At 44.8% G+C, this 66,658-nt stretch overlaps 1 protein-coding gene across 2 annotated transcripts; it reads left to right on the forward strand.

Moving 5' to 3' along the window:
* Positions 1–25,221: 25,221 nt before the first annotated feature.
* On the forward strand, positions 25,222–54,607 carry LOC120929494 (retinol dehydrogenase 7-like). Of its 2 annotated transcripts, XM_040340977.1 has the most exons (6): positions 25,222–25,345; positions 28,863–29,061; positions 36,136–36,475; positions 42,134–42,392; positions 48,159–48,322; positions 54,017–54,607. In XM_040340977.1, exons 3-6 carry the CDS (start codon positions 36,163–36,165, stop codon positions 54,232–54,234), a joined length of 954 nt encoding a protein of 317 aa, XP_040196911.1. In that variant the 5' UTR covers positions 25,222–25,345; positions 28,863–29,061; positions 36,136–36,162; the 3' UTR covers positions 54,235–54,607. The 2 variants fall into 2 exon arrangements, with proteins under 2 accessions (XP_040196911.1, XP_040196912.1); XM_040340978.1 differs by lacking the exon at positions 28,863–29,061.
* Positions 54,608–66,658: the final 12,051 nt, after the last annotated feature.

The raw sequence follows: 66,658 nt of genomic DNA on the forward strand, positions 1-66,658 counted from the left end.
AAGTGTAGTTGCTGACTTTTATTAATCGGACACTCATCTGACCCAGGTTCCAGCTATGTGGGTGTACGAAGCCCCGCTCATCTCCCCCTCCTCTCTGCGGCGCCGGCATTATCACTATGGGCGCCTGGCTTCACAGCCGGGCACGCCCTTGCGTATGCGCAAGCCGGGCACACACTGCACATGCGCGAGCCATGCTACGCATTGTGACTGGCCAGGAAATCATCTGGGACCTGTGACGTGTCCCAGATGATTGCCGAGAGGGGGGGGTGGACTTCCTTCTGGTGCCGCGGTGCCTCGGCGGAGGATTTTTGGTTGGCAAAATGCCTGCAGAAAAGTTCCATATCGATATTGATCCAACATGTCAACACCTGAAATTGTGCCCAAATGGACCTTCGCCACAAAAGACCGATGATAGTCGTATAAAAAATAAACCCGTTGTACTTGTGCGCCAAGTCCACCACCTTATGTAAGTATAGATCTAATTCTTCCCTCCTACCAGGACTGACAGAATATCTGTGAAACATAACGAATGGTAGAACGAATTCCGCCACACAAAGTTTGCGACTAAGCCTTTCGTTTTGAGCACCACCGAGACCTCCCCACAAGCAAAAGATTTGTTCCCTGTCCTGAGATGCTACTATTAGAAGAGAGGCCAGGTTGACATCTTTCCCTTCCGGAATGTCCTTCTTGATAGACATGTACACTGCAGAAAAATTTGTTTGTTTTCTTTTTAGTCTTTTTTTTCCGGGTCACTCGATATGTTTGAAATTCGTTATTTCGAATACATTTGTAACTTAGGAAAACCTCAAATTTGTTATGTTCCATTCGTTTAGATGAGGTATTCATAAATTAGAAAATTTGTACATTCGTAAATTAGAAAATTAGAAAATTTGAAAATCCGAAAATTTGAAAATCCAAAATAATAACTATTACATTATAGGTATTGGAATTTCCTTTCAAATTTGAACGTAAGGAATACAAATTTTTCTAAAGTTACGAATTATCCAAAATAACGAATGCTGCATCTAAATGAATGGAACCTAACGAATTAATAATAATAATAAATAATAATAAAAAAAAATATTATTGATATTATTATTTATTATTAATAATTCATTACGTTCCATTCGTTTAGATGCGGAATTCGTTATTTTGGATAATTTGTAACTTCGAATACATTTGTATTCGTTACATTTACAGCCAAATATGATTATTATTAGCTAGTTAGATATTTTTTTGAATTTTTGGATTTTTAAATTTATCCGAATTTATGAACTTAAGAATTTACAAATTTTCAGAAAAATTCGTTAAACTGGTTTTCGGTAATTTGAATATTTCCCAATTAAGGAATTTGTCGAATTTTGTTGAAAAACGAATTTGGAACAAAACTAATTGCACATGCCTACAGTTAAATAAATGCCAACATTACCTGCTGGGGCGATGGGAGTAGCAGAAGCTGGGGGTGCCGCTGGTGAAAGGAACTTCATCCCCCCCCCCCAAGACAGTTGAGGCCCACGAAGACCTGCTGAATAAAGACACCAAATGCAACCCCCCAGCATGACAGGAAAGTTCAATCAATCTTTCCCGTAGGGACCACACCGAGGGGGAAGTCTGCTACCCCACTCAGCTGAAAACTAGGTAGCCCTTGTTTTTTTTCCTGGAAATTCCCTCACCAAAAAGGACACTCTGTTTTCCCCCAACTGAGCGGTCCTGGAAATTCCCAGGAGGGGGTGTCAGTTCTCTATATACTTAATTAAAGTATTGGCCCTCCACTCAGTCAAACACAGAGAAATGGCACAATCTAAGGGTAAGTTTACCTTTGATCTCCCAAAATGATTAGATCAATAACTCTTCTTATACAATAATAGCGCTTCCTTAACCACTTGCTGACTGCGCTATAGCCAAATGACAGCTACAGCGCAGCCAGCTAGTTCTGGGAGGGTGTTTATTGATGTCCTCCCATGCTCGTGCTTCTCACGTGCCACCTGGGGCATGCAGCCGGGAGTGTCCATGATGGTTGGGTCCTCAGGACCCAGTGCATCACAGATAGGGCAGCACAGTGGTGTAGTGGTTATCACTTTCACCTAGCAGCAAAAGGGTCGCTGGTTCGATTCCCGACCACGACACCATCTGCTTGGAGTTTGCCTGTTCTCCCTGTGTCTGCGTGGGTTTCCTCCAGGCACTCCGGTTTCCTCCCACACTCCAAAGACATGCTGGTAGGCGAATTGGATCCTGGCCAAATTGGCCCAATATATATATGTATATATGTGTGTATGACTGTGTGTCCCAAAGCGTGTCAAGATCCTACGGGGTAAAATGACCGCACCAGCCAGGAAGACACTGGCTGCAAAAAGCGCCTAGAGGCGATTCAGTTCACATGTGTAGCTCTATACAAGTCATTCATTCATTCATAGGGGTAAAGGACCAGTCACAGCAACCCTTTACCATGTGATCGCTCTGTCCAATGACGGAGCGATCACTTGTCAACAAACCAGCGCCATGTCCAGTTCAGCTCTCTCTTCTCCTCACACCTATCAATACAGCATGAGAGGAGGGAGGTAGTGCAGCAGCGTTAGTGGGCTGGATCTGGAGTGCCCACAGTGCTGGCTCATCAATGTTCATCCATGCCTCAACAGTGCTCATCCATGCCCATCCATGCCTCATCAGTGCTCATCCATTCTGCATCTGTACCCATCAATGCCTCATCAGTGCTCATCCATGCCTTATCTATGCCATATCCGTGCTCATCCATGCCTCAGCCATGCCTATTCATGCCTCCATGCCACATCAGTGCTCATTCGTGCCACATCAGTGCTCATCTGTGCCACATCAGTGCTCATCCGTGCCACATCTGTTCCACATAGTGCTCATCTGTGCCACATCTGTGCTTATCTGTGCCACATCTATGCCACATCAGTGATCCTTTGTGGCACATCAGTGCTCATCCATGCCACATCAGTGCTCATCTGTGCCTCATACATGCCACATCAGTGCTCATCCATGCCACATCCATGCCACATCAGTGCTCATGTGTGCCACATCTATGCCTCATCCATGCCACACCAGTGCTCATCCTTGCCACATCAGGCCTCATTCGTGCCACATCAGTGCTCATCCTTGCCTCATCCATGCCTCAACAGTTCTCATCCATGCCCATTCATGACTCATCAGTGCTCATCCATGCCACATCCGTGCTCATCTATGCCACATCCATGCTTATCCATGCCTCATCAATGCCACATCAGTGCTCACCTGTGCCACATCAGTGCTTGTCCATGCCTCATCTGTGCCACATTAGTGCCACATCAGTGCTCATCCATGCCACATCAGTACTCATCCATGCCACATCAGTGCTGTGCCTCCTTCATGCCACATCCGTGCCACATCCATGCCACATCAGTGCTCATCCGTGCCTCCATCGTGTCACATCAGTACTCATCCATGCCACTACACTTTTTGCAGCCAGTTGTCATTCATCCCACACCATCAATGCCATCCCTTATGGGGAGTTTATTTGAGCCAAACGCAACTGCTCAACAAACTCAACCTTTGAACTAGAATGTAAGGTCATTCGTCAGGGCTTACTGGCCCGAGGTTATAACAAACCTGTTATACACCAAGGACTGGAAAGGGTTCTGATAATGGATAGATAGGAATTACTGTCAGCTAAGCCTTAAATCAAGAGAGATCTTAAAAAAATCAACCTTGCAACTCCAGAAATAGAAAAATGGGCAAACCTATTACATTTGTAACCACATTTTCCCAAGAATACAATCAAATAGTCAGAATAATAAAAAATAATCTACCAATATTGTATACAAAGATTTAAATGGGATTTTGCAAGCAGGTTGCCTTTTTTCTAGCCGACGTGCACCCACACTGGGCACTGCAATATCACCTAGTCTTTTCTCATCCAAACAATGCCAACCCACCTGGCTTTCCTATCCTGGAAGTTACCCCTGCAATTCAAAAACCTGTAGGTACTGTAATTTGTGTGATCTGGGTAAAACATTTGTTGCCACAGCGACAGATGAAGAGCCTACTACAGAGTTTGACAAATTTGCTTGCAATCTAGGAGCCAGCTAAAAAAGTTAGGAGCCAGAAAACGTGCCCCGTCCCGCCGAGCTCGCTCGCAGAAGCGAACGCATTCGTGAGTAGCGCCTGCATATGTAAACGGTATTCGAACCACACATGTGAGGTATCGCCACAATCGATAGAACGAGAGCAATAATTCTAGCCCTAGACCTCCTCTGTAACTCAAAACATGTGACCTGTAGAATTTTTTAAACGTCGCCTATGGAGATTTTAAAGGGTAAAAGTTTGTCGCCATTCCACGAGCGGACGCAATTTTGAAGCGTGACATGTTGGGTACCAATTTACTTGGCGTAACATTATCTTTCACAATATAAAAAAAAATTGGGCTGACTTTACAGGTGTCTTATTTTTTTATTAAAAAAAGTGTATTTTTTCCCCAAAAAAGTGCGCAAATACGGTGTGACAGAAAGTATTGCAACGACCGCCATGTTTGGGGGCTCTAATTTAATTAAAACGGCCACCACAAGATGGCGCACCACAAGATCACAGAATGAAGCTTAGGCCTGTAGAAGGCCGCAAAGCCACAGCCTCAATTACCGGCCAGCGCGGTGGGGGCGCACGGAGACACAGGCCTAAGCTTCCCCGGACGCCAGGTGACTATTTCTTGTCGCAATTGCGACCGGGTGCCCGGATTTTTTCGAGCCCTGGCCTACTATACAGCAATACATCAGCTGTGGCACAAATTATGTAGTCTACCTGATCACCTGTACTTCATGCAGCCTCCAATATGTAGGCTGTACCACACGTCCCTTGAGAACCTGTATAGGGGAACATTATTGTGACACAAATAATCCAAACGCTAGAAACATTTCGAATGCAACATGTCACTTTAGGGAATGTCATCAGGGCGATCTCTCCGCTTTCCGTTTTAGAGGAATAGAACGGTTGTCTCACTCGCCCTGAGGAGGTGACAGGGAGAGAAGACTATTGGGGAGAGAAGCATGGTGGATTTTTAGATTAAAAACTAGATAGCCTCAGGGGTTGAACCTGAGGTGGGATCTGGACGTGCACTTACATTAAAGCGGTGGTTCACCCTTATTAACATCTTTTTAGCATAAAATGAGGCATAGTAGCGCGAGCTACAGTATGCCTGTCTTTATTTTTTTAGTCCCGTACTCACAGTGTAATCATAGACACAAGATTCCGACTCCCCGCGGGGAATGGGCGTTCCTATGGAGAGGGAAGGTGATTGACGGCCGGCTCTGGCACGTCACGCTCCCCGAAGACAGCCGGAACAGGTCTCGGCTCTTCACGGCGCTATACAGCGCCTGCACACAGACTATGCGCAGGCGCCGTGAAGCGCCAAGTCCTATTTCGGGTATTTCCGGAGAAGCGTGACGTGCCATAGCCGGCCGTCAATCATGCTCCCTCTCCATAGGAACGCCCATTCCCCGAGGGGGGTCAGAATCTTGTCTGTACGATTACACTGTGAGTACGGGACTAAAAAAATAAAGACAGGCATACTGTAGCTCGCGCTACTATGCCTCATTTTACGCTAGAAGAAAAAAAATTTTTTTTTTATTAATAGGGTGAACCCCCGCTTTAAGAATGCCTCTTCCCATAGCCTTCCCTCTCTTTCTTTATTTTCCTCTTCTGGTGTCTTTTTTTCACATACCTGGATTATAATTTTTATCTTTTGTATTTAATGTTTCTTGTATTTCATGGTGTGTTTTAATCATGTATATGTGTATGGATGCATGCACGCACGACTGTGTGAACACATGTACATATTATCACTTCAAGGTGTGTGAACAATAGTGGCATACACATGGATCACCCAATATGCATTGCAGCTGATTTCCTTCCTTGGATAATTGCTTGCAGTCAATTTAGACAATTAATGGGTGTAGTCAGTGATCTTTTTTTAACTTAGTTTCTTTTTATTATTTTCCAAAAAATAATGATACATACAGTTTCGTATGTTTACATACAAATAGTATACATTATCTGGTGCACTTACATTGATATATATAAACAAACATACATTGTATAAATTCATTAAATTAACGTGTCCCCTCCCTCCCTTCTCCTCCCCCCTCCCTCCCCCCCTGTTATTATTGTAGACAAATAGGAACAGGTATCTTCGTCTGAGTTATCTTTTGGTTAGTTAATAGAGAGGAAGTAAAAGAAACAAAAAAGGAATAAAAGAAAAGAAAAAGTTCCAAGAGGCATAGAAAGGAGTCAAGCCATTCAGGAGCGAAAGAGAGTAGGGGAAATTTCATTACTCCTTATCCCTAGAGAGCTTTAGCACCATCTTAAAGCGGATCTCCACTCTAAAGTGGAGTCCCGCTGATCGGAACCCTCCCCCCCTCCGGTGTCACATTTGACACCTTTCAGGGGGAGGGGGGTGCAGATACCTGTCTACAGACAGGTATCTGCACCCACTTCCGGCCCTACGATACGGGCAAAGGACGGGTTTTTTCCTTCCTTCCCGTCCGTCCCCCCGTTGTATGCTGGGAACACTCGGCTCCCAGCACACAGCGGGAGCCAATCGGCGGGCGCAGCGCGACTCGCGCATGCGCCGTAGGGAACCGGGCAGTGAAGCCGGAGCGCTTCACTTCCTGGTTCCCTCACCGAGGATGGAGGGGGGAGCAGCAGGGTGACGAGCGATCGGCTCGTCATCTGCTGCGATCACTGCTGGACTCCAGGACAGGTAAGTGTCCTTATATTAAAAGTCAGCAGCTGCAGTATTTGTAGCTGCTGGCTTTTAATATATTTTTCCCGTGGCACATCCGCTTTAAGTGAGGGGATCTACGAATCCCATATACAGGCTATCTATCCAAGGGAAATCCCATTTCTCTCAACCAAGGCCCCCACACTCTTCTAAATCTTTTATAGTTTCCTTGTTTAATAAAGGCTACCCTCTCGCACCAAATAAAAGCGTTGATGGTTTCAACCCAGTTCTCAACAGATGGGGGAGCATACGCTTGCCATCTCTGTGCTATTAGCTTCTGAGCTTGGAATAGGCATCTAAGCACACTTTCCAAAGCTCCTACGGGGATTCTGTGATCTTCCATATCTCCTAACAGGCAAGTTCTAGCCTCTGGTTCTAAAGAGGTGTTGAAGATTTTATTAATCCTGTTTATCACTTCTGTCCAATATCTAAAAAGCTTGGGGCATCTCCAGAACATATGGATTAGATCTCCTGTTGCCTTGCACCTGGGACATTCGTCACTTAGATTCCAGCCTAGTACAGACATTTTTTTAGGGGTATGGTAGACCCGGTACAGTATTAATAAATGAGACAATCTCTGTGCTGGGGCAATTGACACCAATGCCCCTCTATGTAAAATTTCATTACACTGTTCCGAGGTTAACAACCCAATATCTCTTTCCCATTTTTCTCGGCTCTTGGAGACCCCCATTTGACTTATGGCTTTAGCTCCCAATTTATCATATAGAATAGAGATTTGGCCTTTTGTGATATTAGTTTGGATCATTTTAAGAAGCGCAGGAGTATAAGTTCTAACCATCGGATGGGTCTTAAACTGGGTCTGGAGGGCGTGCCTAGTCTGTAGATAATTAAAAAATGTTTTATTTGGTATGTTGAATTCATCCCTCAATTCCGAGAACGTTTTGATAGAGTTGCCCTCATACATGTGTAGTACCCGTGTTATCCCCTGGTTCTCCCAGATTTTAGGAACTTCTATATCTTTAAGTTCTGTTAGGTACTTGTTATGCCAGAGGGGGGCAAACTCAGTTACACCAGTATATCCCAGCAGAGCTTTCGTAGTCTGCCACACTTTATTAATTAGCTTTACAGTCGGGCTTTGATGGAAAAATGATTTTGCCTCCAGGGCTTCTATTAGAGTTTTATGTGGGGCCCTTAATAGCAATAGCCTGAAGCAGTTATTACCAAGGTTTTGATTACCACAGCCCACCATATGCTGTAGCTGGGACGCCAAGAAATATGTTCTCGGGTGTGGGACCGCCATCCCCCCCTCTTTCACTGGGAGCTGCATCGTCTGCAATCTGATTCTGGCCTGGCCTCCCTTCCACATTAGCTCCCTGAATAGTGTTCCCATTCGTTTAAACCATATTTGGTTCACCCAAATTGGAGAGTTGTGGAGAACATATAATATCTGGGGAAGCCAGATCATTTTTATCAGGTTGCATCTCCCAGCTACAGAAAGGGGGAGGCGGCTCCAGATATCTTTTTTTGATTTCAGTTTTAACAAGAGTGGAGCAATATTATTGCTGGTATACTCGTTGGCCTCCCTAGTAATCCAGACCCCCAAATATTTCAGTTTTGTTAAGATTTTCAGCTGGGGCATTTTGGCTATTGTCTGGTCACTTAATGGGTCTATTGGGAGTAGGGCCGACTTGTCCCAATTGACAATTAATCCCGAAAACCTTCCAAACTCCCTAACCATTTGGACCACTGTGGTCAACGAGCTATCCACATTTCCTATGAAGAACAGGACATCGTCCGCAAAAAGCGATATCCTGTCTTCCTCTGAACCCCTTCTAAACCCCTGTATGTCTTTATTTAATCTAGTTTTGATAGCGAGAGGCTCCATGGCAAGTGCAAACAGGAGCGGGGAAAGGGGGCAACCCTGTCTCGTTCCTCTCTCGAGCTTAAATGTATCTGAGAAATCGCCATTAATTTTGATTTTTGCTCGTGGTTCACTGTATAGGAGTTTAACCCACTTGATAAATGATGGGCCAAATCCAAAGCTTTCTAATACCTTCCATAGGTATAGCCACTCGATGCTGTCAAAAGCCTTGGCAGCGTCTAAGGCCAACAATGCTCTAGGACCCTCGTTGTCAGTGGGGATCTGTATATTTAAGAAGGCCCTTCTGATGTTTATACTGGTTGACCTGTTTGGGATAAACCCTGATTGATCAGAGTGGATAAGGCTCTCGATGCACCCTTTCAAGCGATTTGCCAGGACTTTGGCAAGAATTTTTGCGTCTGTGCAGAGCAATGATATCGGGCGATAAGAAGAGGGGTCTAGTTTATCTTTTCCCTCTTTATGGATTACAACAATCGTTGCCTCCATCATAGAGGGAGGAAGATGTCCTTCCAAAAAAGCACTTTTTAATATCTGTAGCAGTTCTGGTAGCAAAATTTCACCAAAGCGCTTGTAGATCTCTATTGGGAGCCCGTCCGGGCCAGGTGATTTGTGGCTGGACATCCCCGCTACTGCCAACTGTAGTTCTTCCAGTGTAACAGGGGATTCCATTTTTTTCCTGTCTTTTTCTGACAAAGTTGGAACCGGAATTCCCTGAAAGAAGGTTTCCATTCCTTCATTTCCTCCCCAAGACTTATAGAGAGATTCATAGAAGCCATAAAATAATTGTCTTATCTCGCTACCATCAGTGGAAATGTTGCCTGTTGGGGCCCTAATTGCCGCAATATTTGAAGAGGGGGAGTTGGCCCAAGTCAACAAAGACAAGACTCGTCCCACTTTCTCCCCCTCCCCAAATTGGACTTGTCTCTGAAATATTCGGTAATTCTCTGCCTTTCTCATAATAGCCATTGTATAGACCAGGGGTCTCAAACTCAAATTACCTGAGGGCCACAAGACAAGTTTTCATATGCCATGGGGGGCCGCATGCAAACTTTCAAACTTCAAAAACAAAAGTACTGGTGTCAGCGAACACATTATCAACCCCCAGCACTGGTGTAAGTCAGGGTTTGACAAATTTGCTTGGAATCTAGGAGCCAGCTAAAAAAGTTAGGAGCCAGAAAACGCACCCCGTCCCAACGAGCTTGCGTGCAGAAGCGAACACATACGTGAGCAGCGCCCGCATATGTAAACGGTGTTCAAACCACACATGTGAGGTATCGCCGCGATTGGTAGAGCGAGAGCAATAATTCTAGCCCTAGACCTCCTCTGTAACTTAAAACATGCAACCTGTAGATTTTTTTAATCGTCGCCTATGAAGATTTTAAAGGGTAAAAAAGTTTGTCGGCATTCCACAAGCGGACACAATTTTGAAGCGTGACATGTTGGGTATGAATTTATTCGGCGTAACATTATCTTTCATAATATTAAAAAAAATGGGGATAACTTTACTGTTGTCTTATTTTTTAATTTAAAAAAGTGTAATTGTTTCCCAAAAAAGTGCGCTTGTAAGACCGCTGCGCAAATACGGCGTAACAGAAAGTATTGCAACGATCGCCATTTTATTCTCTAGGGTGTTAGGATAAAATATATATATAATGTTTGGGGGTTCTAATTAGAGGGAAGAAGATGGCAGTGAAAATAGTGTAAAATGACATTATTGCTGTTTAACTTGTAATGCTTAACTTGTAATACCAACGGCCACCACCAGATGGCGCCAGCTCACATCTGGCGGTAATAACTTGTAATACCAACGGCTCACCACCAGATGGCGCCAGCTCACAAAAAAAAATATATATATATTTTTTTTTGCTCCCCCCACTTCCACCCTGCCTGCGGGCCATTTATAACTGGTCCGCGGGCCGCAAATGGCCCGCGGGTCGGTACTTTGAGACCACTGGTATAGACCTTCTGTTTGTCAAGCCACTCTATCTGCCTGCTTAAGGACGGGGTCTCAATATATCGCTGTTCGGCTACCATTACTTCACTTCTAAGATCCTCTTCCCATGCCCTAGACTCCTTTTGTACTCTTGCCACTCTCTGAATCAGCAAACCCCTCAAGTAGGCCTTCAGCGAGTCCCAGACCACCCCAGGCCTTGCCGAGCCTGTATTAATTTGAACATATTCTTTCAAGCTGTTCAGTAGTTCCTGTGGTTCACCCAATAGCTCAAGCCAGTATGGACTAATTTTCCACTCTCTTAGAGGGGTTCTCTTGCTCCTTATAATGACTAGATCCAATGGTGAGTGATCTGAGACCCCCCTTGGCCTATACTCTATCTCCTCAACTATGCCCAGTGCCAACTCGTTGCCTAAGGCCATATCGATTCTGGACAAAGTAGCATGGGAGCTAGAGAGACATGAGTACTGTCGAATGCAAGGATGGCGAGTACGCCAGATATCCTTTAATCCTGTCTCGCCCAAAAAATGGGCCAATCGGCTCCCTTGTTCTAAATTTGGGTCGTATGTTGAGGGGAATCTATCGTAGGCTCTATCTAGCACTTCATTGTAGTCTCCTACTGCTATCAAGGGAATGTCGGTTTTGTCCAACATAAATTCCACTAGCTTCTGTAAGACGTCAAACTTAAATGGGGGAGGGATGTAGATATTGGCAAGTATATACGGCCTGTTCTCAATAGAGCAGGCCAAAAATACATACCGGCCCTGTTCGTCTATCCAACTCTTCTCGCAAGTAAATTGCACACCTTTCCCTACCATTATACTCACTCCCCTCGAATATGAGGAGTGTACAGAATGGTAGCGAAATGGAAATTTTCGTAGACCCAACTGGGCCATTTTATCTTTAGTTAGATGTGTCTCCTGTAGGCAGAGTATCCCTGGCCCCCTTCCTTCCATTGATGCTAGCACCAGTGCTTTCTTAGTGGGGTCCCCTAGCCCCCGTACATTCCATGATCTAATCCTCAAAGCCATGGACTCTGTGTGTGAAAGGAAAAGCAAGAATAGACACTGACGTAGACCAGCCCTTTTCCCCCTCTTCCAGCTGCTTGCTCAACCTAGAACCCCTCCTTTCTCTTGTACTGATGTAAGTAGCTCCCTCCCTTAAAGTTCCCTCCCGCCATCTCCCTCCCCCTCCCAACCCTCCCCCATCCAAGCCCCCCTCCCCCTCCCTCCCCCCTCCGCCCACCTGGGCTCCCCCATGGGGCTTCACCTGTGGCCTTACCACTCTCACCTAACCGCAACCACCCTCCCATTCTTACACTCCTTCTTCCTCTCCCCCTCCTCTAAGGAGCAGGAGTTTCTCATCCCCTCCTCATCCCCCCAATCAGAATTCAAATCCCCATCTCTCTCGAAAAAAAAAAAAAAAGGATAAAAAAATATCTAGCTTACAAATAAACCTAACAGTTCATCAACTCGTCAAATAATCAAATTTCCAGTGAGTGTAGCCACTCGAGTGAATTGTATCCATTAATTATTTTTTAAAGTGCAAGTGCCAAATACAAGTATAAAAGTGAGCAAAAAAAAATATTCGATAACCCCCTTCCCTTAGAATATGTATTGTTTCCTCAACCCCCCCACCCACAAAAAAGAGGGGGGAGAGGGGAAAAAATGAGAAGGGTATAAGAGTATATAGGTGTCTTATAGATCCTTGCTGTTAGCTTCCAGCCATTGCTCCCCTTCTGCCGGTGAATTAAAAAAGAAAGTCCTACCAAATGCTGTGACCCGTAAACGAGCCGGGTACTGTAGAGCGTATACAACCTTATGCTGCCGTAGGGTGCGTTTGATTTACATGAATTCGGCTCTTCATTTTGTAGATCTGGAGAGAAGTCGGGATAAAATGAAATTCTGGCTCCATTGTACATGATGTCCCCCTTCTCCCTAGCTTTTTGAAGCAGAGTGACTTTATCGCCATAATGAAAAAGCTTAAAAAGTAGCGATCTAGGGCGCCCCCCTTCCTGTGGGAGCTTGAAGGGGACCCTATGGGCCCTCTCGATAGAAAAAAAAGGTGAAAAGATGGCTGGACCAAAGATTTCTCTAAGCCAGCCCTCCATGAAGGATATAGTGTTAGGCCCCTCACTACGTTCCGGGAGGCCGATCACTCGAACATTATTCCTTCGAAGTCTATTTTGGATTTCATCCACTCTAACTCTCACTCCACTCTAACGCTCACTCCCTCCTGCATCCGGCCACGCCCCCCATCAACAGACTCCAGGAGTCAGTGATCTTTAGAGCTACTATTTATTTCACGTCTGTAATGTGGTTATGACAAAGGCCTTATAGGCTGAAACGGGTCAACCTTTCCTATTTGCGTTTGTCTACTGTGGCAATAAATAGGTCAATTGTTTAACCACTTAAGGACCCCTTCAAGCCGATATACGTCGCCAGAATGGCACGGCTGGGCACATCAACGTATATGTACGTTGTCCTTTAAGCCCAGCCGTGGGGTCGCGGGTGTGCGCCGCAGGCGCAAAGCTCCGAAGCTCCGTGACCGCTGGACTCGCAGACCCGATCGCCGCTGGAGTCCCGTGATCGGTCCCCGGAGCTGAAAAACGGGGAGAGCCGCGTGTAAACACAGCTTCCCCCGTTCTTCACTGTGGCGGCGTCATCGATCGTGTGATCCCTTTTATAGGGGGACACAATCGATGACGTCACACCTACAGCCACACCCCCCTAAAGTTGTAAACACACACTTGAGGTCACACATAACCCCATCAGCGCCCCCTGTGGTTAACTCTCAAACTGCAAATGGCATTTTCACAGTAAACAATGCATTTTAAATGCATTTTTTGCTGTGAAAATGACAATGGTCCCAAAAATATGTCAAAATTGTCCGAAGTGTCCGCCATAATGTCGCAGTCACGAAAAAAATCGCTGATCGCCGCAATTAGTAGTAAAAAAAAAAAATTAATAAAAATGCAATAAAACTATCCCCTATTTTGTAAATGCTATACATTTTGCGCAAACCAACCGATAAACGCTTATTGCGATTTTTTTTTACCAAAAATCGGTAGAAGAATACGTATCGGCCTAAACTGAGGAAAACATTTTTTTTTATATATTTTTGGGGGATATTTATTATAGCAAAAAGTAAAAAATATTGAATTTTTTTCAAAATTGTCGCTCTATAGCGCAAAAAATAAAAACCGCAGAGGTGATCAAATACCACCAAAAGAAAGCTCTATTTGTGGGGAAAAAAGGACGCCAATTTTGTTTCGGAGCCATGTCGCACGACCGCGCAATTGTCAGTTAAAACGACGCAGTGCCGAATCGCAAAAAGGGGCAAGGTCCTTTAGCTGCATTTTGGAACGGGTCTTAAGTGGTTAAGAGCAACGACCGGAGTGTGAATCATCTTTTCCTCATGCCACATTAGTGCTCAATCCGTGCCACATCCATGTCACATCATTGCTCATCCGTACCACATCAGTGCTTATCTGTGCCACATCAGTGCTCATCTGTGCCTCGTCAGTGCTCATCAATGCCACATCAGTGCTAATCCATGCCACATCAGTTTTCATTCATGCCTCATCCATGCCACAACCAGTGGCGGCCCGTCCATAGGGGGCGCCTGGGCGCTGCCCCCCACCCCCCCAAGGCTGCAAAAAAAAAAGAAAAAAAAAAAAAAAAGTCCCTTTAAATTTTTTTTTTAAGTTCTTTAAGTTTACTCTGCTAGGGCGCTGGCCCCTGTGAACTATGGGAGCGTTCATGTCACTGCAATCCCGTGATTGCAGGTGAGACGCTACATTTGCAGGGTTTTGTGTTGATCCGAGGCGCAGAGCTAATAGCCCCAGCACTCTCATTGGTCAGACTTCTGCCTGTCTTTGTGTCTGACCATTAGCAATCACTGTAGGACTTAGGAGGTGCTTCCCCCCCAGCAGCCGTCTTACTTTCACTTTCTGTTTTAGTGAAGTCAGGAAGGCTGTAGCTGGAGGGACTATTTATTTTTTCCTTTCTGCTCCTATGTGGATGTACACTGGCTGCATTTGAAGTAATAGGCTCACACTGCCTGCCTCCCTCCTCCATCCATCTCCATGTGACAGCCAGCAGTGCACACTGAAAACAGAGAAGGTACAGTACACGAGGATCAGGACTGGGGGATGGGGAGGGGGGGAAGTAAATGTTTCACTGACTCCTGATAACAGCTGACTGCACACTAGGCATAGCCTTATATATTGCAGGAGATAACGTTCTTCCCCTGTGACAGGTTACCCTCAGACTGCTGCTATCTCACTGTTTATTGAACTTGAGGACATAGGTTAACTCTTTACTTCCCTGCATTTGTTTTGTTGGTTTCTCTGATTACCTACTGGAGGTAGGGTATGAGCCCAGGTTCAGACTACTGCGAATCTGCGACCTAAGACATGGCATGTGATTTTCACCCGCACTGCGGTGCGAATCGCATGCAATGTCAGTGAGATGTGAGTTCAGCCATACAGTTGTTTGGCTGAACTCGCATTAGATTCGCAGGGAAAAAAAGTGCAGGGACTTATTTTCCCCCCACACTGAAATTGGATCGCATGGGTGTTCTCACCTATGCGATGCGATTTCTGTGTGAGTTCACAGTTCACACTGTGATCTGTGAACCGATCTGGGGGTGCCATTAACATTGTAATGACACCCGCAGCTGTTCGCAGAGGGCAGTGTGAACTGCCAGCAGGAGAGATGTGGGAACCAACGCTGAAATTGCACTGGCTCCCACATCACAATCAGTGTGAACCCAGGCTAAAGGAGAAGGATCATCTCATAAAATCAGGGCTGGTGCTCCATGCTTCTAGATTAGAAGCATCCACTATTTTAGAATTCAACTGTTTGTTAACCACTTCCCGGCGGCCGTACGACTTTGTACGGCCGCAGGGTGGCTCTACATCTCTGGGAGGCAGTGTTTTTACGGCCTGCGCACGCAGCCAGCGGCACGCGGGCGTCCGGTGGAGGCGCGCGTGCGCTCGCCGCATCGCTGAGATGCCGATGCGAGTGCCTGGCGGCCGCGATGTCCGCCAGGGACTCGCGATCGGCGGCTACAGGGACAAGACGTGGAGCTCTGTGTGTAAACACAGAGCTCCACGTCCTGTCAGGGGAGAGAGGAGACGGATCTGTGTCCCTTGTACATAGGGACACAGCATCGGTCACCTCCCCCAGTCACCCCCCTTCCCCCACAGTTAGTAACACAATTCAGGGTACACATTAACCCCTTCCTCATACCCTAGTGTTAACCCCTTCAATGCCAGTCACATTTATACAGTAATTAGTGCATATTTATTGCACTGATCGCTGTATAAATGTAAATGGCGCCAAAAATGTGTCAAAAGTGTCCAATGTCTCCGCCATAATGTCGCAGTCACGAAAAAAAATGCTGATCGCCGCCATTAGTAGTAAAAAAAAATAATAAAAAATAATAATTCTGTCCCCTATTTTGTAAGCGCAATAACTTTTGCGCAAACCAGACGCTTCTTGCGATTTTTTTTTTTTTTTTTAACAAAAATATGTAGAATAATACGTATCGCCTAGACTGAGAAAAAAATATTTTTTTAAAAGAAATTGGGCAATTTATTATAGTAACAAGTAAAAAATATTGTTTTTTTTTCAAAATTGTCGCTCTATTTTTGTTTATAGCGCAAAAAATAAAAACCGCAGAGGTGATCAAATACCACCAAAATAAAGCTCTATTTGTGGGGAAAAAAGGACGTCAATTTTGTTTGGGAGCCACGTTGCATGACCGCGCAATTGTCAGTTAAAGCGACGCAGTGCCGGAAGCTGAAATTTCACCTGGTCAGGAAGGGGTATATGTGCCCAGTAAGGAAGTGGTTAAACCTGGGTGTATTACAAGGATGAGGATGATGATGACAGGTGTATTATACAATGATGAGGATCGGTGTATTATAGAATGATGAGGATAAAGATGACGGGTGTATTATACAATGATGAGGAGTATGATGATGATGATGATGATGATAATGATGGGTGTATAATATGGGGATGACGATGACGGGTGTATTATACAATGATGAGGAGTATGATGATGATAATGATGGGTGTATAATATGGGGATGACGATGACGGGTGTATTATACAATGATGAGGAGTATGATGATGATAATGATGGGTGTATAATATGGGGATGACGATGATGGGTGTATTATACAATGATGAGGAGTATGATGATGATAATGATGGGTGTATAATATGGGGATGACGATGATGGGTGTATTATACAATGATGAGGAGTATGATGATGATAATGATGGGTGTATAATATGGGGATGACGATGACGGGTGTATTATACAATGATGAGGAGTATGATGATGATGATGATAATGATGGGTGTATAATATGGGGATGACGATGATGGGTGTATTATACAATGATGAGGAGTATGATGATGATGATGATAATGATGGGTGTATAATATGGGGATGACGATGACGGGTGTATTATACAATGATGAGGAGTATGATGATGATAATGATGGGTGTATAATATGGGGATGACGATGATGGGTGTATTATACAATGATGAGGAGTATGATGATGATAATGATGGGTGTATAATATGGGGATGACGATGATGGGTGTATTATACAATGATGAGGAGTATGATGATGATAATGATGGGTGTATAATATGGGGATGACGATGATGGGTGTATTATACAATGATGAGGAGTATGATGATGATGATGATAATGATGGGTGTATAATATGGGGATGACGATGACGGGTGTATTATACAATGATGAGGAGTATGATGATGATAATGATGGGTGTATAATATGGGGATGACGATGATGGGTGTATTATACAATGATGAGGAGTATGATGATGATAATGATGGGTGTATAATATGGGGATGACGATGATGGGTGTATTATACAATGATGAGGAGTATGATGATGATAATGATGGGTGTATAATATGGGGATGACGATGATGGGTGTATTATACAATGACTGGAGCATCAGGGTGTCAGACAGTGTCAGTGAGTGTGCCACATCATGTCTCGTTGGCTGCTTTGCAATACATGATTTTGGGGATTTCTGCCATGCCATGTGCTGACTATGTTACACTACATAATAGTCACAAATTGTGAGTACATCTGTCCTGTAATGTATACAGCTATATACACCCATCTGTATATAGAGACCATCCTCCATCATCACTGACTGCAGATATACATCATTATTATTGTATTTATTTTATTTCAGGTACTTCTATAGCGCCGTCAATTTACGCAGCGCTTTACACAGAGCTTTTTCTCTCAGAAAATAGGTGCAGGAACTCAACCACGACCCCTTTCAGATTTCACAAACAGTAGAAGGGTCTTAAAGGGGCATTAAATACCAGGATTGCATTACATACAGAGTGCAGAGTTCAGGGGGTTACACACAGAGTGCAGAGCTGTCACTTGTAAACACAGAAACCAGACTTCTGTGTTTACAAGTGATTGTGGTGAGCAGACACCAAAGGGTCTGAGCCAGAGGTGGTGGAACTGAGTTCCCCCAAGTTCCCCCTGAAAAAAAGCCCTGGCTTTACATATACATTGTACAGTCACATTAGTCACTACCCTCAAGGAGCTTACAACCTAAGGTCCCTAACACACATTCATACACATACTGGGGCCAATTTAGACAGGATGCAATTAACCTCCCAGCATGTCCTGTTACTGTATACATAGCTGTATACAGGACAGATGATGTATATCTGCAGTCAGTGATGATGGAGGAAGGTCTCTATATACAGGAAGGAAGGTAGGTGTATATAGCTAGCTGTATACAGGACAGATGATGTATACCTTCATACCCTGATCTGTGTTATGCTGAGCTATATACCCTGATCTGTGAGGCTGAGCTGTATATTCTGTCCTGTGATGCTAGGGCTGTATACTCTGTCCTGTGATGCTAGGGCTGTATACTCTGTCCTGTGATGCTAGGGCTGTATACGCTGTCCTGTGATGCTAGAGCTGTATACGCTGTCCTGTGATGCTAGGGCTGTATACTCTGTCCTGTGATGCTAGGGCTGTATACACTGTCCTGTGATGCTAGGGCTGTATACTCCTGACACTATGGGTGGAATACAGGGGATGGTGTGGGTGGAGTATGTAAGGGGTGGGGCTTATGGGAAGTGGGAGGGGTCAAAAATGAAGGGCGGAGTCTTGCGCCCCCCCCATCCTAAAACTTCACCAGCCGCTACTGGCCACAACAGTGCTCACCCGTGCCACATCAGTGCTCATCCGTGCAGGGGCGTACCTAGAGCATTTGACACCCGGGGCGGATCCTACATCTGGCAACCCCCCCCCCCCCCAACGTTTACCTGGAAAAACACCCACAATTTTTTTTCATGTTTTCAAGAACATTTATTGCACGAATTTGTAAACTTTACATCAACTTAAAAAAAAAAAAAAACATTGTAAAATAAAGTTATTAACTTACTTAAACCTATTTCAATTATTTATAACATTTACTGAACAGATAATACTGCTTTTTTTTAAACAAAACCATAGCATAGCAAACGCCTGGATTCTGCACACTGTAAATCGCACATGTCTACATTCTGCACACTGTAAATCGCACATGTCTACATTCTGCACACTGTAAATCGCACATGTCTACATTCTGCACACTGTAAATCGCACATGTCTACATTCTGCACACTGTAAATCGCACATGTCTACATTCTGCACACTGTAAATTGCACATGTCTACATTCTGCACACTGTAAATCGCACATGTCTACATTCTGCAACCCTCCCAATCAGGTCAGCTACAGTGTTACACTATACACATGGCAGGGGGTGGCGGACACAGTAATCACCCCCCCCCCCCAAATCAGGGCCGTCTTAATAGCATCATGGGCCCCTGGGCAAAGCAATGCTCTGGGGCCCCTACAATAGAGACAATGCAGGTAAACAGACATCTAGGAGGTAGGGGATATCTAGGGTGAAGAGGGGTCAGAGTGCTGGAGGGATATCTGGGATGTAGAGGGGCAGCCCGGGGGCCCAAGGAACAGCTGCTTTGGGGAAAGAGCAGGGGCCCCCATGCAACTGGGGCCCCTGGGCAGTGCCCAGTGTGCCCTCTCATTAAGACAGCCCTGGGGCAGCTACATACAGTGCTAGTACACATGGCAGGGGGTGGCGGACACAGTAATCACCCCCCCAAATCAGGTCAGCTACATACAGTGCTAGTACACATGGCAGGGGGTGGCGGACACAGTAATCACCCCCCCCCCCCCCAAATCAGGTCAGCTACATACAGTGCTAGTACGCATGGCAGGGGGTGGCGGACACAGTAATCAACCCCCCCCCCAAATCAGGTCAGCTACATACAGTGCTAGTACACATGGCAGGGGGTGGCGGACACAGCAATCACCCCCCCCCCCCCCCCCAAATCAGGTCAGCTACATACAGTGCTAGTACAAATGGCAGGGGGTGGCAGACACAGTAATCACCCCCCCCCCCAAATCAGGTGAGCTACATACAGTGCTAGTACACATGGCAGGGGGTGGCGGACACAGTAATCACCCCCCCCCCCCAATCAGGTCAGCTACATACAGTGCTAGTACACATGGAAGGGGGTGGCGGACACAGTAATCACCCCCCCCCCAAATCAGGTCAGCTACATACAGTGTTAGTTGTGCACATGGCAGGGGGTGGTGGACACATCAATCAACCCCCCCCCCCCCTAAATCAAGTCAGCTAGATACAGTGCTAGTTGTGCACATGGCAGGGGGTGGTGGACACATCAATCAACCCCCCCCCCCCCTAAATCAAGTCAGCTAGATACAGTGCTAGTTGTGCACATGGCAGGGGGGTCCCCCCCCCAAATCAGGTCAGCACACACAGGGTGGCAGAGCAGGCAGACACACTCCTTCAGGCTCTTCTTCATACAACGGGCCTCACCACTGTTGTCCAGCCTCAGGCTCTCAGACTCAGCCTCTGCTAGGGAGTAGCTTGGGAGGTCCAGATGGATTTGATTCCTGATCCTGCCTCACTGCCTGTGTCTGTATGTGAAAGCAGTAGCTGAGCCGCCCCAGCGGAGAGACATGACAGACACAGGCTGAGGCCGCAGTGGTGGGTGGAGGCGGAGCTAGCAGGAGGGAATTCAGTCAATAAAACGAGTGGACGATCTGGACTAGTCCATTGCGGCCCCGGCGATGGGGGTGTTCTAAAAAACACCTAAAGGGAAATGGAGCAGCCAGACCCAGCAGGGATGCCTTGGGATGATTAGACAGTATTACCCGACTTGGGTATGGAGTGCACCCCACATAGTAAAGTCACTCGGCCACTGACACCCCTTCAATGTGTGGTACCTGGGGCGGACCGCCCCCGCCGCCACCCTATTGGTACGCCCCTGCATCCGTGCCACATCAGTGCTCATCCGTGCCACATCAGTGCTCATCCTTGCCTCATCCATGCCACATCAGTGCTCATCCATGCCACATCAGTGATCATCCATGCCTCATCCTTAATAAATCAGTGCTCTTCCTTGCCTCATCCATGCCCCATCAATGCTCATCCATGCCACATCAGTGCTCATACGTATCTTATCCATGCCACATCATTGCCTCATCCATGCCACATCAGTGTTCATCCATGCCACATCAGTGTTCATCCGTGTCTCATCAATGCCACATCAGTCCTCACCCGTGCCTCATCTGTGCCTCATCCATTCCACATTCATGCCATATCAGTGCTCATCCGTTCTACATCAATGCTCATCCATGCCACATCGGTGCTTATCTGTGCATCTTCCATGCTGCATCAGTGCTCATCTGTGCCTCATCCATGCCACATTAGTGCTCATTTGTGCCTTACCCAAGCCACATCAGTGCTCATCCGTGCCACATCAGTGCTCATCTGTGTCACATCAGTGCCATCTCAGTGCTTATCATTGCCACTACAGTGCCCACAGTGCCTACAGTACCTCACAAAAATGTAATAGGTAGACAGGAAAATAAATGTGTGACTCATTATGCCTCTTAGAAAAAAACTTTGTGGTGTTTGCGTTCCAAAGTGGGGTACTTTTGTGGGTGTTTCCACTGTCCTGGTGCTCCAGGTCCTTCACAAATGTGATAGATAGTCAGGAAATTAGATGTGTAAATTATGTCCCTAAAACACCTGACAGTGCTCCCTGCATGTCTGGCCTCTGTATGTGGCCAGAATGTGAAAAGGTCTCACACGTGTTTTGGGATGTAGTTGCAAGTATGCATATGCCATGTGAGAGAAATAACCTGTTAATATGACAATTTTGAAAAAAAAGTAAAAAAATCCTCATTTTGCAAAGAATTGTGGTAGAAAATTACAAATTCAAGAAACTCACCATGCCTCTTACTAAATACCTTGTAATGTCTACTTTTAAAAAAAGGGGTCAATTGGGGGTATTTGTGATGTCCTGGCTTGTTAAGCTGGCCTTACATTATACAATTTTCTTGTTCAATTTCCTTTAGATTTACCTTCCACTACGTAGTAGAAGGGCCTGCCTGATTGCATACAAGTTGAAAGTGTTTAGATTTGAACTCATATTATGTGGATTTGGTAAATCTAAAGGAAATTTGTACAAGATAATTGTATAATGTATGGCCAGCCTTAAAGCGGGGGTTCACCCTATCGACGGGAAAAAAAAAAAAAAAATTTATTTTACCTTAAAATCAGGCATTGTAGCGCGAGCTACAGTATGCCTGTCCCGAATTTTTTACCCCCGTACTCACCTTGTAGTCGTCCATCGAAGATACCGGGGAATGGGCGTGCCTATGGAGACGGAGGATGATTGACGGCCGGCTCTGGCGCGTCACGCTTCTCCGGAAATAGCCGAAATAGGCTTGGTCTTCACGACGCGTGCGCATAGCCTGTGCGCAGGCGCCGTGAAGAGCCGAGACCTACTCCGGCTGTCTTCGGGGAGAGTGACGTGCCAGGGCCGGCCGTCAATCATCCTCCCTCTCCATAGGCACGCCCATTCCCCGCGGGAGCCGAAATCTACGATGGACGACTACAAGGTGAGTACGGGGTTAAAAAAATCGGGACAGGCATACTGTAGCTCTCGATGGTAAAATGTGTCGGGGGGGGGGGGGTGAACTACCGCTTTAAGCCTCGTACACACGCTTGGTTTAGTCGGCAAGAACCAGCAAGAAAATTGCTGGCAGAGCTTTCTTGCCGAGTATCCCGTGCGTGTGTACGAGGCTTTGAGGTTTCTCGTCAAGAAAACTGCCTAAAATCTCGACGAGAAAAATAGAGAACCTGCTCTCTATTTTCTCGTTGTGATTCTCTGCAGTGTTTTCCTGCCGAGAAACCCGAGAGTGTGTATACTTACCTGTCGCTCGAAATGACATCGAAGCATGCGCGGTAGCTTCCTAGGCATAGGTAGGGTGCAGCAAGATGGCGGCGACGGCATTGAATGTGACAAGCGCATGCTCGTCGTATGCGATGAGGTCACCACATTCTTGCCATTTTAAATTTCATATGGGTACATTGTTGCATGACTGAGTAATTGTCATTCAAAGTGTGAATAGAAAAGGTTATATACCAACATAGGGGATGTTCTGGAAAGTTTGAAAAACTATGGGACCTGTGGTTGGGAAAACCGGGGCTAGCCCCGGACGACCTAATCATGGACAGACTCTTGAGACTAAATGTGGGTTAAATATGCTGCTTATGGGGGCCGACACTGGAGTATGGTGGGCAAGTTGACCTGGCACGGATAGGGACTAGGGGGTAGTGTGGTGGTCGATCATGGCTGTATGACCACTCAGGATGGTGACCATTATTTAAATACGTTTCTTGTATTGTTTATGATCTTGTAGGTGTTTGCAATATTTAATGCGATTATGGTACTTTGGACTGTATGTGTTAAATTCTGATTAATAAACTTTTGTTTCTTGGACAAAAAGGAAATTGCTTTTTGAGACATAATAAGATCAGACTTAAAATGGCTGCAAATCATACAAAATGGTGGACAGTTAGGTGATTAAAATGACCACTTCAAGCCCACCCTTCACAGTGCTTTGGGGTGTAATCCCACATATATCCATGGCATGTGTGAGAAATATATCATTAAACTGACAACTTTGTGAAAAAAAATTAAAATGTAATTCATTTTTTCCAAAAATTGTGCCAAAAAATAAAATCATTCATGGACTCAACATGCTTTATCAGCAAATACCTTAGGGGTGTCTACTTTCCAAAAAGGAGTCATTTAGGGGTGTTTGTACTATACTGGCCATTTTAAGAAAAGTAATAGGCAATCAGACAGTCAGAGCTGCTTAAAAACTGCGTAAATTCCGATATATATACACCATTGTTTGAAGACACTACAACTTTCATACAGGCCAATTTTACACTTATTGGGATTTTTTTTTACAAACGACATGTACTGTAGCAGAATACATTTTGGCCTAAATTTATGTAGAAATTTGATTTTATCGGATATGTTTTATAGCAGAAAGTAGAAAAAAAAAAAATTTAAAATTGTCTTTTTTTTTTTTTCCGTTTATATAATTAAAATAAAAAACACAGTGGCAATCAAATACCACCAAAAGATATTCAATTTTTGAGTGGAAAAAAAATGATATCAATTTAATTTGCATGCAGTGTTGCATGATCGAGCAATTGGCAGTTAAAGTAGCACACTGCTGAATAGCAAAAAATGGCCTGATCATGAAGGGGGTAAAACCTTCCAGTGGTCAAGGGATTCAATTTGTAAATTCAGGCTTGGTAATTTTGGGCCAGATTCACATACATTTCTGCTACGCAGTGGCGGCGTAACGTAATCCATTTACGTTACACCGCCGCAACTTTGCATCGTAAGTGCCTGATTCACAAAGCACTTACCTGTAAACTTGCGGCGGTGTAACGTAAATGCGCTCGGCGCAATCCCGCCCAATTCAAATGGGGCGGGCACCATTTAAATTAGGCGCGTTCCCGCGCCGAACGTACTGCGCATGCTCCGTCGGGAAAATTACCCGACGTGCATTGCGCTAAATGAGGTCGCACGGACGTCATTTGTTTAGACGTTAACGTAAATGGCGTCCAGCGCCATTCACGGAAGACTTACGCAAACAACAAGATTTTTTAAATTTTGACGCGGAAGCGACGGCCATACTTAACATTGCTTAGGACACCTAGGAGGTAGCCCTAATTTTACGCGGCGTATCTCGACGGAAACAACGTAAAGTTAGATCGACGGGCATCGCGGACGTTCGGGAATCGCTGTAACTAGTCATTTGCATATTCTACGCCGACCTCAATGGCCTCGCCACCTAGCGGCCGGCCTAGAATTGCATCCTAAGATCCGACGGTGTAAGTCAATTACACCTGTCGGATCTTAGGGCTATCTATGCGTAACTGATTCTATGAATCAGCCGCATAGTTAGGACGGGCGGCTCACAGAGATACGACGGCATATCAGGAGATCTCTTTTGTGAATCTGGCCCTCTATTTCTTCTTTTATCACAATTTGGCGTGTTGGAAAAATATGCACAAACACTGAAAGCCAGCATGAAGAAGGTCTCGAAATGATGTTGCATAACCGCTCACTGTGTTTACATTGAATGACTTTTCGTCACGAATGAAAGGCCGCTCCCCATGTGACCTTGTACACTAATCTATATATGTTACATTGGAAGAGTTACTATCAGATCGCTTTGCTGACCTTCTAAACTGAAAGAACTGCAGCCTTTGCATAGGGACTGTCGCATCACTTGTCTTCTGTCTAGAAATTATTTGAACTTCCGTTGAATACGAAGGTAAGGAAATTTTACCTTATTACTTTCTCAGCTACAGAGTACTTTACTGACCTGAACCTCATCCACATCTCATTTTTCTCTTCTTTACGTAAATGGTCTTTTTTTTTGTGGTGTTTCCTATTATAATACTTGTTCACACTGGATCTCCTCAGTTCTCCTTTTTATTTCAAATAAAACTGTCACAAAAAAAATACTGCAATTGATTTTCTTTCTGAAAAACTATAACATTATTGAGGATCCCTAAACAACATGCTACAATGGATCTAAAAAAAACAGCTTGGTGTGCATGTAAATGTAGAGATAGAGAATGCATGGAGAGAATTTTAACCCTTTCATGACTAAGCCTATTTCTGACATTTGACGTTTTAAAGTTTAAAGTTAAAATCCATATTTTTTGCTAGAAAATTACATAGAACCCCCAAACATTATAAATGGCGATTATTGCAATATTTTATGTCACGCTGTATTTGTGCAGCAGTGTTTTAAACTCAACTTTTTGTGAAAAATGTACTTTCATGAATTAAACAAAAAAAAATGGAAAAGTAAAGTTAGCCCATTTTTTTTGTATAATGTGAAAGATGATGTTACGCCGAGTAAATAGATACCAAACATGTTATGCTTTATAATTGTACGCACTCGTGGAATGGCGACAAACTACGGTACCTAAAAATCTCCATAGCTTTAAACTTTTTTTTACGGTTACCAAGTTAGAATTACAGAGGAGGTCTAGTGCTAGAATTATTGGTCTCGCTCTGATGATCGTGGCGATACCTCACATGTGTGATTTGAACACCATTTACATATGCGGGCGCGACTTACGTATGCGTTTTCTTTGTTGCGCGAGCTCGCGGGGAGGGGGGCGCTTTAAAAAAAAAATCTTATTTATTTTTATAATATTAAATTGTGCTTTAAAAAAAAAAAATGTGATCACTTTTATTGCTGTCAGAAGGAATGTGAACATCCCTTGTGACAGTAATAGGTGGTGACAGGTACTCTTTATGGAGGGATCGGGGGTCTTAAAGACCCCCAATTCCTCCTTTGCACTTCAAAGTATTCAGATCGCCGAAAACGGCGATTCTGAATACTGTGTATATTTTTAAATTTGGCGCCATTGGCAGCTGAGTAACCCGGAAGTGACGTCATGACGCCGCTTCTGTGTTTACATTGCGAAGACTGAATCAAAGCCATTTACGGCTTTGTTTCAGTCTGGGGCGAGACACTGGAGGCGGCGGATCGCAGCTCGGGTCTCCCGGTGGAACGGGAGGCCCGGTCAGAGCGGCTGAAGGGGGGATGTCCCATCCCACTCCTCGGCATTAACAACCGAGCGGCTTTTAGCCGCATTCGGTTGTTATGCCTGGATAGCCAATCGCCGGCTGTAAACAACGGTACCGGGATGATGCCTGCAGCTGCGGGCATCATCCCGGTATAACCCCCGGGGCCGCATATGTGCGTGCGCTCGGCGGGAAAGGGTTAAATTAAGCATATGAAATAGGAAAAAGACCTATCAGTACATTTATTAATCACATACGGATTTTTTTTTTTATAAATGTTAAGTCTAGTGCCCATTGCAGTGAAACTATTTCATAAGGCCAGTGATATGTTTGCTGCAAATGTATTAAAGTGGTTGTAAACCACGGATGATCAAGGAAAAAAAACACACCTGCAAGGCAATGGCATAATGTGCTACTGCATTGCATACCAGCATATTATGAAATATTCACCTTGGAACAAAGCCATCCAGCACTGTAAAGTCACTGCTGAAAGGGCTGACATGTTCCCCCGTCTGTTTTCCAGGTTTGCGAGCTCCAGCTATGTAATTGGCCGGAGCTGCAATGACGTCACCCCCGTGCATGCGCGCAGGAGCTGCCGTTACTGGCATGGGGTTTTCCAGCACTGTAAGCCAAACCTTCAGAATGCATGCGCCGATGATGTCTTCGGCTGCATGCTTTCTGAATATCTCCTAAACTGTGCAAGTTTTGGAGAAATTCACAGTACCTACAGGAAAGCCTTATTATAGGCTCACCTGTAGGTACAAGTGGTAGACCAGAGTTTACTATCGCTTTAAAGGGGTTGTAAAGATTTGTGTTTTATTGTCTAAACAGGTTTAAGCTAGTGAATTGTTGGTTCACTTACCTTTTCCTTAGATTTCCCTTCTAAATTTGTTTTTCTTTGTCTGAATTTCTCACTTCCTGTTTCTCCTGTTTCTGTTTCTGTTTCTTCCTGTTTCCTGTTTAAGCTTGCCCTCATCATCTGAGCCGTTCTGGCTGGGGGTTAGTCAGCATGCTCGCCCACTGTGTTCACAGTGTCTCCCCGCAGGGATGTAGTCCCAAGGGAGGGGGCGAGCACGCTGACTAACCCCCAGCCAGAATGGCTCGGATGATGGGGGCATGCTTCTCGAGGAGAAACAGGAAGTGAGAAATTCAGACAAAGAAAAAAAAACATTTAGAAGGGAAATGGAAGGAAAAGGTAAGTTAACCAATAATGCACTAGTTTAACCCCCCCCTGGCGGTATTCCCGAGTCTGGCTCGGGGTAAGATTTCTTTACCAAAAGCGGTATCCCCGAGCCAGACTCGGGCTCGCCTCGCAGCAGCCACAGACAAAGTTACTTACCTTGTCCCTGGATCCTGCGATGCATCCCCGCTGTGTGAGCGAGCGGCGTCCTCGCTCGATTCACACAGTGTCCCCGTGTGCCACCGATCTCCGTTCACTGCGACGTTGCGACGCACGGGGGCGGAGATCGGCGCCAAATTCAAAAAAGTAAATAAACACATTACATACAGTATACTGTAATCTTATAGATTACAGTACTGTATGTAAAAAATACACACCCCCCTTGCCCCTAGTGGTCTGCCCAGTGTCCTAAATGCACTTTTATATAATAAAAACCTTTCTTTCTCCCTGCAAACTGTAGATTGTCCATAGCAACCAAAAGTGTCCCTTTATGTCAAAAATGGTTTTAGATCAGCTAGAAAACAGCAATAATAAATTATAATCACTTGCAGAATTGTGCGATAGCGATTTGTGGGGAAATTCGTCATAAAAAAAAAAAAATAATGACAGCGACAATTCTGCAACTGAGCAAATTTCAGTGTTTTTGATTACATTATTGAATAATTTTTATTATAATTACATTATTATTTTTTATAATTATTTATAGTTATTTATTATATTTTATGATTTTGTTTTTCAAACTTTATCATACCCGAGATGTCTACTAGACTCTCGTTTGGACAGATTTAAGTGAGTTATTCCTAAGAATTACAGGCCTACAATGTAAAACGCCAAATTTCCATGCAAAATAATGGTACCGCTTTCAGCACCTAAAATCTGAAATAATCATACCGCCAGGGAGGTTAAAGGAACCTATTTAGAAAATAAAAAACAAACTTTTACAACCCCTTTAAGTCACAAATTTCCAGATCACAAAGACTGCAGAATGTACTCTGACAGCCAGCAGAAAAAAGTTCCTTGAAATAATAGCAAAGTTGCCTATTTACCCATTATGTTTATTTTAAAGGTACATTAAATAACGCGAAGGATGATATGCTGCTCCACATGTGATCGTGTACAATAATCTATATATGTTACCTTGGGAGAGTTACCATCAGATCGCTTTGCTCACCTTCTAAAGTGCAAGAACTGCAGCCTTTGCATAGGGACTACAGCACCACTTGTTATCTGTCCACAAATTATTTGAACTTTGGTTGAATACGAAGGTAAGGAAAATTTACCATATCACTTTCTCAGCTACAATAAATAAGAGTGCTTCACTGACCTGAACCGCATCCACATCTCATTTTTCTCTTCTTTACTTAAAGTGGTTGTAAAGCTTTGTATTTTTTCAAATAAAATGAACAAACATGCCATGCCAATAGTTTTGCACAGAGCAGCCCAGATACTTTTCTTCTGGGTTCCCCCCACTGGCGCTCCAGGCCCCTCCTCTTTATAGGGTGCCCCCAGGTAAAGCCACTTTCCCTGGGGCACCCATGCATGCTCAGTCCCGAGTCTCGCAGCTGCGTCCCATGACACGGCCCTGCTCCTGTGTCACTGCAATTGATTGACAGCAGCGGGAGCAAATTGTTTCCGCTGCACGTCACTGGATTGGATGGGCTCAGGTAAGGAAAGGGGGGGTCTGGGGGGCAGCTGCAGCAGAGAAGGTTTTTCACCTTAATGCATAGAAAAAAACTTAAAGCAGAGTTCCACCCAAAAGTGGAACTTCTTCTTTAAGGACCCCTGACCCACTGACATGCCACATTTGGCATGTATTTTTTTTTGGGGGGGGGTGGGTACTTCGTTTTGGCAGGTACCCAGCTCCCACTTTCACTTGGCCACCTAGGCAGCTCAAGTAGAAGTTCTCCTCAACCCCTCCCTCCCTGCAGTCTTCTGATACACGTCACAGGTCCCAGAAGATTGCCATTAAGGACGCGCATCGCGACTCACACACGGTTGTGAAGCCGCGAACTGTCACAGCCGGGTGCCCACACTAGTGATGTTGGCGCCGGGGGGAGAGGCGGGGGAGAGAACCAAAGCTTCCGGTGGCCGCATTGCTGGATCCTGGGACAGGTGAGTGGCTGTTTATTAAAAGTCAGCAGCTACACTATTTGTAGCTGCTGACTTTTAACCGGTTCCCGACCGGCTCACGCAGATTTACTGCGGCAGAATGGCTCTCCTGGGTGAAATTTCGTACACATACAGCTTTGCCCATAAGAACCACCAGAGGACTTGCGAGCGCCGCCAGAGGCACGCGTGCATGCCCCCGCTGCACAGTAAGGAACCTGATGCACATGGCCAGCGGGCGCGATCGCCGCCAGCCACGCGTGATCGTGTGCACGAGCGACAGCACAGGGGTTTGCATGTTTGAAATGGCTAATCAATGGAAGCAGCCCCATGCGTCCAGCCTAAATCTGCGCCCACCCTACGAGAGACTGCGACTACAGGAGATGATCAGAGACTGTGACTACATGAGATGAACAGAGACTGCGTCTACGGGAGATGATCAGAGACTGCAACTACATGAGAGGATCAGAGACTACGACTACGGGAGATGATCAGAGACTGAGACTAAGGGAGATGTTCAGAGACTGCGACTACATGAAATGTTCAGAGCCTACGACTACGGGAGATGATCAGAGACTCCGACTACAGGAGATGATCAGAGACTGAGACTACAGGAGATGATCAGAAACTGAGACTAAGGGAGATGTTCAGAGACTGCGACTACAGGGAATAACTAGAGACTGCGACTACATGAAATTTTCAGAGACTGCGACTACAGGGAATAACTAGAGACTGCGACTACAGGAGATGTTCAGAGACTGCGACTACATGAGATGATCAATTAGCCATTATTATAATTTTCACCCCTGTGAGAGAACCCCCCTGTGTGTCAGTGACCCCTGTGAGAGAACCCCCCTGTGTGTCAGAGACCCCTGTGAAAGAAACCCCCCCCCCGTGTGTGTGTCAGAGCCCACTGTGTAAGACCCCCCCTGTGTGTCAGAGACCCCTGTCAGAGAAACCCCCTGTGTGTCAAAGCCCCCTGTGAGCACTGAAGGGGCAGAGCAGAGACAGCTTGCTATTGGGGTCACTCTGCAGGGTGGGGGAGCAAAAAAGATTGGGGCTGCTCTGGGAAAAACTATTGCTCAGAGCAGGCAAGTATAACAAATAATTTTAAAACCACTTGCTGACCTGCTCACGCAGATATACTGCAGCAGGTCGGCTCTCCTGCACCAACCAATGTACCTGTACGTCGGGCTGTGCAAGGAAGGGTAGTGGACGGCTGGCGACCCGTGGTGAGGGGAGGCAGAACGGGAAACTGTATTGCAAAAAATGGCCTGGTCTTTAAAGTGAAGTTCCACCCAAAAATGGAACTTCCGCTTTTCGGTTTCCTCCTCCCTTCCGGTTTCACATTTGCCACCTTTCAGGGGGGAGGGGGGAAAAGATACCTGTGTAATCCAGGTATTTGCTCCAACTTCCGGGCATAGGTCACTGAAGTATCTGCGGCGATCTACGCCATGTCCAGCCCCTCTTCCGTCCCCCCGCTGTCTTCTGGGAGACACACAGGTCCCAGAAGACAGTAGGGACCAGTGGGATCGCGCAGCGCGACTCATGCATGCGCAGTAGGGAACCAGGAAGTGAAGCCATGAGGCTTCACTTCCTGATTCATTTACCGAAGATAGCGGCACCTCCACCCGAGAGCCAAGGGACAGATCGGCTTCAGGTGCTGACCCCCCCCTTGCCGCCAAGCGTACGCACACATGCGTCCTCGGCTTTCGGGGGTTATACCGGGAAGATGCCCGCAGCTGCAGGCATCATCCTGTATCATTTTTTATAGCGGGCGATCGGCTTTCCGGTGAAAACCGATGTGGCTAAAAGACACCCGGTTGTTCCGCTGGAGGAGCAAAAGGGGACACTCCCCCACCTCCGCCGCTCTTACCGGGCCTCCCGTCCCACCGGGAGATCCGATACACGATGCGCCACCTCCGGCGCCTAGAGAGACTGGCACGAAGCTGTAAATGGCTTTCCGCCAGTCTCCTGAATGTAAACACGGAAGCGATGTCACAACATCACTTCCAGTTTACTGGGCTGCCAATGGCACCGGATTTAAAAAAAATATATACAGTATTCAGAATAGCAGTTTTCAGCAATCTGAATACTTTGCAGTGTAAAGGAGGGATCTGGAGTCTTTTAGACCCCCGATTCCTCCATAAAGAGTACCTGTCACCACCTATTACTGTCACAAGGGATGTTTAACATTTCTTGTGACAGCAATAAAAGTGATCAATTAAAAAAAAAACACAATATAATAATGTCAAAATAAATAAAATACGATTTTTGTATTTTTTATCTGCCCCTGTCCTTGCGAGCTCACACAGCAAAGAAAACGCATACGGAAGTCGCGCCCGCATATGTAAACGGTGTTCAAATCACACATGTGAGGTATCGCCGCAATTGCCAGAGCGAGAGCAATAATTCTAGCACCAGACCTCCTCTAACTTTTACCTGGTAACCGTAAAAAAATGAAAGCGTCGCCTATGGAGATTTTTAGGTACTGTAGTTTGTCGCCATTCCACGAGTGCGTGCAATTATAAAGCGTGACATGTTTGGAATAAAAAAATTGGGCTAAATTTACTTGTTTCGTTTTTTTTTTTTAATTCATAAAAGTGTCATTTTTTATTTATTTTTTCCCAAAAAGTTACTTTTAAAACACTGCTGCACAAATATCGTGTGACATAAAATATTGCACCAATTGCCATTTTATTCTCTAGATTTTGTGCTAAAAAAATAGCACAGGGGCTAAAGTGGTTAAAAAAAAAATCTTTTAGAATCACTTTATGTGCAGATCAAATAAGTAAACTGAACTGCATGTTCCAGATGAGGTCTTACTAATGATTTGTGCGCAGACAAAATTATCATTTTCTCTGAAATCTGTACCTCTTTTGATACAAGAGTGTTTTGCTAGGTTTAGAAACTGCAGCATGGCACTGTATGCTATTAAGTCTATGATCTACCAGAACACCCAGATCCTTCCCTACCTTTGACTTCCCCAGATGTTCTTTCTAAGACGTATGCATGTTTTTAGCCCCCAAGTGCATAACTTTACATCTAGCAATATTAAACTCATTTGTCACATCAGTTGTTCAATTAAGGCCTTGTGCACATGTCCTGCCATCTCTCAGACACCTTTCTTCCTGGCAGCAGCATTTTGGTAGGAAAAAACCCTTGACCCTTGTAAATGGCATGCAATGCCAAGCTGCGGTTTCCAAAGTGAGCAAAGTCCTTTCTTGTATTAAGAGAGGTATGGACTCCAGAGAGAGAGAGATATCATTTTGCCCCTGTACAAATCATTAGTAAGACCTCATCTGGAATATGCAGTTAAAGCAGTGATGTACTGACCATTGGGTCTACAGGGAGTTTCCCGGTGGGCCGGTGGCTCAGTGGGCCAGCTTCAGTGACAGCGGGCCGCCGCCCCCCCTCCGCTCCTCTGTCTCTCCCTTCCTGCAGCGCTCACCTCCTCTCCCTCCCCATATCGCTCACCCGGGGGGAACAAAGAAGCAGGGGAGGACCAGAGGAGCATGGGGGAGGGGACAGACAGCTGACTCAACAGCTATGGCCTGGGAGTTTCTCACTTCTGCCTAATCTTGTGCCATAAGGGGGGGCGCCGAACTGATTCTTTCCCCGGGTGAAATAATGTCTAGCTTCCCCACTGGTACTGCCTATAAGAGTACCAGTACCAGCCATTCTACTCTAATAAAGTAGAACAGCTAGTGGCTAGTGAAGGGGGAGAGGGGGCTTGAGTGGCCTGGGGGGGGGTGTGGGAGTTGTCCGGCCACCATGGGAGAGACCTTTTAAAGTGGGCAAGTCTGGATGAAGTCCAGGGCCACATTTTTGTCCCAGTCCAGCCCTGAGTTAAAGGGTCACTAAAGGAATTTTTTGTTTAGCTAAATAGCTTCCTTTACCTTACTGCAGTCCTGGTTTCATGTCCTCATTGTTCGTTTTTGCTTTGATGTTGCTGTAATTTCTCTCTGTTCTGGACACTTCCTGGTTGTCTGTTTCCTGATCACCACAGTACTGGGAGATTTCTCACTGTGGTGACTAATTAAGGAGGTGTGATTACTGTGTGTCTAAAACCCCTCAGTACCAATCCAGTTTCGTTTTGCAAAACCTTCACTGCCCTCTATTGGCTCTTTGTCCCTGTACATCAGAGAACCAGGAAACAACAGCAAAAACGAAACTAAACTGCAGGTACATTATATGATTGTTTTTTATCTATTTTTAATCATTTTTAAAAGGAATCAGTTAACTATTATGTCTCTATACCCTGTAAACAGTCATTTCAGCAAAGAATTTTTTTTCCTTTAGTGACCCTTTAAGTTTTGGGCTCCAGTTCTCAAAAAGGATATTGGGGAACTGGAGAAAGTGCAGAGAAGGGCAACCAAACTGATAAGAGGCATGGAGGAGCTCAGCTATGAGGAAAGATTAGAGAAACTGAATTTATTCACTCTTAAGAGGAGAATAAAGCCCCATACACACCATCAGATTATCTGCAGATTTTTGTCTTCAGATTTACCAAAACCATATAATATGAGGTCAAACCTTAAGAGTTTCAATGTGTATGCAATCAGGCAGGCCCTTGTACTACATGGTTTTGGTAAATCTGAAGACAAAAATCTGCAGATAATCTGATGGTGTGTATGGGGCTTAAGGGGGGATATGATCAACATGTACAAATATATAAGGGGTCCATATAGTGAACTTGGTGTTGAGTTATTCACTTTACGGTCAACACTGAGGACAAGGGGGCACTCTTTAGGTCTAGAGGAAAAGAGATTTCATCTCCAAATACGGAAAGGTTTCTTCACAGTAAGAGCTGTGAAAATGTGTAATAGACTCCCTCCAGAGGTGGTTCTGGCCAGCTCAGTAGATTGCTTTAAATAAGGTCTGGATTCTTTCCTAAATTTACATAATATAACTGGGGACTGACATTTATAGGTAAAGTTGATCCAGGGAAAATCTGATTGTCTCTTGGGGGGGGGGGGGGGGTCAGGAAGGAATTTTATTTTTCCTGCTGTAGCAAATTGGATCATGCTCTTCTGGGGTTTTTCGCCTTCCTCCTCTGGGATCTTGGAATTGGGGTATATGGGATCTTATTTTATTTATTTTTATGGTTGAACTACACATTTAACACCAATCGCTTGGCCAGAATTATTTATAACATAATAAAAACACACACTCGCACACTATATATTACCAAAAGTATTGGGACACCTGCCTCTACATACAATTTAATGGCATACAAGTCCTAGTCCGTAGGGTTCAATATTGAGTTGGCCCACTCTTTGCAGCTATAACAGCTTCTGTTGGTTCGTAGGTTGAGGAAGGTAGGAACATGAGCCTACAGAGAGGGAAGAACACTGTCAAACAACACATTTAAACAACCTGGAAGAATGCAGGACAGGGTTCAGTGTTTCAGCTTGTTGTACCCCCACATCTCCATACAGCTAGTGGTGATGATGCGAGATTTGTCAGCTCTACCCCCTCTTCCTCCTCCATGCCTTCCTCTGCTGAATTGTCCTATGAACCACAAGTACTCCCCAAGCGTTCAAAGGGCTATTCAATGAGTCAGGCTAAAAGGTGCCACGCAGTGCTTCAGCTAGTGTGTCTAGGGGACAGGAACCACACGGAGCAGAGATTTTTGCAGCTCTGCAGGGGCAGGCCCAGCGGTGGTTCACGCCACGCCAGCTGGAGCCAGGAATGTGTGATAATTGCACAAATCTCCTGTTTGCCCTCAGTCGCTCTATGTCGATTCTGACTTCATTTTCCAGCAGGACTTGGCACCTCCCCCACACTGCCAAAAGCACCAAAACCTGGTTCAATAACCGTGGGATTACTGTGCTTGATTGGCCAGCAAACTTGCCTGACCTTAACCCCATAGAGAATCTATGGGACATTGCCAAGAGAAAGATGAGAGACATGAGAGCGAACAATGCAGAAGAGCTGAAGGCTGCTATTGAAGCATCCTGGTCTTCCATAACACCTCAGCAGTGCCACAGGCTGATAGCTTCCATGCCACGCCGCATTGAGGCAGTAATTGCTGCAAAAGGGGCCCAAACCAAGTACTGAGTACATATGCATGCTTATACTTTTCAGAGGTCCGATCTTGTTCTATTTTTTTTTTTTGTTTTGTTTTTATTTTTTATATTTGATTATTCAATAAAAACTATTGTAAAAGAACAGACACATTGTATATGTATATCTTATGATTGAACACATTTTCTGAATGTATCTTTCAGTGACGAGGATCCTACTGCTGATTCATCATGTGGCTTCCTTTGCTGGTAGTGTTGGGTTTGATCTTCTTATACAGATGGTACCGACAAAGTCTAATCCTGGACAATCTCGCAGGCAAATATGTGTTCATTACTGGATGTGACACAGGATTTGGAAATATTCTGGCAAGGAACTTGGACAAACGTGGAATCAGGGTTCTGGCTGCATGTCTGAGAGAGACTGGAGCTGAAAATCTGAAAAAAGAGACTTCCAGTAGACTGCAGACTGTCATTTTAAATGTCACTGACAGTGAGAGTGTCCGCAGTGCAGCCAAATGGGTATCTTCTATTGTTGGAGAACAAGGTCAGATTAACATTTCTTAGCTTGAATATTAGCAATATGAAACTTGTATTATTCGATCAGGGCAATTAGGATTTTTTTTTCTAGGTGAAATACAGTGTCTTGAAAGTATTCATACCAAGTATTCATAAATTCTCCACATTGTCATGTTACAATCAAAAACTTAAATGTATTTTAATGGGATTTTATGTGATAGACCAACACAAAGTGGCACATAATTGTGAAGATAAAGAAAAATTATAAATGTTTTTTAAAATGTTTTACAATGAAAAGTGTGGCATGCATTTGTATTCAGCCCCCTCCCCGAGTCAATACTTTGTAGAATGACCTTTCTCTGCAATTACAGCTGAAAGTCTTTTTGGGTATGTCTTTACAAGTTTTGCACATCTAGAGTCTTTCTCAGTGTTTCTTGCGGGTAGTGCAGCCCATTAAAATGGGCTGACCTACCCACGACGTGTGCACCTAATGCACATGTACAGATCTGAACCCATACTTACATCAGCGTCCTCTCCCTCTTGATGAGTGTCCTCCAGGTCCTCCTTTATATCACCACCCTCCACAGTAATGTTCTCACACTTTCTTGACACAACCCCCCCCTGCCAGTACTGTACTTTGCCCCTATTTACATTGTCCCCCCACATTACTATCCTCAGCCCCCTTCAGATTACTGTCCTCATTGCCCCCACATTACATTTCTCCACTCCCCCACATCAGTCTTCAGCCTCCCCCACTGTAATGTCCACATCTCCCCATCTCCCCCATACATCATAGTCCGCTCAGCCCCACCCTGATATCCTCAGCCCACCACATCACAGCCCTCAGCAACTCCACTTTAATGTCCTCAGCGAGTCGGCAGCACACACTTTCCTCCTTTTTCAGACTAGTGTCCTCACTCCCTGTAATTTCGCCCCCTCCCTCACTTACCTTGCACTGACCGGAGGGAGGCATGGCATGTCTCAGATGGAGGGCGGGCGTTGCAAGATGGTGGTTGGTTGCCTAAACCGTCCTTTATCTTCGCAGCCAATCACCTGCCTGTTAACCTCTGGCAGCTCCGCCCTCCATCTAGAACTGTACCGCCTCTTGCTGTCGGCTCTGTGTGAGGATTACAGAGACGGCAGGGGAAAGAAAAAGCTGCTAAATGGCGGTACCACAGGGGGCCGCATAGGAGAGTGAGGCAGCCCGCATTTGGCCCGCGGTCCACCATTTAGTGATGCACGTCTAAACTATTCCATTGTAACTCTGACTGTATGTTTAGGGTCATTGTACTGCTGGAAGGTGAACCTCCACACCAGTCTCAAGTCTTTTTTGAAGACTAACATGTTAGTCAGACAAGGAGAGCATTAATCAGAGGAGCAGTCAGGAGGCCCATGGTAATGCTGGAGGAGCTACAGAGATCCACAGCTCAGGTGGGAGAATCTGTCCACAGGACAACTATTAAGCCTCGGACACACGGCCGAGGAACTCGATGGGCGAAACACATCGTTTTGCTCGTCGAGTTCCTTGTTAGGCTGTCAATTTTCTCCATTCCCGTCGAGGAAAAAGAGAACATGCTCTCTTTTTGGCTCGATGAGTTCCTCGACAGTTTCCTTGTTGAAAAATGTACACACGACTGGTTTCCTCTGCAAAGAAACTTGGTCGTGTGTACGAGGCCTTAATCGTGCACTCCACAAATCTGGCCTTTATTGAAGATTGGCAAGAAGACAGCTATTGTTAGAAAGCCATATGAAGTCCCATTTGCAGTTTTGAGAAGCCATGTAGGGGGATACAGAAAACATGTGGAAGAAGGTGCTTGAAATATGGTGGTGGCATCATGTTGTGCTGATGCTTTTCCTCAGCAAGCACAGGGAAGCTGGTCAGAGTTGATGGGAAGATGGAGCCAAATACAAGGCAATCTTAGCAGAAAACCTGTTGACTGGGGTGGAGGTTCACCTTTCAGCAGAACGACACTAAACATACAGTCAGCTACAATGGAATGTTTTAGATCAAAGCATATTCATGTGTTAGAATGAGTCAAAGTCCAGACCAGGGGTCAAGTCCTGGGGAAAAAAGTGTGGGAACTCCCAACCAAAATCCACTCCCACCAACAAAAAAAAAATGATACGCTCATATGCATAATTACTAAACCGCATGTATGTTTGTTTTTTTCGATCCACTGTACCTTAGTAATCCTTTTATGGATAGCTTTACGGAGGTCTGCCATGAGTTATCGCAGGAACTTTAAGCAACTCGCGGCAGACCTCCGCAATGTCTCCTGGGAACAATGACAAAAGCTCCCAGGAGACATTGTGGAATCCCCGCACACTACCCCATGAATCCATATACAGGAAGTGGCCATTAACATAAAGGATTACTAAGGTTCGCCTGCCCCTGACAGTGACTCGAGCTGGGCATCGCCGCTTAATGAAGGATTGGCTCGGGCGGCTCGGCTGCTCTAGTCCTGCAAAGGGAACTGCGTTCCTGCTATGAAAAAAGTGCAGGAACTCCGTTCCCACGCGTTCCCGCAGGACTTGAGCCCTGGTCCAGACCTAAATCCAATTTAGAATCTGTGGCAAGACCTACATTTTGCTGTTCAGACGCTCTCCATCCAATCTGACATGGCTATTTTGCATAGAATGGGCAACAATTTCACTTTCTCTAGACATGTAAAGCTGGTAGAGACATCCCCAAAAAGATTTGCAGCTGTAATTGCAGTGAAAGGTGGTTCTACAAAGTATTCACTCGGGGGGCTGAATACAAATGCACACCACACTTTTCACATATTTGTAAAACATTTTGAAAACTATTTATCATTTTCATTCCACTTTACAATTATGTGCCACTTTGTGTTGGTCTATCACATAAAATCCCAATAAAATAAATTTTAAGTTTTTGGTTGTAACATGACAAAATGTGGAGAATTTAATGGGGTATGAATACTTTTTCAAGGCACTGTATCTTTTATAGGACTGCAGAGATTTGACTTATACTTCAAGTCGTGTCTCCACAGCTGATAGATTGTTTCTTGTCAAGTGCATCTGAATCCAAACCCGTCAATTCCCATCAATCACATAGATATGTAATTGCATGAGAAACTAGACTGGCAAATTCTAGACCTTATGGCTGATATATTGACCTAACAAAGGCTAAAAAAATTGCATTGCCATTCTTACAAATGTTTCCACATGCTGGAATATCTGCAACAAATATCTGCTTAATGGATGAGCAGACCCCATTATTTGCTTCAACTGGTAACGTTTTTGTTTACCTGATGAAATAGGCTGAAAAAGGACTGATAAGCAGTTTGCTATTTTGAATATACAGGCAGTCCCCTAGTTACAAACATCCTACTTACAAACGGAGGGAGACAACAGGAAGTGAGAGGAAATCTACCCCTAGGAAGGGAAATTCTCTCCTGTAAGAGTTAATATGGGAAAAAGGTGTCTCCACTGATGCTTTATCACCAATCCTTGTTTCCACAACAACCCAACATTTTCAAAATCCAATTGTCATTGGGACAGAAAGTGAGGTGAAATCTTCTGAACAGGGGCACAGACAGCAAAACAAACATTACAGGGGCGATGATCCTTCCCTATGCTATCCAAAAAGCTTAAATAGTTTTTTTGGGCTGGAGCTACACTAAAAAAGCTGACCTGTTCCAACTTACAAACAGATTAAACTTGAGAACAAAACTATAGTCCCTATCTTGTTTATAAACCGGGGACCCCATGTAGAGTGTGCCAGCTGCCATTTCAACAAATGTCAAAGGATTATGGTTTCCCAGTCTAAAGTGTGTCTTCTGTTGGGCTGGATCAAATGGGGATTCAATTTTTAATGGCCTAAGGGGTTATGTGGAAAGACCTCCTGCCACTTCATTAATGGCTTAATAAGAGGTAGTATAAAGGTAATAATCGAATCTTCCATTAACCATCGGTTTAATAAATGGTGTATTTAACCCCCCTGGCGGTATTCCCGAGTCTGACTCGGGGTGAGATTTTTGTGCTAGGATCGCTGGATCCACAGACAGTGTTTACTTACCTTGTCCCTGGATCCAGCGATGCCACCGCGCTGTGTGAGCGCGCGGGACCTCGCTCGATTCACACAGCGTCCTCCTGTGCCGCCGATCTCCGTTCCCTGCGATGTTACGACGCACGGGAGCGGAGAACGGCGCCAAATTCAAAAACGTAAACAAACACATTACATACAGTATACTGTAATCTTATAGATTACAGTACTGTATGTAAAAAAATACACACACACCCCCCCCCTTGTCCCTAGTGGTCTGCCCAGTGCCCTACATGTACTTTTATATAATAAAAACTGTTCTTTCTGCCTGCAAACTGTAGATTGTCCATAGCAACCAAAAGTGTCTTTTTATGTCAAAAATGGTTTTAGAGCAGCTAGAAAACAGCGATAATAAATTATAATCACTTGCAGAGTTGTGCAATAGCGATTTTTGGGGAAATTCGTCATAAAAAAATAAAAGTAATGACAGCGACAATTCTGCAACTGAGCAAATTTCAGTGATTTTGAGTTGATTACATTATTGAATAATTTTTATTATAATTATATTATTATTTGTTATAATTATGTATAATTATTTATTATATTATAATTTATAATTTTGTTTTTAAAAAAAATTCATACCCGGGATGCCTACAAGACTCTTGTTTGGTCAGATTTAAAGCGGGAGTTCACCCATTTGTAAAAAAAAAATTCTTCTCCCCTTAGCTTCCTGCTCGTTCGGTCTAGGGGAATCGGCTATTTGTATTAAAATATGAGCAGTACTTACCCGTTTTCGAGCTGCATCTTCTTCCGTCGCTTCCGGGTATGGGTCTTCGGGAGCGGGCGTTCCTTCTTGATTGACAGTCTTCCGAGAGGCTTCCGACGGTCGCATCCATCGCATCACTCGTAGCCGAAAGAAGCCGAACGTCGGTGCGGCTCTATACTGCGCCTGCGCACCGACGTTCGGCTTCTTTCGGAAAATCGTGACGCGATGGATGCGACCGTCGGAAGCCTCTCGGAAGCCTGTCAATCAAGAAGGAACGCCCATTCCCGAAGCCCATACCCGGAAGCGACGGAGAGGATGCATCTTGTAAACGGGTAAGTACTGCACATATTTTAAAATAAATAGCCGATTCCCCTAGTAAAAATGAGCAGGAATCTAAGGGGGAAAAGTGCCCTCTAAGGGTGAACCCCCGCTTTAAGTGAGTTATTCCTAAAAATTACAGGCCTACAGTATAAATCACCAAATTTCCTTGCAAATAATGGTACCGCTTTCAGCACCTTTTTTCTGAAAGAATCATACCGCCAGGGAGGTTAATGCTTGGCTATAGTAAAGCTCTGTATAAAGCTTCACTTTCCATATGACTAGTCTACAATATTTTAAAACATGCAGTAATTCTATGTCTGTAAAGGTTTTTTCATCCAGGTCATGGTATAGCTAATGGTAGTTGGCCACCCATTCCACTGGACTTGTTTTGTATTGTTGAAGCTTTTTGACACTCAAGTATTTTACAAATTGGTGTCAAGAACTTGTGTTCTCACATAATGCGCATGTAGTGCACTTGTATGTTCTCTAGTCTGTGTAGGCTTTTTGTAAACACCCATTCATGAAAATGATGGTTACTCAAAAGCTGTATCGATACATAACTTCCTGAATATCTATACTCTTAACTTTTGCAGGGCTCTGGGGCCTAGTAAACAATGCCGGAGTCAGCGTCCCATGTAGTCCAGATGAATGGCTGACCAAAGAAGATTACTCAAAAGTCATTGATATTAACCTGTTGGGGATGATTGACGTGACAATCAATCTCTTGCCATTTCTCCGGAAGGCCAGAGGGCGCCTGGTTAACATGTCTAGCTCTGTAGGAAGATTGACTATGACTGTTGGACCATATAGTTTATCCAAGTATGCAGTAGAATCCTTCTCAGACAGCATCAGGTGAGTTGAGTTCATTTTAGAATTGTTGCCTCTGCAGTATTTAGAGATTTATACAATTGCCACACACATGATGCAGTCTTTCAGTAGCATTTTTCTGAGTCCCTCTCTGTAACATAGTTGTATCTTCTGTTGATCCTACCAGTATTTTTCCCACTTCCTGTAAGAGGCCAGGCTGTTCTGCAAAAGTGGCAGTTAGAGGTGGTCCCCTCTGCTATATGGCTAAATCTGTCAATCAACCAGCAGGGGGCATTTACTGCACCAGCTCCTGTTTTGTTTTTTTCCTTGCCTGTTATCCAGGGTTGTCATTGATTCACATACTCGCTGGCCTAGAGAATCCAGCGTTGCTCTGCTGCTCCGGTGCCACAGCATTAGTCCCACTCTGCCACCCTCCCCTCTGGCCAAATTTCAATTCATGCTTGGCGGACCATTTTTGGCAAAGGTCGATCATTAGATTGACTTCTGTCAAATGGGAATGTTGGAAAACTTTTGTCAATCGGCAGAGAAGAATATCACTGTTGGAATACGTCTCAGTGGGGGAGATTCTTCCATCCACCTCCCTTGTGTGGACAGAGAATTTTTTTTATTTTTAGGTGTTTTTTTACAGCCCACTACATGAATCAAAGTAAAATGATCCATCTATGATCAGCTTACCTGTGCTTCAGGACACTGCAACTCACTACTGCACATTCCCAAAGGGTCAGGTATGACTTATGCCATGCCATGATTAGGTGCATTGACAGTCCATTCAAAACGAGAGGACTGTCCTAAAGTACTTTACATTAATGTTAACCTGTCTAAATATCCTGTGGATGCATTGCTGCCCTGCACTAATGTAAAAATGGCCTAACCAGCAGATATAATACAATATAAGTAACTATACTTAAAATATAAGTAGGGGGTAAATCAGTTTTTCCAAACGATTAGGAAAGCAGGATGTGACAAATAACTAAAAACTAAGGGCCAGATCCACAAAAACCTGACGTAACTTAAAAAATCCAATTTAAGTTACACTGCCTTAAAGTTTCTACCTAAGTGCCTGATCCACAAAGCACTTATCTAGAAATTTCAGGCTGTGTAACTAAAATTCCGCCGGCGCAAGGCGTTCCTATTCAAATGGGGCGAGTCCCATTTAAATGAGGCGCGCTCCCGCGCCGGCCGTACTGCGCATGCGCGCCGGCCGTACTGCGCATGCGCGAAGTTACGTTACGCCGAGTTTTGAGGATCGCGACGGCTTAAAGTTGCGTCGGGGATAAAAAAAATGACAGCGGCATGCATTCCTGAGGGAGAACTCCATGCCCATTTTCAAAGAAAAAAACGGCATGGGTTCCCCCCCCAGGAGCATACCAGGCCCTTAGGTCTGGCATGGGTTGTAAGGAGACCCCCCCACGCCGAAAAATTGACGTAGGGGGTCCCCCTACAATCCATACCAGACCCTTTATCCAAAGCACGCTACCCGGCCGGCCAGGAAGGGAGTGGGGACGAGCGAGCGCCCCCCCCCCTCCTGAGCCGTGCCAGGCCGCGTGCCCTCAACATGGGGGGGTTGGGTGCTCTGGGGCAGGGGGGCGCACTGCGGGCCCCCCCACCCCAGAGCACCCTGTCCCCATGTTGATGAGGACAGGACCTCTTCCCGACAACCCTTGCCATTGGTTGTCGGGGTATGCGGGCGGGGGCTTATCGGAATCTGGGAGTCCCCTTTAATAAGGGGGCCCCCAGATACCGGCCCCCCACCCTAAGTGAATGGATATGGGGTACATCGTACCCCTATCCATTCACCTGGAGGCAAAAAGTAAAAGTTAATAAACACACAACACAAGGCTTTTTAAAATATTTTATTATTCTGCTCCGGACGCCCCCCCTGTCTTCGTTATTAGCTCAATTACCAGGGGGGGCTTCTTCTTCCACTCTCCGGGGGTCTTCCGCTCTCCGGGGGTCTTCCGCTCTCCGGGGGGGCTTCTCCGGACTCCGGGGGGGCTTCTCCGGACTCCGGGGGGCTTCTTCCATCTTCTCCCCTCTTCCGCTCTTGACTCGGCGAACCCCGGTTCTTCTGCAGCTCTCCGGTGCCTTCTTCTTCAGCACTGGCTGCCTGCTATGTTTGTGTGTTAGCTCGATTTCAAACAGGCAGCCGGCGCGGTCTTCTGTGACGCCAGGGTCTTCTGGTCTTCCGATGTTGCCTCGTCGCCTGTTGTCGCTGTAATGATGGAAGCGCGCCTTGCATCACATTTATATAGGCATCACCGTCCCATCATGCTCCGGTAGGTACCCACGTGGTGGGTGCCTACCCACGTGCACCCACCACGTGGGTACCTACCGGAGCATGATGGGACGGTGATGCCTATATAAATGTGATGCAAGGCGCGCTTCCATCATTACAGCGACAACAGGCGACGAGGCAACATCGGAAGACCAGAAGACCCTGGCGTCACAGAAGACCGCGCCGGCTGCCTGTTTGAAATCGAGCTAACACACAAACATAGCAGGCAGCCAGCGCTGAAGAAGAAGGCACCGGAGAGCTGCAGAAGAACCGGGGTTCGCCGAGTCAAGAGCGGAAGAGGGGAGAAGATGGAAGAAGCCCCCCGGAGTCCGGAGAAGCCCCCCCGGAGTCCGGAGAAGCCCCCCCGGAGAGCGGAAGACCCCCGGAGAGCGGAAGACCCCCGGAGAGTGGAAGAAGAAGCCCCCCCTGGTAATTGAGCTAATAACGAAGACAGGGGGGGCGTCCGGAGCAGAATAATAAAATATTTTAAAAAGCCTTGTGTTGTGTGTTTATTAACTTTTACTTTTTGCCTCCAGGTGAATGGATAGGGGTACGATGTACCCCATATCCATTCACTTAGGGTGGGGGGCCGGTATCTGGGGGCCCCCTTATTAAAGGGGACTCCCAGATTCCGATAAGCCCCCGCCCGCATACCCCGACAACCAATGGCAAGGGTTGTCGGGAAGAGGTCCTGTCCTCATCAACATGGGGACAGGGTGCTCTGGGGTGGGGGGGCCCGCAGTGCGCCCCCCTGCCCCAGAGCACCCAACCCCCCCATGTTGAGGGCATGCGGCCTGGCACGGCTCAGGAGGGGGGGGGGGGCGCTCGCTCGTCCCCACTCCCTTCCTGGCTGGCCGGGTAGCGTGCTTTGGATACGGGTCTGGTATGGATTGTAGGGGACCCCCTACGTCGATTTTTCGGCGTAGGGGGGGTCCCCTTACAACCCATACCAGACCTAAGGGCCTGGTATGCTCCTGGGGGGGAACCCATGCCTGTTTTGTTTTTTACAAATTGACGTGGAGTTCTCCCTCGGGAAAGCATACCAAATGCCGTCGCTGGAATGGGCCTTTACAAGGTGTGACTAACTTTACACTTTGTAAAACGAGCCCTAATTTTACACTTGCAAAATAACACTTACGGCGCAAAAAGGAAGCTAGAAAGCTTTGTGGATCGCCTTAAGTGCTAATTTGCATACTAGCAACGGCATTTCGACTCGAAATGCCCCCAGCGGCGGATGCGGTACTGCATCCTAAAATTAGGCAGTGTAATTCAATTACACATGCCGGATCTTCTGTGTAACTTTGGAAAAAGCCTTTTGAGGATCGTTTCCAAAGTTACACACAGACTGAACAGCAGTTAAGTCGGAGTATCTCTTTTGAGGATAACCCCCTAAAAAACTATTTTATCCCTCTTGACTGCCTGGATATTTTCTGACAAAAATAATTGATAGGGATAAAAGCATTGATCTAATTTAAACCTACGTAATGGAAGGTAACACAAGGGGGATAAAAATATTTAACCAGAGATGCAGAAATTAATAAAGTCTAAGAATAGGGCCCTTTTTTATTTTGTTTCCCAGTGCAAGCAATGGTGGGATAGAAATTGAGTAAAAAACATTGACAACACTCTCTATATTGTGATTGCAAGTGAAACCTTATAAGTAGTACTGGCAACCTCAGTATCCTCATGGGAAATGTCTATTAATGCTGCTTTATCTATGTATGGCTGAGATTTGAACTGTTGATAGGTAGGCTGTGAATGTAGCAAGTTGATCGAGCAGTTTGGGTACAACCAGTCTGCTGGATTCTCTTGAGATTATCCCTAGCGGCTGCTATAGCTGCTAGCAATAACCACTGTCTTCTCTTAGCAGGAATGGCTTCCCCCACCTAATTTTACCCTAATGCATTCTCTGCATTAAGGTTAAAATCTTATAATGGTAACCCCCAGCCCCCCTAAATGCTCATCTTAGCGTGATCTCTGTCAGCGCTCTTCTCCCCAATCTCACAGGCTTGGCTAAGAGCAGCGGGAACCATTAACTCCTGCTGCTGTCAGTCAAAACCTGAGAGCAAGGCTGTGTCTGTATAGAGGCAAACAGTCTGGCTACTGATCAAGCATGCACAAGTATCCCTATGGGGCATATGTATGTATGTACTGTATGTAAATCTTTTCTTCTAATAAAAAATAAAAAAAATGGAAAATAAAATACCAACTGAATATAAACTGTCTGAATACAACACACAAGATCTGTGCTATCTGAATTCCATAGTTGTGCACTTGGGAAAACATTGGTACTTTAATTGGTTTGAGTGTATCCCTACAACCCTGATGAAGTGCATTTCATATTCAAAACATTTGTTGACAATCAACATTCTCATTAGAATCTCTGTTCAATGTTGAATGGTATTTTTTTACTGATCTGAAATTGGATGCATTGTTGTCTATGGGACATTGCACACAGCTGAGTAAAGATCTGTCATAGAGCGTTGAGTACAGAGCATTAAGACAAAAATAGAAAATGTTACCTCTGAGTGCAGTAATTTACTCACATATTTACTTGTTTAAAGTTTACACCCTATCCACTCTGTGTGATGACGATTACCCCTACTGCTTGGGCTCCCCCCCATGTTGCTCCCCGCCTTAGTGCTGCTGGTTACCCTCCTCTTCCCCTGGCTGCTGTGGATGTTTTAGGATGGTGAGTGGGGGAAGGGGCTAATTAAAATAAACTGTGCTCATTCATAAGTGAAGCATAGTAAACTGTTTAACTATACTTCATTTTGTGAATGAACAGGAAGACGCTTGGTACAGAGCACTTCCCATTAATTCCCTGTCCAGTGCAGCTGAGACTGCAGAGAAAGGCATGTGTGTTTGAACTGTGTGGTGCACATCCTAATGCAATAGACTGCGCACACCTATGTCGCCCTTACTGAACATTACTCAGGTCTTTACACACAGTTTTTGGCCTAAACATCTGTAAATTATGACACTTGTGTGCAACGGGTCTGAAACCTCTGCAAATGCTTTGTCAAATCTTGCTGATCACACTGCTCTTATAAAGGTTGAAGCCCACAGGCCTAAATGTTTTTTGAAACTACAGGCATACCCCACTTTTAAGTACACAACGGGACCAGAGCATGTATGTAAAACGAAAATGTACTTAAAGTGAAACAATACCCTTTTTCACTTCTAGGGTGTAGTGGGGGGGTCAGGGACTGTAGTGGGGGTGTCAAGAGCTGTAGTTGAGGTCTCAGGGGCTGTAGTGGGGGTGTCAGGGGCACACTGGAACAGGGTGGGGTATTCTCTCGGAGCTTCAGCTCCTTCTACTGCGGCTGCAAAATGTCCCTACAGTACTTGTAAGGCACTTTACATACACTCGCAGGTATGTCCTTACTCGCGAGTGTATGTAAAGTGAGTGTACTTAAAGCGGGGTATGCCTGTAATAAAATTGTGTTGGCGTGTAGGAATCTTTCTTTTGCTTACATCACAATTGTTGTATTTACCATGGATGTTTTCTCCAGGCGTCAGATGAGGTTTTTTGGTGTGAAAGTGGCTATCATAGAACCAGGAGCATTTGACACACAGATAACAAACATAGACGCAACCAGAGGAGATTTAATGAGAACTTGGAAAACTGCTCCAGAAGAAGTGAAAAAAAGTTATGGAGAAGATTATTATAAATACGGTGAGTATTCCACAAGAGATGTAAACAACCTGATCCTATACTGAAGTTTTTATTTACTATATCCATAAATTCATAGGAACTTGTGTTGACAGCTGTTTAAAAGGCTACTCAATCCCTGATTGCATCAGGCTGCACTTGGCACAGGACCCCCTTCCTTCTCCTTATAGCATATACTCTAGAGCTGACATAGATGAATCAAAATATGGGCAGTACAGCAAGAACTGATCTACTTTAAATACATGGCAACAACCATAGATCAGTGAATGGGGGAGGGGGGGTGGACACATTTTTAAAGGTGGCATGGTCATATTAAAGTGGGTGTAGATCATTATTATGGGGTAATAGGATTAAAAATGCTTTCCTTACCTACCTTAGTTATGGTCAGGGGGAAGCCCCAGTAACATCCCTCCTCACATTGGTGATCACTTAGCCCCCCCCTGCTATAGTGCCTCAATTATTCTGCTCCTCACCATTGTGCTGCTCATTATAACATTAGTAAGTACCTTTACTGCTACCATTATGCCCCCAATGCCACTTTTATGTCCCTCAAGTGTCTCCATAACTACCATGAAACATTCCTTTCCTTCTTCCTCCCTCCAACATGCAGAGTGGCGCAGGGAAGCAGTGGCAAGACACGGCTTGCTTTGGTTTGCTGGTCCCTGCTGATCCCCCTTTGGTATCTGTTAGCTGCCCATGCAAGCACCAGGGATAGACATGAGAGAAGGATCATAGGCACCAATATAGCAGATCCAGTAGCTCTGTCTCCCTACCACTTCCTTGCCCTGCTCTGCATATGGTGGGAAGAACTCTACTGATGGAGGATCAGCATAACGGGGACGTGATCTACAAATCACATAACCAAGATCACTGGTATGTCGTGACTGACCTGCTGACCCTCGATCTACTGAAAAGCCACAAATCTCTAATGGTTAAAGCACTTTAAATCGGCTAGATTCATCCTAGGTGCATCAAAACAAAATGTGGAAAAGCCCTACTATTTGGTTTCTTTAAAAAGCACCAGCCTAAATAGAAAAACCTGTCTGCTGCTAGCATGCTTCAGAAAAGGACCCTTAGGCCGTTAAGGTCCGCCTGTCAGATTTTTAGGCAGACCTGAAAGGGTGTTCCATAGAGGTCTATGGAGCCACGGATGTCAGTGGTGACATGCCCACTGACATCTGACCCAATCCACCACAAGTGTGACGGATGGAAGCCCTATTTTCCATCTGTCTATCGGATCAGGTGACAACAGACTCTGCGGTCCAACATCTGATCCCCCATAGGGGAGAGCGGCGCTCTGACAGGTCGGTCCCTGCACAGTGTGCGGAGACAGACCTGTCATCTGCCGGCTCAGCGGGGATTGACGGAGCGATTCCCTGCTGAGCAAATCGGAGCCCAAAAACGGTCCGCCCGTGTGATAGAGCCCTTGGTCATCATTCGCAGAGACCTCAGTAAAAACAAGCGGCTGAGCTGCTTTTACTCAGCCCCCCCGCCGCCGCCACCCACATCTGCAAACCTAAAAGAGAACAGGTAGCCACACAAGACTCAGTGGGCAGCGCCACTGCTACATTCAATACATTCAAGTGAATTGCAACCCTGCAAAGCAAACCGTGCACACTTCTCAGGATAAAAACAGCCACCTGTCAACCTCCCTCAACCCAGCAATTGTCAGTGATGCATACTTTTCAAGGTTTAAAGCAACTGCCAACCATGGAACGTATTTGAGAGGGTCAGCAAGGGCTGCTGCAAGTGTGAACAAGCCATTACTTTGTATGTGGAAGCAGTGGTTTCTTTGCAGAAGGCCAACATGGCCCCTGCTGACTTGCTACATTTGCATGGGCATTTTGCCACTAAGCTCGTAGACTTCAGTGACATGTTATCAGTGGCCACAGCTAACCACTTGCAGGTGACAAACACAGAAGCAGGAATCGGCAAACAGTAGCAAATCTGTTTTTATATCGGGACAGCTGGTTATTTTTCCAAATCCATATTCATAATAAGCACTGGTAAACAACGTGTTCAAGTCTTTCTGGGGAAAAAAATCCTTTTTCAAAAATGGCTAAATCTAATTGAGCTGGGGGTAAGTTCCACCTCATTTATCAACAAGGTAAACTGAGCATGGTCTTTTTTTTATCCTATACAGTGCAAAAGGTTTCAACAATTGTGAAAAAATGCTGCAAAGTAAAAAATACTTTCAAAATGTAATGAATGTTTGTTTTTCTTTTATCAATTAACAGCTTACAAACTTCAAAAGCAGAAAAAAACTAAATCAAATCAATATTTGGTGTATACATAATTTTGCCTTTTAAAAGAGCATCAATCAAAGTTGAGATCGGGGCTCTGTGGGGGCTATACCATCTCTTCCAGGACTCCTCGTTCTTCTGTTTGCTGAAAGTGGAAGTTCGCTCTAGAATTATTAAGGCTTCATGTAAACTTGGCCGTGATGTACCGCGGCTGCAAGAAAACGAAAATTGCCGCAAAATTACACCACAATTTTTTGAGGTGGTTTTTGCAGCCAGAGATCAAAATGTTCTTGTCCTGAACGCGATTCTTCTGCGTTCAGGAGAGGGAGGTTGAACCTTCCCTAACCGCAGCAGCCCCTAAATGGAGTTGAGTTTAGGAGCTTTGGCAAAAAAGCCAAAAGCTCCTAAACTCACATTATAGGAGCTGTAATGTACATGAAGTCTTACTCACTTTAGCAGTATTATGAACAGCTGTATAACACTTGTACATTAATAAATGTATAGCATCATGCATTTTGCACTTTGGTTGTCCAGCAACTGGCATGGGAAACTGCCAGCCAATTACCAGCTACAGTATGCAACTCATGGTGTCGTTCAGCTCCCCCATGCTATGCCATCTGTCTTGCGATTGCAAAGACTGACTGGGAAATGCTTCTTCTATGTCCTGATGCTGTAAAAGTTGTAGATGGCACAAGTATAGCTAAGTAACACCATGAGTTGCATAGTGTCGCAGGTAAATGGCTGGTAGTTTCCAATGCTGATTGCCCGACAACTGAAGCACAGACAGAAGTCAAACATTGTGCCATGCATTAATGCTATTGTATAATGAATAAATACTTGCCTGTACCTTTGAACATTGAGGAAACCAGTAATTCTGGCCAAATGCTCAACTCTGTGTGCAGAAATTAAGCCCGAAACCTGTAATGAACCTGCTTCACTGTTGCCTATAGACCAGGGGTCTCAACTGTTGTTCCTCCAGCTGTTGCAGAACTACAGTTCACATGAGGCATTGCAAGGCTGACGGTTACAAGCATGACTCCCATAGACTGATGCATAATGGTACTTGTAGTTCCGCAACAGCTAGAAGGCCGCCAGTTTGAGACTCCTGCTATAGACTTGTACCGATTCGAAGGACTTGAGCAAAAAATACTGCTGTTGCAGTCAAATTTAGAATCCTCAGCCCAGAACACCTGCTTTTTGTTTTTCCGAGCCAGGTATTGTTAACGTGCATAGGTGAGTCACACAGCCGTGTGTGTGTTTTTTTTTTTTTCTTTAGACGTATGGCTTTATAGTCACAAGTCTCTCATGGAGATCACTTCTGACCAGACTTCTCTGGGCTGTAGATGGGTGTGCAAGGGTCCCACTAGTTTCTGCCAAGTCTGAGTTGATGGTGCAACTTGGACATCTCCTGATTATGAAGGGAAGTCACCGATGCCTCAGTCAGTTTCTTGGGTAACCACTGTTTTTTGGTCCCCAAATTGCCTGTTTCTTTGAACTTTTCTAGATGTGGACAGTCCATCTGATATTGCCTATCTCCCCTGTGTTCGGTTGATGTGCTCAGCTGTGCTATTGTATAGGAATATTTACACGGAACGGTCTATAGCATTCTAGGTTCTTAATGGAGCAAGGTTTTTACTCACAGTTTTATTCCTCCTGAACAGCTGATTATGTTTAATTTGATTGCATTTTAACCTACATGTTATCTTGTTGATCATTAGTACCTGTTTGTTATAATTGTTATAGTTTGTCATTAACAGGACCATATGACTAACAAATCCTTGTGTGCTAGCATACCTCAGAAGTGATGGCTTCTCATTTATCTGTAACCCTTAGTTGGAAAGAAGGTCATCCTCCAAACTAATTCAATCCTGTAGGTGCTGCCGCTTTGTTTTGACACTGAGCTTCCTTCTGCCATTAGTGGTGATATTTCCAGCTGCGCTAATGGTCAGTTCCTTAGGTCTTCCTCAGTGATGCTCACAGAATGCAATGCACACTGGGATATGTAGGCGGACGGCGCATGCGCCGTTCCAACAAAACGTCAATCACGTCAGATCAACCAAAATTAACATAAAACACGCCCCCTCAGCCTATTTTGAATTAGGCGCCCGCCGCATTTACGCTACGCCGCCGTAACTTAGAAGGCAAGTACTTTGTGAATCATGTACTTGCCTCGCTAACTTACGGCGGCGTAGTGTAAACACGATACACTATGCCGCCGCAAAGTTAGGGCGGGCTTTCTGAATCCACCTATGAGTTTTTAGATTTGTTCTTTAACTGAAGCTTATGCTGCGTACACACGGTCGTTTTTCGGCATGAAAAAAAACAAAGTTTTTAAAAACATAATTTAAAATGATCGTGTGTGGGCTTCACGTCGTTTTTCGGCTTCTGAAAAACGACAAAAAAAAATTAGAACATGCTGCATTTTTTAACGTCGTTTTTTTTAAATGTCGTTTTTCGGGTTGTAAAAAAAGATCGTGTGTGGGCTAAAATGACGTTTTAAACCCGCGCATGCCCAGAAGCGACTTATGAGATGGGAGCGCTCGTTCTGGTAAAATTACCATTCATAATGGAGTAAGCACATTCATCACGCTGTAACAGACAAAAAAGCGCGAATCGTCTTTTACTAACAAGGAATCAGCTAAAAGCAGCCCAAAGGTGAATAGAACTTCCCCTTCAGAGTGCTGTCGTACGTGTTGCACGTCACCGCGCTTTGTTCATCATTTTTCAAAAACGATGGTGTGTGGGCAACATCGTTTTTAATGATGAAGTTGGAAAAACTTAATTTTTTTGGACATGCTGAAAAACAAAGTTTTTTTTAATGCCGAAAAACGACCGTGTACGCGGCATGACTGGCTGTAATTTTTCTGAATTGTCTTTCCGGTCACAATAGCAGACACAAACCCAAAATCTGTTTCGGGCATCACATTTGGAAGACCTCAAGCTTATTCCTATTGTTAGGTTTGCGTAGAGTCCATAAGTCCAATCCTTACAGAAAATTGTGAGGATCAGTGTTTGGAAGAGGAATATTTGTATCGATGGAGATGTTGGTCTTTTCCCAGATCCAGGTGAGCACTACTGTTGCCTGGCCAATTCTGATTTGGATTTCAATGGTGGATCCCACTTCAGTATCTGCATTGATTTTTGGGTTGTAATTTTGGGTAAATATGAAATTAGTTTTATAGGCAAAGGACAAAAAACACAAAATATTTACTTTTTGCAAATTGCAGGTTAATTGATGAATAAAAAAGGTAACTATTTTTGAAAGCATATTCACTTTACTGTATTTTCTACACATTCCTAATTTTCGCACACTACTTTATGTATACAAGAGAATAAGGACCATTTATATATGCCTAGATGATTTGTTTTTGTCTTTTGGTAAAACTTCATTTGACGCTTTTTACTTACCTACTTGATGCAACCTTTTTGACCTATGTTTATATTTTTATTTTAGCCCTCAAGGCTGCTGAACAAGTAAAACACCTTGTCAACAAAAACGTGAATCTGGTCCCACAAGCCGTAGAGCACGCTCTGACCGCTGTTCATCCATGGACACGATATTCTGTAGGCCTGGATGCTAAACTCATATATTTGCCTTTGTCCTATTTTCCCACATTTTTCACAGACTTTCTCTTCACACTTCCCCAGCCTAAACCAGCCCAAGTAATGTGATCTTGTATTTTTGATTGTCCTATTTGCCAAAACATGCTATAACATGAACCTAGTCATTTTTGATCTATCAGTCTGCCATGACGTATAGGCCAAAGGGCATTCCATATTTCTCGGAAGTTCTTTTTAAAGACCGGAACTCCAAAAAAACGTAAGATTTTCCATAGGGAACATTTATAAATGTTAATTGTGCCAAAGAAGCAACAGAAATATGCACCTTTTTGTAGTCTCAAGAGATTGCCGTGGAATTTGGTGATATCACAATGTGCTGTTCAGTGCTCACTGTTCTCCGTTCTGGGGATCTTTCATGAAGAAGCAAATTCCTGCTTTTACCAAGATGGCAACCTTCACAGTGTAGAGCAAGCCAGTATTGAGGCAGGGAGTCTGACAGCCAATACATCTTTTTATTTTCTACCTTTTTTTTTTTTCCGGCACAATTTTTAGAGCTTAGTTTCTCTTAATACACACTTTTTTTCATTTGTTAACAAAGTACTTCTGTGGGTAATAAACAGCAAAATGTTACTGAAATATGTATTTTAAAATAAAGATGTTTGAAAATGAATATTGAAATGCCTATTAATGCAAAGTCTTCACTTCACTGTAAAGCACATGAACAGCTAAACTGTTACAAAATAAAATGGGTACATTTTTATTTTTTTCTGTACAATGGTCTAAAGTTGGACATCAGAATGACTTGGATGTATAGTTTCTGATTTAGGATTTTATTGGATATGTGCTTTAAGGTCCACGTTCACCTTTTTGGAGCATGTTCTATGTTGCACCCATATTTAGGGTGAAGCATGCTTCAGCTCCTACACAACGCACCCGCTGATTTTTTTTTTTTCACCTCCCCCCAGGACAGTGGATGGGGATCCAGTCCCCTGCAACTGATGTCACGATTCAAAATGGGCTCCACCCGTATTGCCACACCTATCATTCACTCACCTGGAGAAACTAGACATGTGCAGAATGGAAAAATTGGTTTTGTTTAGAAAATATTCATTTTGTTACAAATTTTGTTTTGGAACTTTAGTGTAGTTTCGGAATTCGTTTAATTTCACTTCTTTCTTTTTTAAATTTTGTTTATTACTTTTCTAACAAATTAAAAAATTTTGGGAACGATTCAATGTCAGGTATATGAAGAATAGCTGGTTGTTAAGCAGCGGGCTGGGAAGCCGGCCACCATGTCCTTAACCAATGGCTTCCCCCCTGACAGCTGAAATGTAAGCGACCATGCTGGCAATAGAAAATTCTGGAAAAAAGTGTGGGGGTCCCCCCAATCCATACCAGGCCCTTTGGGTCCCTGGTAAAGGCCGAAGCAGCCGACTTCCTGGCCCGCTGCCTGGCAACCAGCTATTCTTCACACAGAATTGGGATCAGGCGATTGTTTGTTTTTTGACTGATCCGCATATTAATCGTTTTGAAAATTTGGAATTTTAAAGAATTTCAACTAAATTCGTTACTATTCAATTTGAAGGTTTAGATCAGGGGTCTCCAAACTGCGGCCCGAGGGCCAGATGTGGCCCTTTGCCAGCCTTAATCCGGCCCTTGGGGCACAATTCCTTCCACTGATATGAGGAACTATTCCTCCCACTGACACCAACAATGGGGCACTATATCTTCCACGGATATGATGGGATACTATTCCTCCTACTATTAGGGGGAATACTCCTCCATTTGACCACCAACCCTGAGGCCATATTTATTCTCACCGATGCTGGGTTTGTGACATTTTCTGCCCCTTTTGGCCAAAATCTGGCCCTCCTAAAGTCTGAAGGACAATAAAGTGGCCCTTTGTATGAAAAGTTTGGAGACCCCTGGTTTAGATCCATCCAAATCTCTGAATAATCAAAAATGTGTCTGAATTTGTGTTTGGACCGAAAGGAATTGCATATGTCTGGAAAAACTACCGAAGTCCCACCATGGCAGATGCCTTGTAGTTCTCAGCGCACTCATAAGCGTCCTTGTAGCTCATTACGGGACTACTTTTAGCTTCCAAACTGATGACCCTCTATGGAAGCATGGGCATAGAAAGTTGGAGGCAGTGTCTGCAGGACCCCGACATTGCACTTGTGATTTACTGCTTGTAGGTGCAGTGCTATGCAGACTCCTCTGAAAAAATGTAATAAATGCAAACAAAGTATGGTATGTTCTCAGCTCTGAAAAGCAGGTGGTGGGGATCAGAAGTCTCACTAAGATCAGTGAGAAGAGTCCTGATTGGAGGGAATATACGTGGAGAGTATGCACAGCTATGGCTGTTAATCACAAGCTGTGTGCTGGAGCTCTCCTCCATCGCCAATTATGTCTTGGAGTTGTGAAAAGCTGTCAGCAATGACTCGTGTGTGGATAACAAAGAAATAAGGCAGCAGTGAGAAATCACATGTACAGGAGGATGCACTTTATTCACATTTCATGTCTGAGGTTTACAACCAGCCAAAAGTTTTTTTTTTTTTAATACAACGTTCCGCAGAAAGGTGAAAGTAAACATATCATAAAGAGGGAAATGTCTTGTTTTCCATGTTTCCTTAGTCATCACCTGGTTACATATAGAACTGTGTATTTTTTGTATATTGGAGGATTAGAGAAGGAAATTAACAACTATATGCAAAGTCAGTGTAAGCTGACCAGACATGGAGCAATATTTGGGGTGGTGGCAGTTTAAGGGTTAATTGTTTAATTAGCCCAATGACAATTGCTCTCAGGCTGCTGCCACTTAGATTGTGGTCCCGTAAGCTGGAAAATCTTTGTGCTTGGCACAGCTGAGAGTGTCATTATTGCGCCAGTGACAGCATGGTGTGAGGTTGGCCGGTCGCAAGTTAGCGTGGAGGGCAGGTATCTGACAGCTGCGTTCGTCACTTTTTTTTTTATGGGGTAATACAGGAGATACAAGCTCACTACCTATCAAGTGGTTTTTTTCTTTTCTTGTTCTGTTGTCTGCGACCCTGCCAGGATTTACCCCCATCACAACTCGTCTTCTGCTAATAGATCACACACACAATGTGGGGGGGGGGGGGGCACAGGACAATATAGGACTAAACAACAATAAATTACTCAAAGAATTCCAAGCTTTCCCCACACTACAAAATAAAAATGATCGGATATGTCCCTGTTTGGTCCAATCAGAGAGATTCTTTTCACTTCCTGCACATATCAAACCCTGTTACCAGGAAATGAAGGGGGGGGGGATGTCCAACTAGAGAGCAATAGAAATTACTTTAGAGGTCCAAATCTAAACAAATAAAAAATACAGTTGGGGTTCCTCTTTATTAATACTAATTTATACCAGTTACTACAACTATTAAAGATCAAGGGTAATTTTACAGTTTGCTAATTATTACTTTATTTTTTTCCATTTTAAGCTTTTATTGAATCCTGACAGAGTTGTAGATAACAGCAGTAAGCAGAGACAATTATGGCCCTAAGAACAAAACAGATAAAGTAAACATAGGATCTGTAGTACAGATTTTAAAATTAGCAGCATATAAAACAAAGTATATCTAATCACCCGGAAATAGACCAAGGCCCCTTTCACACGGGGCGGATCATTAATGATCCGCCTCGTGAACCTCCGCTTGCTCAGCGGGGATCGCTCCGTTGATCCCCGCTGAGCCGGCGGATGACAGGGCGGTCCCCGAACACTGTGCAGGGACCGCCCTGTCATTTCTCTGCTCTCCCCTATGGGGGGATCGGATGAACCCAGATCGTCTGTCCGTGTTCAGTCGGTGCGGCTCTATACGGCGCCTGTGCACTGACGTTCGGCTTCTTTCGGCAACGCGTGACGCGTAGTATGCGACGGTCGGAAGCCTGTCAATCAGATAGGAACACCTAGTCCTGCAGAAGACATACCCGGAAGCGGCGGTGAAAATACGGTATGTACGGGAAAAAAAAAAAAAAAAAACAGCCGATTGTCATCAGGACAACTAGGCTGAATGTAATGTTAAAAAAAAATTTTTGGGGTGAACCTCCACTTTAAGTTGAGCTGCATAGGACCAGAAAATTTTTCTTTTATCCAGAGAAAAAGTGGCAGAATAAAAATGACACCCGCATGAATGAAAAGACAAGGGGGGCTGGGAGAAGAGACATAGCTACAGAACCACATGACTTGGTAAGTGGTGGTGGGGGGCGGATGAGTAGGCAAAGAGAAAAATGACAACCTATAAGTATCTTGCGCAGTGTCACCAGTGGAATTCTTGTGGTACTAAGCTAGGACTCATATCTCTGGAGAGGTGGTTGTATTTTAGTGCCCAAGTGCTCAGTCTAAGTTATGTGCCAATCGCTATGCAATTGCACTGCGTGTTGGCAGATTGTAAGCTAATCTGCCAGACGGTGATCTGTGTGGGTGGTGGCTCAGCAGACCAGTCTGTGGGCAGGCTATCGTTTATAATGTGTGTGGGGACAGTGGGAAGAGTGTTTAACACCGGGGTTCAAGCTTGCAGGATAGCTGAAGGAATCCTAGAAGTGTTGTGTTGCATCTCCTTCAGTCAGCAGAGAGAAAACTAAAGGCAGAAAAAGCCTATGGAATCCTATGCTGAAGATCATGGTATTTGAAGTCTGGGACAGCAGCCATATAATGGGACTCATGGATCCTTTACACTACAATTCCCATATAACACTGAGGTAGAGGGGAAGTGGTGGAATCATTTTTACAGGGTGCTCTAAGATCTTCCTCCTCTTGCCACCAGATTTTACACCCTCCAATTTTAGTAAATCAACCGCCATGTGTCATCTTAGGCCTAGTGCCTATTAACCTGCCTGGCGGTATTCCCGAGTCTGACTCGGGGTAGATTTTCCTGCTGCGAGCGGTAACCCTGAGTCAGACTCGGGCTTGCCTCGCTAGATCCACAGGCATTGTTTACTTACCTTGTCCCTGGATCCAGCAATGCCACCGCGCTGTGTGACCTCGCTCGATTCACACAGCGTCCTCCTGTGCCGCCGATTTCCGTTCCCTGAGACGTTACAACGCACGGGGACGGAGAACGGCGCCAAATTCAAAAAAGTAAACAAACACTTTACATACAGTATACTGTAATCTTATAGATTACAGTACTGTATGTAAAAAATACACACACCCCTTGTCCCTAGTGGTCTGCCCAGTGTCCTACATGTACTTTTATATAATAAAAACGGTTCTTTCTCCCTGCAAACTGTAGATTGTCCATAGCAACCAAAAGTGTCCCTTTATGTCAAAAATAGTTTTAGATCAGCTAGAAAACAGCGATAATAAATTATAATCACTTGCAGAATTGTGCGATAGCGATTTGTGGGGAAATTCGTCATAAAAAAAAAAAAAGTAATGACAGCGACAATTCTGCAACTGAGCAAATTTCAGTGATTTTGATTTGATTACATTATTGAATAATTTTTATTATAATTATATTATTATTTGTTATAATTATTTATAATTATTTATTATATTATCATTTATAATTTTGTTTTTAAAAAAATGTCATACCCGGGATGCCTATTAGAATCTTGTTTGGGCAGATTTAAGTGAGTTATTTCTAAATTACAGGCCTACAATATAAAACGCCAAATTTCCTTGCAAATAATGGTACCGCTTTCAGCACCTTTTTTCTGAAAGAATCATACCACCAGGGAGGTTAAAGTGGTTGTAAACCGATGGATGATTTTTTTTCCCCCTGCAAGGTAAAGCCGTAATGTGCTAGTATGCATTGCATACTTGCACATTATGTTAAACTTACTTAAACCTAAGCCCTCCAAGATGTCAGAGCTGGAGGCTGCTTCCATCTTCACCCGTCTTGCTTTCGGGTTCACAGACTCTGGCTCTGTAACTGGCAGGAGCAGCGATGATGTCACTCCTACGCATGACACAGGGCTTTGAAGAAACGGCACGGGTGGCCGTTCCTTCAAAGCGCATGCACCAGTGATGTCACTGGCTGCATTTACAGTAAAGATTTCCTAAACAGTGCACACCGTGGTCAATTTTCTAGCTGTGCTGGGAACTCAGCCTGCTCTCCTCCAATGAGCAGAATTGTGCTGACTCGCCCCCCCCTCTTTACACAGCCATCCACTGAGGATCTCAGTGTGCTGCTGTTTTTCCTCCCCCCAGCTCTTATGCAACTGAGAACAGAGGGAATGTGGTCACTTATAAAAAGGGGGGGGTGGAAGGTTTTTTTTTTTTACAGCGGCAAAGTGGTTGTGTTATCCTGACCGGACGTCATATGATGTAATTAGGATAACAAGCCGCTGCGTGCCCCTGGGGGCCACGCATCGTGGCGATCGTTAATGCGGCGTGTCAGTCTGAGACACTGCAACTCCGGTCTAGGTAAAGAGTCTCTGACGGAGACTCTTTACCACGTGATCAGCCGTGTCCAATCACGGCTGATCGCAATGTAAACAGGAGAGCCATTTATCAGCTTTTCCTCTAAAAGACGCAAGTAGAGGAGAGGATCGGCTGCTTCTCTGATAGGCCACCCACGGATGCCCAGGACCACCAGAAAAGGCCGCCACTGATGACCACCAGGTATTGCATCTCTGGTGGCCATGGGTGGCAATGTGTGCCTGCACAGTGCCCACCAGCAATAACTGCCAGTGCCTCAATAGCAGTGATGCCCATCAGTGCCATCTATCAGTGCCCATCAATCAGTGCCACCTATCAATGCCCATAAGTACCCATCCGTGCCACCTATGAGTGCCCATCTGTGCCGCCTATCAGTGTCGCATATCAGTGCCACCTCATCCGTGCTCATCAGTACCACCTTATCAGTGCCCATCAGTGAAGGAGGAAAATTACTTATTTACAACATTTTATAACAGGAACAACATTTTCGGTCTTTTTTGATTTGTTTCGAAAAAAAAAAAAAATCCCAGAGGTGATCAAATATCACCAAAAGAAAGCTCTTTATGGGAACGAAATGATAAAACTGTTGTTTGGGTACAGTGTAGCATGACCGTGCAATTCTCATTTAAACGGCGCTGAAAGCTGAAAATTGGCTTGGGCAAGAAGGGGGGAAAGTGTATTGAAGTGGTTAAAGAGGTTGAGGCAATGAACGGAGGACCCATCTTAATCAGTGGCTCTTACGGAGGTAGCTCTATATAGAGACAAGGAACATTGCCAAGGAAATGAGCCACATCTCCCTGTTATCAAGTCTGTTCAGAGAGCACAGTACTTGAATCTCTGGACACTTGTCAAAATGCTGGTGCTGGTCAGAAGACTCCACACACGACATACTTACCTTTTGCTTTGAGTGCAGGGGCGTTGTCGGCTGCCTTTGCTGGTTTCTGTGGAGTATCCGGAGTAGACACCAAATTCAAAAGGTGCATACAAATTCAAGAGGAAAACAGGTCAGTGTGTCATAAACAACTTGCTTAAACAGCTCAGGAAAAAATAAAAAAATATATATTTTCCACTGTTGTATCAGTGGGACTTGAATGGTTAACATTTAACATTTCCTGTTTAAACCCCCTGTTTTGTTTGTTTGGACCAGGTCTGGTCATCTCCACCTGTAACCAAATAATGGGTTGATTTTTTAATTAGGTGAAGTTTGGCCTTCATAGCTCAGAAGGGCTGCTTCCTTATATATACCTGTTTTTATTGTCATATTTTTATACTTTGATGAAGGCCTAAGACCGAAACGCGTCAGTATTTTTTGATGATGTTACTGCTCTAATGATTCAATAAATATTTTCTATGGAGAAGCTGTCGAGTTGCCGGCCTGTACTTTCTATGGATCACTTGTGAGCTTAATTAGCCAGAGCACTGACTACTCTACTCACCAACTATACTATATAGCAGTAGAGCTTGGGTGAGTTTTCCCTCTTGACCTGCTTGTATACCAATCCTGCTGGTCAGCGGAGGTCCCTCTACTGCTATAGCTACTAGTCTCTGAGCCTGACCCCTGACCATGACACTGTTGCTGATAGCAGATACTCAGCACATAGGGACTGGCCATCTAACTTGCAACATTTACTGCATGCAGACTTTACCGAGAGGGTACTTATGTATACCACCGTAAAGGCTGGGCCCTAAAGCTAGCCGGCTAAAGTACCAGGGCTAACAACTGCTCAATCAGAGAGCTGTTTTAAAAGAACTTTGGCTGTTATTCATACTAAGAGGTGCCTCTTTGGGGAGTTTTAAATTTCAATGCTCCTATTTATATAGAGGCTAGAGCCTACTGTTTACAGAGAGGTTATGACAGAATTGATTATCATTGCTGTTATGTTTTTTAATGCCATTATTTATTGCTGATTTTGTTTATTACCAGGTTTGCTCTAACTTAGCTGCATAGAGCTCCATTCTATGCTGCTAAGCTAAAGCCTATAGGTTGACTTACTAAAACTGGAGAGTGCAAGATCTGGTGAAATTGTGCATGTTACCCAATCAGCTTTTAATTTCAGCTTGTTTAATTAAGCTTTGACAAAAAAAAAAATGGAAGCTGATTGGTTTCTATGCAGAGCTGCACCAGATTTTGCACTCTCCCGTTTTAGTTAATCAATCTCACTGTCTAGTGAACTGCGACTGGCCTAAGCCTTTGCTTACTCATTTATGTGCATACTGCCATTTACTGCAACCCATTACAGTGTATTAAGTTCATTTACCACTAAGGCCTCGTACACACGACCGAGTTTCTCGGCAAAAACCAGCAAGAAACTTGCTGGGAGATATTTTTTTGCCGAGGAAACCGGACGTGTGTACATTTTCGTCGAGGAAACTGTCGAGAAACTCGACGAGCCAAAAAGAGAGCAAGTTCTCTATTTCCTTGACGGGAATGGAGAAATTTGGCTCGCCGAGATTCTCGACAGCCTAACAAGGAACTCGACGAGCAAAACGATGTGTTTTGCCCGTCGAGTTTCTCGGTCGTGTGTACGAGGCTTAACCAGTCTGATATTTGCTTTTTAATACTGAACCATAGTTGTATGCAGGGTATCTATATTTGTTTTGCCAGTAGCAGTGCCGTATCTATTTGCTTAACCTGGTGTGTCAGTGGGGCTAAGGTTGTGCTCAGAGTCTAGGCAGAAGAACAGAGAACTCAATATACTAAGCGGCTCCTGCGAGGTAGCACTACACATCAAATGTTTTTTACAATTTATTTATACATGCTTGACATGTGAATTTCATAGATTTCATAAAAACTTTAAGAAAATGTATTACTATTTTATTGACAATAATCCTAGATGTCCAGTGGTAGAACAATAGCCATATTACAGGAGATGCAGCATAGTACTTCCTATGCATCAACAACAACAGCAGCAAAACCCTGAAGTGCTGTTTTTTCTTCTTCTCAACTAGCATCACTGTCTAAGGCCTCGTACACACGACCGAGGAACTCGATGGGCGAAACACATCGTTTTCCTCGTTGAGTTCTTGTTAGGCTTGTCGAGGAACTCGACGAGCCAATTTTCTCCATTCCCGTCGAGGAAAAAAAGAACATGCTCTCTTTTTGGCTCGACGAGTTCCTCGACAGTTTCCTCAATGAAAAATGTACACACGACCACCAAGTTTCTTGATGGATTCTGCCGAGGAAACCGGTCATGTGTACGAGGCCTTACTGGTGAGAGGATATCCAGCAAATCTTCAGATGTTTGCTATAACAACAGCCTAATGCCTCGTACACACGACCGGGTTTTCCGATGGGAAAACTGTGAGGAGAGCTTTTGGCTGGGAATCCCGGTCGTGTGTATGCTCCCTGTAGTCTTTCCAATGGAAAAACTGCCAAAATCCGCCAGCAAAAAAAGAGAACCAGCTCTCTTTTTTCCGGTCGGGATTCCCTAATACGAGGCATTAGCCATGACTAATTTGTGTAGACTTCACAACTGCTGAGGAGTGCATAAGTCCTTGGAGTTTATGTCAAGCCAAAAACAGTTTTATTTAAAATTTTGATTATAGTGGGGAAGGATTAGAATGCCTTTCAAGTGTTTACTGCTATCTATGACTCAATAAAAACAGGACACATAACTACCGCCAAGTAGATGAAGGGTAACCATTTACCTTGACCCAACTGGTCTATTCTTGATTTGCACAAAATATATTATAGTGTTATCTCTTACCCCAGTGGCGTAACTAGAGACTTCAGGGCCCCGGTGCAAGAAATCATGTAGGCCCCCCCCCCCCCCGAAAAGCCTGATTTTGATACTTAATTTTTTCACACTGTACAACAAAGTAAACAACTCTGTTTCTGATTTCACTTGAGGGGGGGGGGGGGGTCTGCGGCGACAGTGATGGTGCCATCCTCTCCCACCACCACCTGTGCCTCTTACTAATCCCATCCCCCCACCACTGATCTCATCCCTACCTCTGTTGTAGAAGTAATAGGGGGATAGGGATGAGATCAGTGGTGGGATGAGATCAGTAAGAGGCACGGGTGGTGGTGGGAGAGGATGGAACCTCCACAGCCACCCCTCCTCAAGTACCACCGCTGCCACCTCCCTCAAGTATCAACGCTTCCACCCCCCCTCAAGTACCAGCGGTACTTGGCTGCGGCGGCAGTGTTGGTGCCTTCCTCTCCCACCACCACCCGTGCCTTTTAGGGATCCCATCCCCCACCACTGATTTCATTCCTATCGCCCCTATCACCTCTGTTGTAGAAGTAATAGGGGGATAGGGATAAGATCAGTGGTGGGGGGATGGGATCAGTTAGAGGCACAGGTGGTGGTGGGATAGGATGGCACCACCACTGCCAACCCCCCTCAAGTACCACCACTACCAACTCCCTCAAGTATCACCGCTACCACGTATCAGTGCTACCACCCCCTCAAGTACCACTGCAGCCACCCCCCTCAAGTACCAGTGGTGGTACTTGATGGGGGGTGGTAGCGGTGGTACTTGAGGGGTGTGGCAGCGGTGGTACTTGAGGGGGGTGGCAGCAGTGGTACTTGAGGGGGGTGGCAGCAGTGCTACTTGAGGGGGGTGGCTGCGGTGCTACTTGAGGGGGGGTGGCTGCGGTGCTATTTGAGGGGGGGTGGCTGCGGTGGCGGTGCCATCCTCTCCCACCACCACCTGTGCCTCTTACTGACCCCATCCCCCACCACTGATCTCATCCCTATCCCCCTATCCTATCACCTCTGTTGTAGAAGTAATGGGGGGGATAGGGATGAGATCAGTGGTGGGGGGATGGGATCAGTAAGAGGCACAGCCAGGTGGTGGAGGAGGATGGTATCAATTGCTGAGCTGAGTGATCTCTGACTGTCACTTTTGATCGACTTACCGTCGGTTATCCCCCACTTTCTGTTCTGTGGTCTGCCCTAGGTCACTCTGTCACCTTCACTGTGCGGCTGTGCTGTGCCTTCTCCCGCCAGGATGCCTTGCCTCATGCCTGGGACACCCGGGTGGGTACACGCGCGCACGCTGCTGCAGAGTCCGCCCCGCCTCCCTACATCTGTCTTAGTCTATGGATAGGCGGAGGCGGGGGCGGGGACGGTCCACAATCTCAGTCAGTGTGAGACGCTGCCTCAGCCTCTGCATTGTTTTTCTCAGGCTCATCGGCAAAAGCACGCCCCGCGGCTGAACGAACATCACGCAGTGCGCACCGCATCAGCCAATAAACAGTGTGACAGTCAGGTGGGCCCCCCCGGACTTACAGGGCCCGGTCGCAGCTGCGACTGTTGCGACTATGAAAATTCCGCCACTGTCTTACCCTCATGTTCTCCAACAACAAACCTGTATCACATTTACACAAATGGGAAACTAGTTCCAAGCTGTGAGATGTACCAAAAAGGCTAGAGAAATTGCAGTTTAAAAAAAAAAAATCCAATGCTGAAGAAAAAACTGTGTTGGTAGCATCAAGCAGATCACATAGCATCCTAACTGAAATAAGTGAATTGTCAGGGGACGCTAGCTTCTAAAATCTTCAAAGAACTCTTCTATGATAATATCAGAAGAACAAACTGTAATAAAGCCAGCCATAGATGGTTTGAATCTTAGCCTCTTTAGTAGGAACTGGCCAAAATTTGAACTATGTATGGGCAGATTGAATGTAATGGGGTTTATTTTTTATTTTTAGGGGTAGCCTAAATTCTATTAAAACTGTATCATTTGAGATTTCCAAAAATCCTAGGTTGTACATGGAGAAACCTTTTCAATGCAGCTAAAGGAACACCAATGTATCCCATCAACTGCTGGAAACCTTAGAACAACTTGTGACAAATGGAAGACATTTATCAAAATAAAATCCCCCCCTCAACTGAAAAACCAATAGAATTGAATGTCTCTGGCCATATAGAAAGCGGTCTAAAAGCCAATTTAATGTCTAATTAAGTGAAGAGCGCTCCCTGACCAAAGGCACTAATGCTCTCATTGATTCTGATCATTTAGAGACAAACTCATTGCAAATAAGGATTGGTGGAAAAAAACAATAAACAATAAAAAAGATAAAAATAAATCAAATAAAAAAAAGAATTGGTGAATAATTCTACATTCATTTGGTCCCTATTAGGCATTAGCATTAACAATAAAAACCAAAGCTTCCTT

This window comes from Rana temporaria, chromosome 2 (genome assembly GCF_905171775.1).
Source record: "Rana temporaria chromosome 2, aRanTem1.1, whole genome shotgun sequence".
In the NCBI taxonomy this organism is placed as follows: Eukaryota; Metazoa; Chordata; class Amphibia; order Anura; family Ranidae; genus Rana; species Rana temporaria.

Bases quoted from the DNA above. Each gene is read 5' to 3' on its own strand.
- LOC120929494 (XM_040340977.1), top strand. From the start codon at position 36,163: ATGTGGCTTCCTTTGCTGGTAGTGTTGGGTTTGATCTTCTTATACAGA. The intron at 36,476-42,133 runs GTCAGATTAACA...TAACTTTTGCAG, and splicing joins TTCTATTGTTGGAGAACAAG to GGCTCTGGGGCCTAGTAAAC. The intron at 42,393-48,158 runs GTGAGTTGAGTT...TGTTTTCTCCAG, and splicing joins TCCTTCTCAGACAGCATCAG to GCGTCAGATGAGGTTTTTTG.